Source organism: Zootoca vivipara, chromosome 9 (genome assembly GCF_963506605.1).
Source record: "Zootoca vivipara chromosome 9, rZooViv1.1, whole genome shotgun sequence".
In the NCBI taxonomy this organism is placed as follows: Eukaryota; Metazoa; Chordata; class Lepidosauria; order Squamata; family Lacertidae; genus Zootoca; species Zootoca vivipara.
The window spans coordinates 70,453,970-70,526,058 of NC_083284.1; the positions used below are offsets into that span (position 1 = coordinate 70,453,970).

Consider the following 72,089-nt stretch of genomic DNA (forward strand, 5'->3'; position numbering starts at 1 on the left):
AGGGTTGGTGGGGCAGTACCCCATTCACTCTAAAGTAGAGGCCTCCACTGCAAATGCTTCCCCACTTCAAACATTATGTGGAAAGCTACGTAGTCAAGGGAGAAAGATCTCAGCACAGCCCTTCTCCCACCATGTTAACTTTGCGCATAAGGATTTTTAGGCTGGGAACATTCAGAAAACGTCACACCCACATTCTGAGGTGGTATGTGCTTTTTCCTCTATCTTTTAAATTACCTTTAAGTGAGTCCAGGTATAAATTACCCATTGCACAGCATTGTACCCGAGGCAAACGTCCTCCTCAGGTTGGCTGTAGGGTTTTGGAGTTCTATGGGCAAGGTCCACGTGAGAGAATGGGAAGGGGTGTTCTTGCTTTGTGTTGGCCTCCTGGGAAATTTTGACCCAGTGTAGGAAAGACTCAAGCTTCCCAGGAGTTTAATGGAATGTGGGAATGGTCTCCTTCTTGACTTGGTGGACCCTCCAGGGGCATTTTGGTCTAAGCATTTGCACGAACCAACTTGTGGCTCTCTCTGCACTTCCTCCGCACTCACGCACCCCTTCCCACAGTGGTGTTACCCTTCTTTCACATAGTGCAGATAAACAGATAATGCAAGTCTTAAGCTTGGGGCCAGCCAAGTTGGTGGGCCCATCAGTTAGGTATTCAGTACATGATGTCTTCGGCTGCAACATTTGCTTCTTCTGTCTTTGTCTTCCGCTTAGGGAAATGAATTGTGCTGATGGCAACTAGTAGCAAGTTCACACCGTGAATGGTTGCGCTTGCCACGCAAAGCCAAAAAGAGTGTTCATACTGTTCTTCCAGGATTACAAACTGGAAGACGTTTTCCTGGAAATTGGCAATCCTTTCTGTCAGATTGTGCAGTTTGACGGCAGCCATGAAGCTCGTCATGCCCAGCACTGCAAAGCCACCTGCAAGAGAATTCAAAACACACAGGCATTAATACAATGAAATGCAAAATAGTTTAGAAACATAATTGTAGAGCCACTTTACTCCATGTTTAAAATCCTCCAAGGAAGGAGAGTCTAGATGCACCTTCCAAGGGAATCTGTTCCACTGTCAAGCAGGTCTTGCAGGCATAAAGTTATTCCTGATGTTTAGTCTGAATCATATTTTTTGTAACTTGAAGCCACCCTCTGGAGTGGGAGAAAACAAGCTCTCTCTATCTTCCACATAATAGCCCTTTAGATCAGGCATAGGCAAACTCAGCCCTCCAGATGTTTTGGGACTACAACTCCCATCATCCCTAGCTAACAGGACCAGTGGTCAGGGATGATGGGAGTTGTAGTCCCAAAACATCTGGAGGGCCGAGTTTCCCTATGCCTGCTTTAGATGTTTGGAGATGGCTATCCTATCTCCACATACCCAATGACACCAATGGAGATTTCCCTAAGAGCATTTAGTGACATGCACAGATAATGGAAAGCAAACTCTCAATCTAGCAAAAGGTGGGTGTCATCAGAAATTTTACCTGCAATGACGTTCCACAAGGCGATTCCAGCTGGACCTTTAATAGCCCGATAGGGAACTTTAATTATGTTGAATATGCAGAATCCCAAACTGACCAGAGCAAAAGAAAACGCCACGCAGAGGAAAAGGATAATTGCCACATGGAGAGCTGTGTTCAGCTTCTTCACCAGGTGCGGAAATACTGACAGGGAAAACAAAACAACATTGAGTTTTTGGTTGTGTAAATGTGCCAAAGGCTATGAAGATTTTCCATTCAAGATTAATGGGAAATTACTTCCTTGGAAGACGTTCCACCTGTTTAGGTGATATAAAAGCGTTAGATTTTGAAGAGTGTACAGTACTTGCTATTCACTATGGGAATGATGATGCTATTGCGCTCCGACTGCATGTTTAATGTTAAACAGTTAAGCTCTGTTTATGACAGGTCAAGGTAATTTAACCAAGCTCCAGTGATGTGGAGTAATGGATCAATTGCTTCTGCTATGACAATGGGACCCATCTTCAGTGACCTGAAAAGCAGCAACTAAAGTCAGATGAACTTCTTAGGTTCTAGTTTCAGGGACTAATTAAAATGATAATGGGCCATGTTTAGCGTTTTATTAATCCACTAACAGTGCAATCCTAACCACGTCTACTCAAAATTCAGTCCTATTGAATTCAGTCCTCGGTGGGGTTAGGATTGCAGCTAAGTGTGCATAGGATTGCAGCAATAAGTATTGGAAAATATTAGAATTCATATTCATCGCAATCAAATGTTTCAGGAGCCAGGATCAAATCTGAGTGTGTCACCCCCTGTGGAGGTATTGGGGGGGGGAATACAAAAATTTGTACCCTAGCACTGACAGCTCCATGCCCCCCCCCCAATTTTTGGGTGTGGTTTCCACAGTTCGTTAGATGCCTTGACCATCTTAGCTTTCTAAAGATGCCTAAACTTTCTTTCCTTTTCTTTCTCATGCTCCTCTTCCGTCAAATTGTTCCCAGGGTGGTGTACAAAAAAGATAAAAGCAATATAAAAGTCATAAGATCAGTGATTAAAGTGATTAAACCATTAATCATATTGGTTGTCCTATCACCTCCAATTTACTTCTTAGAAATTATTCATTCTGTAGGTGGTTTTGCAACTGGCTGGTCGCCCTCCTCTCCTCCTTCCCGATGTAGACCTTTATTCCCTTCTTGTCCCCAGTGTAGATTCTCACTCATCCCTTCTTCCCTGGCAGGGCCGGGACCATCTTGCAGTTCACCTCAGGTGCCAAAATGTCTTGGGCCGGCCCTGAACGGCACCACTCTCAGTTCCATGTATGGAAACTGATTGGGTTGGCAGTTGAATCTTACTTCAATACCCAAGGGAAACAGGCTCAAAATGCAAATGTAAGGAAGTCCTCAGGACCAACGAAAGGGTACCAGCCAGGGGACTAAGCTGGGAGGGCTGTCTCCAATGTTTCCCAGCATTTATGGACTGAGGTGGTTGTCCCACTCTGCCTAAGGATAGGGCTGGGCATGTCTATTACCACAATATATGGACACATTTGCATAAAAACATATATTATTTGAGGTACCTAGGCCCAAAACTATGCAGGGCATTAAAGGCAAGCACAATACTTTGAATTAGGCACAACAGTGGACCACCAATCTGTACACCTATTCATATATTATATATTTCTGTTTTACAGTTTAAAATACTCATTTTACATCCTTGAGATATTAATGACTTCCCTTCTTCTCTTTCCATGGTTCATTTTACATATCATAAATTCCTGCATCTTTTACTAAAACCATACCATTCAGTATTCCATTATTGCTTCCGTCAAAACTTACTGTTGCATTTATCTTAATGCTGCCAACGTTTTCAGCCGTACACAATTATTTCCCATATATTCAATAAACATTTTCCAATCTTCTTGAAATGCACGCTCTTCTTGTTCTCTTATTCTATATGTTAAGCCTGCAAATTGTGTATATTCAGTCAACTTAAGTTGCCAATCTTTGGTTGGGACCTTGCTCGTTTTCCATTTTTGGGCTAACGGAACATGGGCCGCAGTATTAGCATGCATAAATAACCCTATTCCCAGAGTAAGCCAGCAGATGTATTTTGACTTGGGTATACAAGGTGTCTTCAAAGGTATTGCCATAATGAATCCTGGATGGTACCAGTGCACAGATAACCGTGCCCGTACTTCCTGTGGGGCCACAGCAGCTGCACCAGCCTTAGCCCTCCAAGCTCCATAGGCTATTTTAGCCTCCAGAGACCAAGCTGGATCTAGGAGAACCTGCAGACTGTGAACTTAATTGTCAGGGAGATCCCACGTAGAACCACTGAATAACAGAATCATCAAATTATAGAGCCGGAATGGACCCTGCTAGACCCCCTGCAATTCAAGAATCTCAACACATGGTCTGCCCATCCAATTTGAAACCATGTCGGACCCTGCTTAGCTTTGCAAAGGCGGTAGCAGTTTTATTGCTGCACCACATCTCTCCTGGTTTCCCCCAAAAGGGCTGATGCCCCTGAATTGGGATTACTCACGCAGCTTCTCTTATATGGACATGTAAAACAGCAGAGCCCATGTGCGACACAGTTTAATTCTCAAGCTACCATGAAGCAACTCTTGCCCCCTGTTCCCAGATTCTGCTTCTTTCTTAACTCTTTTTACATCATTGCCTTTTCAGCTCGGTTTGCACATTCCACTGATGTGCATCTTTACAGCTGCGGCTGCTAATTCATTTATTAAAAAGAGGAAAAAGTGAAAGGCTTTCTTCCCCTACAGAAGATTTAAAGGGAACACCTAGGCATAGCCCTAATTTAGCAAAGAGCTGTTTGTTTGTTTTTTGTCTTTTGTTAGTACAGTGTGTTAGGAAAGCAGTGGGAGAAGAAGGATTCTCTTTGGCCTAAGCCGGACATTTATCTCACCAGAATTCCAAATTGCACAGCTTCAATTGGCCAGTATATGATTCCCAAAATAGGGGCGGCCTGGAAGCACCCTTTCTCCTCCACTGACCACATCTGTTTCCTGGCTCCCTTGCCCTCACTTCCCGTCCTGATTTTACTTATAAGCAGACCTTTGTCCCACTCAAAGGAATCGTTTTAGGCCACTCATTCTCCCCTTGCCTTGCCAAAGCGGGCAACCAGTCCTGCCCTCAGAGCCAGAGTTGCTTCTTCCCCATGGCCCCTGTCTCAACATGGTCCCCCCTTATTCCTCTCCCCATCAGGATACTACTTCAGCATCTAAGGGCCATGGGTAAGGTGGGGGGTCCTCTTCAAGTCCCCACATTTTAGTCAAAGAGAGCAGTTTTTAAAATATACCCATATTTTTTATTCCAATTTGAGAAGAAAAAAACTCTCTTGTAAAACAAGCCACAGAGGTAAAATTCCAACGTTTAACATAAAGAAAACATGCCCATCATGAATGCATCTAAATGTATGGTCAATATGCGCATGTGCGAGTAATGAACCAAAAGTGTTACTTACTTGTGAATTTGGATCGCCGCCCACCTAACCCACATTGGCGTATTTTGCCACCTCCAAAGAGTCCGTAGTAAATTTCCCCCATGAATTTGACTAGCTCTGGGTCTGTGGCATTCACCAGCTCAGCTCCTGTTTTGCAAAGGATTTTTCCAGTCATCCATTTCTGGGTGCTCATTGCAACAAGGATCAAGATAAAAGACACAAAGCTCAACACAGCAATGGAAGCAAAGACAGCCCATTTGAAGTAGCTGGGCATTCTAATGTCTCAAATAAATCATCTTTCAGGATCTCCCGGCAGTAATTATAGATCTTGGCTCTTTTTCAGGCAATGCTTGTTGTTGTTTCAAAAACATCCTTTTTCCACAGCATCTTCTCTAATTCACAAACTGAGATGTGCAGATCAAAAACCAGCTCCAAAAGATCAATTTTGTTCAATAATCCACAAGGATGACAAAGAAGAGCGTCATCTCTCTGCACGGCAACGGTGCTTGTTGTTGAGAGAGTAACACCATATCTGTTACATGACTAGTGTTTCATTCAAAGGCTCGAATTCTTTACCTGTTTTAAATATTCAAATGACTTCCATTTCTGACCTGGAAGATGTTTGGCTGCTTGTTCAATTGCACATGCTTGTTCAATTCGTTGCCAGGTATCTAATTATTGCTGGGAAGCAAACTAGGATGGATATGTTATAATTTGACATCAGAATTCCACTGGCTATATAGCACCAAGTCGCCATCTCCTTGAATTTGTAAATGTCATTACTGTCATCTCTCCCAAATTAATGATACTCTGCTTTCCAATACTATTAAATGAAATAGATACACAATATTTCTGGATGCCTGGGCTTGCAATTAGAACAATCTTCTGGGCGTAAAGGGGAACACAAATTGGTTGCAGCTTGGAGAAGCACGTGCTTTTCCCGCATTGCACAGTTTCAAGCTCAAGCATCTCTCTGGGAAATGCAAAATAACCTCATAAAACTGTAGAAGCTTGCTTAATGAGCATCAATGTCTCTTTTATGGCTGCTGGTTAGCTTTTGAAGACGCCTGGCCTGTTTGGAATGGGAATGAAGACAACAGTTTGGCCATTGTTAGGTGTAGCACAGGGGTAGACAACCTAAGGCCCATGGGCCACAAGCGCCCCACAGGGGTCATTTAACTGGCCACGAGCCACCCCCGAACTTAGCCGCCCACTCGGTGAGTCCCCATGTGCTGTGCTCAACTGGCTCAGCATGGCGTGGGGGCTCGCTTCCGCGGCGCCGGAAATCGCGTCTGTGCAGATGCAGACACCGGAAATCACAGGTGCGCAGGTGCGATCCGGCCCATGGAGGGATCTCCGCTCGAGTGAACTGGCCCAGGTGAGGTAAACCTTGCTGACCCCTGGTGCAGTCTGCCTGAGTTGTATGCTAACAAACGCAAGTCAAAAGGGGCTGCGTAGCATGAATGTGTGTGTGAGAGAGATGCCATTGATATATTTTGCCTGTGTTTGCAGAGGTGACTGGTGAGAAAGAACTGTTTTGGGGACTGCAAGGGTGTAGTGTTGCTGTTGCATTAGCCTGAGCGATCGTCTGCTCCACCATACACAACTTCTAGAAGTACAGTGGTACCTTGGTTCTCAAACTTAATCCGTTCTGGAAGTCCATCCCCAAACCAAAGCGTTCCAGAACCAAGGCACGCTTTCCCATAGAAAGTAATGCAAAATGGATTAATCCATTCCAGACTTTTAAAAACAACCCCTGAAACAACAATTGAACATGAATTTTACTATCTAACGAGGCCACTGGTCCATAAAATGAAAGCAAATAAACCATGGACTATAGCCACACAATCAATCAATCAGTAGCTGAACTGGGTTCCACAATGGCACACAGAAAAGAGCCGCATCGGTTTAAGGAAATATTGGTCGACTATTACACTTCTGAACTCATTTATGATTATCCTAGCCGTTCCTATGCGGTTATACTTTTTTGTTTTGTTTCCCCTTTCCAAACAGGTGCAGCCCTATCCCTCGGGAAAACCCTGCTCCCAACTCCCAGGGCAGGGGGCGCTTGCGCCACCCATCGGCGCAGCAGCGAGGGAGGCGCTTCGCTCTCTCTCCTCCTCCGCGCAAGATCCTTCCTTCTTGGGAAGGCGGAGCGTTTGCGGCTGCTCGCCGATCCCGGGTCGGAGGCGAAAGGCGGCTGCAGGCGAGGCTGAGAGATGGCGGCGGCGGCGGCGGAAGCGCGCCGGGTCCTCGTGTATGGCGGCCAGGGCGCCCTGGGCTCCCAATGCGTGCGCTACTTCCGAGGGAAGAACTGGGTAAGGGCAGCAGCCCCGTGGGGACGAATCGAGGCTGCTGGTGGTGGGGCCAAGGCGTTCTTGGCGTTGGTGCAGATCAGCTGCGTCTGCACGGAGCGCCGTTCCCTAACCCACCTTCCCGGCACAACGCGCGCGCGTGTGCGCAAAGAGCTCCATCCGCGTCTCTGCAAAAGGAGGCGCGCGGGTTGCGCGTCGCCGCAGCCACTCGCTCTGCCACGGACTTGCGCGGCGGCCCTTGGTCCTGTCCCTTCCCTTAAAGTTTTTTTTTTTGCTCCCGGTAGACGAAGCTGTAGGTTGTCGGGCGCAGCCAGCGCTCCTTATCCCCGCATCATCCCCCGAAACAGCAATTTCCCGCTGCCCGTTAAGGAATCGCAAGGGGACACTTGCAATACTTGCTGGGGAGATGAGAAGGAACAAAGGGCTCTTTCGAAATAGGGTTGGGGGGGGGAAGCTGTCCTGCTTTTGGGCTTGAGCCTGAGAGGTATAGGGAAGTGCGCAAAGTATGGGCAACATACTGAAATAAATCTGCAGTGAATGAATTGACACTCCTCCCTGTTTCCCTTTGAAACAGTTTTAGGAAATACTTTTGTTTTCTGGTGTAAAAGACAAAAGCACAAAATAAGTAAATCGGTTTTTAAACTGACAGTGGGAGAAATCTTGCTCTCTTTTTTTAATTCAGTGGGTGGCCAGCATTGACTTGGGAGAAAACGATGAAGCGAGTGCCAATGTTGTTGTGAAAATGAGCGATTCCTTCGTTGAACAAGCAGATCAGGTAACGTGCATGGTATTGTTTGTGTCTTGCTCCTATGTTATTGTTGGAAGCAATTAAAATGAAAGCAGAAAGATGACAGGGTAGCAAAATAATAGTAGTTGCCTGAAATAAGATCCTATTTGCGTGTGAAAAGTTCTTTCCTCTTGGGAAAGACTTCCCGACAGTTTCTTCACCTTCATCAGCTTTACGAAAGGCAGAAAATTCAGTAGCTGCATTTTCTTCCATTTGCCCCATCACTAGGAGGTGCCATACTGACTTAATTTCTGCCTGTCGTGCAGTTGTTAAAGCTTCAGCTGCCAACATTAGGGCAGGGATGCAATAACTTTACCTCTGGGGAACATTTAGGTGGGAACATCTTGGCTCAAGATGTTGGCTATCCCTTTTAAAAGTCTGCCTGGGTTGTGTGATAACAAATGCAGGTCAAAAGGGGCTGCGTAGCATGAATGTGTGTGTGAGAGAGATGCCATTGATATATTTTGCGGTATATCGTTTTAAATGCATGTTAAGATAAAATGGACTGGTGATCTTAGCACACCTTTGTCAACTCCCATGCTTGTTTTTCTGTTGCTTGTTCTTCCTTCCCCCATATTTATTGGTTCCGTTCTAAAAAGAGGAATCTATTACCTCCGATTTGCTCGGAACCAGCACCCACTGTTCTATCAACCCCACCCACCCCAATCCAGGGTTGTGCATTGGAAACAGATTCCAGGGTTTGGGATTTAGTGCTGGCAAGCTCTGGTTTATACTAAGCCTAGTTCCATTATATTCCATTATATATACTGGTACTTTCCCTGGTTCTGAAGGTTAAACCTGACATGACAAGAGGTGGTTGTGTGTACCTTTGTTGATTTGCCAGCCTTGCTCAAATCCTAATGCGGGTGGATCCTATTTCTTACATGAAAAGTAGCACACAGTTGAGGGCAGTTCAGCTCCCCCCCCCTCCACTCCCCACACCCGTCACTTCAGGCACTTGTTCCCCACCTTGCTTCAATTCCTGTATTAGTTGTAGGTCTGAGAAAATAGCAATTTTGAGATTTGGGCATATGCAAATTCCAGGTATTTCTCTTGGAACTGACACTCCCCCACACTTCTTTGTCTTCACATATTTAAAGGTGACAGAAGATGTTGGAAAACTCCTGGGCGAAGAAAAAGTCGATGCTATACTTTGTGTTGCCGGTGGATGGGCTGGAGGCAGCGCGAAAGCAAAATGTAAGCAACAAACTTGTGAATGCCGTGGAAGAAATCATTTCTTCTTTGTCTTATAACGAGAGTTTTCAGAACGGCTTCTTTCCCTTTTGTGTGCGATCGGAAAATCGAGTGTAGTAGCTGTGTCCAACCAATATTGAAACCTGATGGAAGTTTGTTAAGTTGTTAAGCAGTTAGTATCTTAACCGCCCAGGTGGCGCTGTGGTTAAACCACTGAGCCTAGGGCTTGCTGACCAAAAGGTCGGCGGTTTGAATCCCTGTGACGGGGTGAGCTCCCGTTGCTTGGTCCCAGCTCCTGCCAACCTAGCAGTTCGAAAGCACATCAAAATGCAAGTAGATAAATAGGAACCGCTACAGCGGGAAGGTAAACGGTGTTTCCATGTGCTGCTCTGGTTTGCCAGAAGCGGCTTTGTTATGCTGGCCACATGACCTGGAAGCTATACGCCGGCTCCCTCGGCCAATAATGCGAGATGAGCGCGTAACCCCAGAGTCGGTCACGACTGGACCTAATGGTCAGGGGTCCCTTTACCTTTATCTTGCTAAGAGTCACTTTCCTGCATTCATTTTATGGTGTTTTAAGCCGGGGGTGCCCAAGTGGCTGTATCCAGATGCAGTACTGACCCTTGGCAACCCTGTTGATTTTTCAGGGCGTCATCTCCAGGCTTTGTATCCAGTGATCCCGAAACCACCCAACACCCTACCAGTGTTTCTCAAACTTGGGTCTCCATAAGTTGTTGGACTACAGCTCCCATCATCCCTCACCACTGGTCCTGCTGGCTAGGGATGTTGGGAGTTGTAGTCCAACAACTTCTGGAGACCCAAGTTTGAGAAGCACGGCCACAGGGCCCCATTTCGCACATTACTGCCAGTGGAAGAACTGCCAGGGAGAGCTTACCACCCACTTGGCCATAGCTTGGGACCTCTGGCATGGAGGGGCCCTGCCACCCCCCCCCGGTTCTCCTTCTGCTGCTAGAGCCTGGCAGAGAAAAATCCAGGCAGAGTCCTAACCACCACCAGCACCCAGTCATCAGCTTTTTTTAGGGGAATGGAAGTGCCGGTAGTTGAGTGGATTCTACCTTGTCCGTTGTTGTTGCACTAGGTCAGAAGTTGGTTTTTCTTCATCGAAAGGGGATGCATTCTGTATTGTGGACTTTAAAGCAAATAGACCAGCTGTGGCCTGGAGCTGCTTCAAATGGAGAACTAGGCTTCTGTTGAGCCAGGCCTTAACCCTGCCAGTGACCCTAAAGTGAATAAGATCCTGTTTGCCATGTCCTTAAGAATGATTTGTGCGGAGGTTGCATTCCTGCTCATTGCACGTTTCAGCGGAGCATGCATGAGCCCATCCTGCTCTACTCTGTCCCGTTCTGTCCTGTTCCGGGTCCAGAAACAACCCACACATACACGGCCGCTCATGCTTTGAACCCATGCAAAACGGGGGTTGCCTGTACCATGTTTGCAAAATAAAAGAAACTTCTGGTGAAAATTCCGCTTCACAGAGACTCACAACGTAATTTTTGCACATTCTACAACCAGTTATGTCTGGCATTTAGAGAGACCATTGGAAAATATTCTCTGTTTTTTAGTGGTTTGTTTGGTCAATTCCATTAAATTCCAGGAAAAGAGTTAATGGTTTCTAAAATCAAACCCAGGTTTTTGCATGGTACTACAAAGCACTTTCCAGTGATTATAAAAGACAGACTTTTGCACTTACATATTAGAAACATATTAGAATAGGAGACTATTCCTCAAAGGACAAACTGATCCTAAATAGCTTCATAAGTCTCAATTATGAGCGTAATATTTCCGAGATGGTTTGTGTCTAAAAGCACTTGTCCAGTTCAAAGCATAATTTTCCTGCTCCAACAAAGTATTGGTTTTTGGAGCAGGTGTAAGTTTGAGCACCTCCCCCTCCCCTTTTCTTCCATGCTTGGCTTCAGAGAAGACCTCCCAGTTTGATAAGCCACAGCTTCCCTGTGACGTCCCAACCAGGAAATTGTGGTCTGTGTCCTGCGTGCCAGGTACGATTTGCCAAACACATTCTGATCTTGTCTTAAACCAGAGTTCGGTTTAGCAAACCAGGAAATCTCTGAAGCTAGGTGTGTAAGAGGAGTAGATGAAGAGAGCAGGAAGCCCTTAAGCTCATCGCTCACTTCTGCTTCAGCAAACCATGGATTGCTGGACCAGGAACATGTAGTTTGAGCTAGGGAAGTATAGAACAGAACATTGCTACATATTCCTTCTCTTTCTCTTTGGGAAGCGGGAGCTGTGTGTTGGGCCCCCTGTTTTTTAGATTCAGGAGGACTCAAATCAGAGTCTTCTGGATAATTTGGAGTCTTTCATCTGGGAAGCTCACCTTAAAACATAATCGTACTCCTCTCACCATATTGTTACAATATAAACCAATCCAAGAATGTAATGAAACAAACGTACAGTAAAACATTAAGAGAACAAGAAACCAACCAGTATACCTGAAGAAGCATCTCCACCCCCATTGTTCTGCCTGGACACTGAGGTCCAGCACTGAGGGCCTTCTGGCAGTTCCCTCACAGTGATAAGTAAGGTTGCAGGGAACCAGGCAGAGGGCCTTCTTGGTGGTGGCGCCCGCCCTGTGGAATGCCCTCCCATCAGATGTCTAGGAAATAAACAACTATCTGACTTTTAGAAGACATCTGAAGGCAGTCCTGTTTAGGGAAGTTTTTAATGTTTGATGTTTTATCGTGTTTTTAATATTCTGTTGGGAGCTTCCCAAAGTGGCTGGGAAAACCAGGTGGGGTATAAATAATTTACCATCATCATCATTATTATTATTATTTTAAATGCAGGCATAGGTCTCTCGAGTCACCAGGTTTTAAGCATATAGTGAAAAGAATACAAAAGATGACCAGTGAAGATCTTGCCCTCAGAAGATAACTTCGAAGTGGGTAGGGTGGGGTTTTTTTTTTTAATATAGTTTCTGCTGCAAAACAAGGAATTCAAAACTAGGATCTGAAATCTGACAAACTAAGGGAGATTTGCAGTTTTGAGCAAGGAATAGCACATGCTGGTTCTGTCTTGATGCCTAACGTGTCCTGGATTTTCTCTGCTCACCAGCTTTATACAAAAATACTGACCTGATGTGGAAACAAAGTGTTTGGACGTCAACGATCTCTAGCCATTTGGCCACCAAGCACCTGAAGGAAGGGGGCTTGTTGACCCTAACAGGGGCCAAAGCGGCATTAGCTGGAACTCCAGGTAAAATATTGTGGTGTGCTTTGCCAGTATTCTTTGTGGTGTCAACCATTCCCATTTGAGGAAAAACCAGCCCGCGGTCTTTCAAATTCTCTTGTCCTGCAATGTTGACTAGTTGTTAAGGTCTTTTCAGAGGACATTTTTGACACCTGTAAGGGGATCCACGCTTGAGAGCCACAATCTAGAGAAATTGGGCTGTGTGTGTGAAAAAGCACAAGGCTCATAAGCACACTGTTATTTCTAAGTTGCGAGACACAATAAAAGTAGGCTGCTGTTTTATTTCTTCAAAACGAGTGGCAGCTCTTCTTGTTTACTTTGGATCCTACCTTTAACCTGCCTTCTTCAAAGACCAATGACCTTCAACCCTCTGTCAATAGTTACGAATGTTCCTGGCCCGTTTCGTAACTCTTGGCACAGAAAAGAGTGTGGAAACCGGACTATATTCACTGCCAGCTATAATCTGAGCAAACCCACTGAAATCAATGAACTTTAGTCTATGGATATAAATCAGTCTGTTCCAAGTATGTTGGATGTCAGTCATCTGTGTACTCTGCATTAAAAATCAAACTTCTAACCATGGAATCCAAATTCTGCATTGGAAACGATGAATTCTGTGACCTGAATAAATTATCTTTGCTTAATTTATTCTGCTTTTGGCAGTCGTCACAAGTGGCAGAGTGTAGGGAATGGAAACCTGACCACCTGCCACTGGAAATGGTATGGCTGGGATTGACACTTTGTTGTACATATAAATAGGATTGGGGAAAGAAGGTAAACAGGTGAGCTTCAATGGGAACCTCTCTTTGAGGTAGTAAACTTGTGTCTGGGTGCATGTGAGGGCCAGCATTATGGGATGTTCCTTCATACCAAGCACACACCTCCAAGAAAACCTTGCAGATAAAAAAATCTATCCTGCAAAGAAGGGGTCTTTCCCTGGCATGCTGGATGTTTATGGGCAGGGAATTAAAAAAATTAAGGCAACCTTATAGTCTCTACAGGCACGACTCATGTTGCCACTGTGTGCCATAGTTGGCGTATCTGAAGGCAAGTGGCTATTGGAGACCAAAAGCGCTGAGAGTTTCCAGAGACAAACCTTTTCAATAGACCATCACGATAAATGCTTTGACCAAAGTTGTGAAGAGCAGTGGCTCTCCGCTGAGATACAAATGTGGGTCGTTTGGAACTATATTATTGCATCTCTTGTTTGTTGGGATACCATGTAATTTGTTCCCTTCAGTTCTTTTATGGGAGGGTGTTGGCTCTAATAAACTGGGTGGCCCTTTTCAGTCACATAGCTCTCATTGTAGACTTGCTGCTTGTTTGTGCCACTGTTTTCCTGAAGCTTGAACCCTGGAAAGTTTGAGTCAGGAGCCTCTTTCCTCTACCAACAATCCCTGACAGTCCCCGTCCCCCCCCCTCCAGCAGTCTGAAGTGGTACAGTCCTGGGACAGAGACTTTGGGGCTTCAGCAGCAACTAGCTTTCACTCCCACTGTGACTTGGCTGACTTCCTTGTTGCAAAATTACAGCTGAGCCAGCCACTAGTGTCCCACTGGTCATAGAGGTGCCTGTGTATGCACATAGCAGCTTCCAAAAGCAGTGGACTGCTGGGATGAATCCTCACAATTGTACCACATTAGACAGCTCCCTTCCAGAAGCCAGAAAAGTGTGGGTTTATTCCCCTGAAACGGTGACAATATTTTGGTGTCTCGTTCAAACAGCTCTGCTTCCTAACCCTCTTATTGCACAAAGCTGATGTTTTCTTCCTTTTGTTTTAGGAATGATAGGCTATGGCATGGCCAAAGGAGCAGTCCACCAGCTTTGCCAGAGCCTCTCGGGTACAAACAGTGGGTTGCCACCAGGGTCTGCTGCGGTTGCCATTCTCCCGTAAGTGGTGGCATTTTAATCCCTACAGCACCCTCTGCTTTAGGTTTTTTCATATGCCCAGTTTGTGCCCCGTTGAAGAAGCAACCTCTGAAATCAGTGGCTTGTGGTCTACGTGAACTCTTGGCCTGGCAACTCGAAATTGCAATTGCTTGAGAATCATGGGCAAGGGGTGGATTCATGCCATTTAACTTTTACATTTCGTTCACATTAAATTTCCCTCTGCTGAAAGCAAATACTTTTAATTTGAACGTGTTGGATTTCTCTCTCTGTATCTCTCCCTCTCTTTCTCTTTTGTTGTTTTGCATTAATTTATAATTTGAGTGGTATAGTTGCTAAGGGACCGAACTACAAATTGGGAACTCCTGCTTCAAATCTTGGCTTTAGGCAACCATGTTATTATGTGAGCATGGGTAAGATTGCAGCTCTAATTCTTGTGTCCATTTATCGGGCCATGAATGCAGGTGCTAATTCTATTCATACCTGGGTGGTCATTATTCAAAATGCACTTAGAATCATAGAGTTGGAAGAGACCACAAGGGCCATCCAGTCCAACCCCCTGCCAAGCAGGAAACACCATCAAAGCATTCCTGACAGATGGCTGTCAATCCTCTGCTTAAAGACCTCCAAAGGAGGAGACTCCACCACACTCCTTGGCAGCAAATTCCACTGCCGAACAGCTCTTACTGTCAGGAAGTTCTTCCTAATGTTTAGGTGGAATCTTCTTTCTTGTAGCTTGAATCCATTGCTCCGTGTCCGCTTCTCTGGAGCAGCAGAAAACCTTTCACCCTCTTCTATATGACATCCTTTTATATATTTGAACATATACACTTTTTAGAGTATGTATGCTGCTGCTATCAGAATAAGGTTGAAGTTTCAGTCTGACGCTTTCATATGAAAATTGCTTTCAATTAGCGCCTGAAATCAGTGGCACCTATTCCTGGGCACCTGTTTGAGGACCGCAGCCATGGTGTATTTATGTGGCAATTACATGATACATGATCTGACGGTCAAACTGCATGTAACAAGCATGCATGTGAGAGACAGTCCTTGGTGGGATGCTGCAAAGCAGCTTTGGAAATACAGTGGGCCTTACGGATACGAGTTTAATTTGTCCTGGCGGTCCGTACTTACCCCGAAAAGTCTGTATCCGGAGGTGCCGCTTCTGTACACACGCACAGTGCGATAGAGCGCTTCTGCGCACGCGCGAAGCACGCAGAGCGCTTCTGCACATGCATGCGCGGCAAAACCCAGAAGTACAGAATTCTGGGTTTGCCGCATTCATAACTTGAAATTACGTTACCCGAAGGTAACATAACCCAAGGTACCACTGTAGATAATGTTATGCACGGGAGCAATCTTTTCCCAGCCACCATTTGTGTGAGACGTCATTTTGCCTGTGGATAATAGATGCTTGCATGCAAGTGAGAAATTTGTATTGCTCACAGGTGCACAGTCAGTTTCAGTATACAGTGGTACCTCGAGTTACCAACGCTTCAGGTTACAAACGCTTCAGGTTACAGACTCCCCTAACCCAGAAATAGTACCTCAGGTTAAGAACTTTGCTTCAGGATGAGAACAGAAATCGTGCTCCGGCGGTGCAGCGGCAGCAGGAGGCCCCATTAGCTAAAGTGGTGCCTCAGGTTAAGAACGGTTTCAGGTTAAGAATGGACCTCCAGAACGAATTAAGTTCTTAACCAGAGGTACCACTGTAGTCACCTAGAAGGCGAGATATTAATAAAAAGAGCAGTCTCCACCTTCCACTGTCCTCAGCGTTCTGCGTGCATTGTGACGGAGAAGAAATGCAGGCAACATTTATCAGATGCCTATCTTTCTTTGCCCCAGTGTTACCTTGGATACACCAATGAACAGGAAATCTATGCCTGATGCGGATGTTGGCTCCTGGACACCGTTAGATTTCATTGCCGAGTGAGTAAACAAGAGGCTTCCTTGCTCAACAGCTGCTGCTGTTTACATCTAGGTCGCCTGTGCCTTCAAATCTGGAGTGCAGATCCTCAGTCACTGGAAGTTAAATGCCCTTCTGTGAAGTGCAAGTGGCTGAACATGGCTTGGGCGAGTGGTTCTGAAAGTATGGGTTGTGGGAATTGATGGATGCCAGATCAGCTCAAAATCACCTCTATGGCCTGTGCATAGGCAGCATCAGGGTGCATAAAAATAAATGATTTAAAAAAATCAAATCCAAAAAAACGGATTTTTAAAAATTTAAATCAGATTTTTTAAAAATTCAAATCGGATTTTTAAAATAAAATGCTTTTGGAGGAAAAATCTTTCTAAAGATAGTTTTTAATTTAGGTTACATTATAGTCCAAAGGCTATTCATCAGGAAATAAGGATTTGTTTTAAGTTTTTCATGTCTGCTAAAACTCAGCCTAAGTTTAAAAAGAAGAAGAAGAAGAAGAAAAGTTTAACCACATCAGTTAACAAACATGGATACATATGCTATAATGTTATTGCTTTAGTTAAATAAATTGTTTTAATTGTTATTAAGGAAATTATTACTTTTCTCCTTCCAATAAAGTACAGCAGAAAAGTTGTCCAAATATAAACAGTTAACTTATTAAAACTCACAATAATTCATAATTATCTGTAAGGGACCCCTGACCATTAGGTCCAGACGAGACCAACTCTGGGGTTGCGGCACTCATCTCACGTTATTGGCCGAGGGAGCCGGCGGCCAGCATGACAAAGCCGCTTCTGGTGAACCAGAGCAGCACACGGAAATGCTGTTTATCTTCCCGCCAGAGCGGTACCTATTGATCTACTTGCACTTTGACGTGCTTTCGAACTGCTAGGTTGGCAGGAGCTGGGACTGAGCAACGGGAGCTCACCCCATTGCGGGAATTCGAATCGCCAACCTTTTGATCGGCAAGCCCCCTAGGCTCAGTGGTTTAACCCACAGCGCTATTTCTGATAGTATAACCAAATCAGTAATTTTTGATATAACTGTAAAAGCTACTCTGAAAATTTATTATTCCAAAAATGAAACCTTCATCTGGTTGTAAATATTAAGATTATACCAGCAAGAATGGGTCTTTCTGTAAAAAAGAAAAGAAAAAAGATTTAAGTCAAGTCTTACTGACTAGCGATTTAAACCATGATTTAAATCGATTTGATTTAAATAAAATCCACCCTGGGCAGCACAAATCAAGTCCTGTTTGGCTGCCGTCAGAGGTGGCCCCATGTAGAACGCATTGCAGCAATCTAACCTAGAGGTTACCAGACTGTAGACAACAGCAGCTAAGCTGTTCCTGTCCAGGTAGGTCCCAGTCGAAGTTAGTGGAAGGCACTCTGAGCCTTTGAAGCCATTTGTGCCTCCGGGTGACAGTAGTGGTACTTAGGGTAGACTCAGTAACCAACTGAAACATCCCGAAGCAAGCTGCAGTCTCTGAAACTCCTTTCCCGTCGAAGGGGAATAATAATGGCTTGCTTCCTTGTGGCAGAAATAATAATAAATAATAAATAATAAATTGGATCCCTTCCAATCGGGATTCAGGCCTCACCATGGGACTGAAACTGCCTTGGTCGTGCTGGTCGATCTCTGGCGAGCTAGGGCCAAACTGTTTCCTAGTTCTGCTGGATCTCTCAGCGGTCTTTGACACCATCGACCATAACATCCTTCTGGACCATCTAGAGGGCTTGGGAGCTGGGGGCACTGTTATACAGTGGTTCCACTCCTTCCTCTTGGGCCGTATTCAGAAAGTGGTGGTGGGGGATGTATTCAGAAAGTGGTGTTCAGACCCCTGGGCACTCACTTGTGGGGTGCCTCAGGGTTCCGTTCTCTCCCCCATGCTTTTTAATATCTATATGAAGCCACTGGGAGAGATCATCAGGGGGTTTGGGCTGGGTGTTTATCAGTATGCAGATGACACCCAGCTCTACCTTTCTTTTAAATCTGAACCAGTGAAGGCAGTGAAGGTCCTGTGTGAGTGCCTGAAGGCGATTGGAGGATGGATGGCGGCTAATGGATTGAAGTTGAATCCTGACAAGACAGAAGTACTGTTTTGGGGGGACAGGGGGCGGGCAGGTGTGGAGGACTCCCTGGTCCTGAATGGGGTAACTGTGTCCCTGAAGGACCAGGTGCGCAGCCTGGGAGTCATTTTGGACTCACAGCTGTCCATGGAGGCGCAGGTCAATTCTGTGTCCAGGGCGGCTGTCTACCAGCTCCATCTGGTACGCAGGCTGAGACCCTACCTGCCCGCGGACTGTCTCGTCAGAGTGGTGCATGCTCTGGTTATCTCCCGCTTGGACTACTGCAATGCGCTCTACGTGGGGCTACCTTTGAAGGTGACCCGGAAACTGCAATTAATCCAGAATGCGGCAGCTAGACTAGTGACTGGGAGTGGCCGCCGGGACCACATAACACCAGTCCTGAGAGATCTACACTGGCTCCCAGTACGTTTCCGAGCACAATTCAAAGTGTTGGTACTGACCTTTAAAGCCTTAAACAGCCTTGGTCCTGTATACCTGAAGGAGCATCTCCACCCTCACCATTCAGCCCGGACACAGATCCAGCACCGAGGGCCTTCCGGCGGTTCCCTCATTGCGAGAAGTGAGGTTACAGGGAACCAGACAGAGGGCCTTCTTGGTAGTGGCACCTGCCCTGTGGAACGCCCTCCCAGCAGATGTCAAGGCAATAAAGTAACTATTCTACTTTCAGAAGACAACTGAAGGCAGCCCCGTTTAGGGAGGTTTTTAATGTTTGATGCTTTATTGTTTTTAATATTCGGTTGGAAGCCGCCCAGAGTGGCTGGGGAAACCCAGCCAGATGGGCGGGGTATAAATAATAAATTATTATTATTATTATTATTATTATTATTATAAATATAAGTTATTCAGTTTACCAGGCTAGTCTTAAGAGCAACGTCATGCTGAGGCAAAGCAGGTTTGGGCTTGGTCAGGGCTTCAGGTGGGTTCCGTGGCAGAAGAAAGGTGGGATATAAATGTATAAGGGAGAATAAAGAATGGATAGATGTTAAATATTCTAAAATGACAAGGTTAGGACTGCAGTCCTAAGCACTGGCTAGGGAGTCAGCTCCTTTGAACATTGGATTTACTTCTGGGTAACATGTATAGAATTGCAGTACGAGGAGGAGTGTTGGACACAAAATCTCTGACCTGAGAAGCTTCTATGCTATTTTTTTTAAAAAGCAGTTCAAATATCATTTATAACATGAAGCTTTAGGACAGGCTTCCTCAGCCTTGGCCCTCCAGATGTTTTTGGCCTACAACTCCCATGATCCCTAGCCAAGAGGACCAGTGGTCAGGGATGATGGGAATTGTAGTCTCAAAACATCTGGAGGGCCGAGGTTGAGGAAGCCTGCGTTAGGAATTGAATTAATTCACAACATGTTGATCTTTGTGTTTAACAGAACCTTTTATGACTGGATCACTGGGAAAAACCGTCCATGTTCTGGGAGTCTGATCCAGGTTGTAACCACAGGAGGAAAGACGGAGCTGTCTGCTTCTCATCTCTGAGCGGTCATAAGTGCAAACAGCAGTGAAGTTGAGATGCAAAGTGTGTAGTTTGTGTGGTCTTCTCTTTCTGCCAGTTAAATGGTCTTATTTGTCGAGCAAGACCTGAGGTCCTATTTGTGTTGCTTGATGTTAGCCAGGTGCACTTAAAAATTATCCAAAGGTACAAAGCGTCTTATGAATCAGGGCTGTGAATTTCAAGATTCACTAATGGCCTCACTGCAGCATTTTCTACAGAATTATGCCGAGTCTCAAGAAAAGCAAACAGTTGAGCCGTAAAACTGTGTTTTAATTCTATGAAATGCATATATGTCACTGTTGTGGAAGTTCTACCGCCTTGGGGTTTCCGCCCCACACTTTGAGTTGTCATTGTGAATGCTGCCTGGGTAGTCATTACCTCAGGTGTAAAATTATGAACTGTCACATTAAGACAGACCAAACATGCAGTCTTGCTATCTCTCCTCCGGGATGTTGTGTGATAAATCAAGAAGATTCATTGAAACCTGTGGGACAGAACGTACAATTGACAGTGTTAGTTGTAAACTGTACCCCACAGCAAGCTGTTGTCTGTGTTGCAGGAGGCGGCTGTGTTGAAATGCTCCTCTACCTGAACAGACTTCTCACTAGACAATACACGTACAACACAGGTGTGCGCAGAGCTTTTCCCTCGAGAAAACATCCCGCCATTTATCCCCCACTCTCAACTGCACACCAGGAAGCCTGCCGAGGGGGCTGTTTGCAAGAGACAAGGTTTAAAGAGGAAACATTATTTTGCCTTAAAAGCTATTCAGCACAGTCAGCACAGTTCAGACCTTCTCTGAAAGGGAGCCAGACCACCAAGGCTATGGAGAAGATTTTTTGGGGGTGGGGGTGGGGTGGGGTAGGTAATAGGTTGTTGTCCAAAGCCTTATTGTACAAAGAGACGTAGCTGGATGTTTGCTTCTGCAGCAACATCACCTTCAATCAGCTGTGAGCACCAACCAGCAAACCGCTTCATTGCTTCTCATGCAAATCATGCCTTTATAAATTTCATACAGTGATTTATAAAAGTGCTCTAAAATTGTCCCAGTTCTGGATATTGCCATATATTGAATTTTGTCCTCAATAAACTTCTTGTTTAGAAGCCCTCAAGTTGTACATTTTATGTGGTCTCTTATGTACTCTTACATCAAATGCTGTCAGTTTTTATCTCCAAAGCAGGATGTGGGCCTTCACTGGCCCCTCCTTTTAATAGATGGACAGTCTAGTACAGGAATCTGCAATAAAGGTGCTAGACCTCAAGATTTAGATAACTGAAGCAAAGCTCATTTGCGCCAGCAAAACTTCATTTTCTTTAAGGAATTGCGTCTGCTTCTGAACACTAGATTTGCTCAGCATCTTCTGCTGTTTTCCTTGACATCTGAATTTGTTTACTCCATGGGTAGGCAAACTAAGGCCCAGGGGCCGGATCTGGCCCAATCGCCTTCTAAATCCGGCTCACGGACGGGAATCAGCGTGTTTTTACACGAGTAGAACATGTCATTTTATTTAAAATGTGTGTCTGGGTTATTTGGGGGCCTGCTTGGTGTTTTTTACATGAGTAGAATGTGTGCTTTTATTTAAAATGCACCTCTGGGCTATTTGTGGGGCATAGAATTAAGTTCATTCACCCCCCCCCCCAAATATAGTCTGGCCCCCCCACAAGGTCTGAGGGACAGTGGACCGGCCCCCTGCTGAAAAAGTTTGCTGACCCCTGGTTTATTCCAATTTTCCAGGATGTTTTATCCAAGGCTGCCTGTTGGCTTGTACATCCTTTGATTACTTGGTCCTGAATGGGGTAACTGTGCCCCTGAAGGACCAGGTGCGCAGCCTGGGAGTCATTTTGGACTCACAGCTGTCCATGGAGGCGCAGGTCAATTCTGTGTCCAGGGCAGCTGTCTTATCAGCTCCATCTGGTATGCAGGCTGAGACCCTACTTGCCTGCAGACTGTCTCGCCAGAGTGGTGCATGCTCTGGTTATCTCCTGCTTGGACTACTGCAATGCGCTCTACATGGGGCTACCTTTGAAGGTGACCCGGAAACTACAACTAATCCAGAATGCGGCAACTAGACTGGTGACTGGGAGCAGCTGCTGAGACCACATAACACCGGTCTTGAAAGATCTACATTGGCCCCCAGTACGTTTCTGAGCACAATTCAAAGTGTTAATGCTGACCTTTAAAGCCGTAAACGGCCTCGGTCAGGATACCTGAAGGAGTGTCTCCACCCCCATCGTGGAGGTCCAGCGCTGAGGGCCTTCTGGCGGTTCCCTTGTTGCGAGAAGCCAAGTTGCAGGGAACCAGGCAGAGGGCCTTCTCGGTAGTGGTGCCCGCCCTGTGGAACGCCCTCCCATCAGATGTCAAAGAGAAAAACAGCTACCAGATTTTTAGAAGTCATCTGAAGGCAGCCCTGTTTAGGGAGGCTTTTAATCTTTAATCAATTATTTTATTCTGTTGGAAGCCGCCCAGAGTGGCTGGGGAAACCCAGCCAGATGGGCGGGGTATAAATAATAATAATAATAATAATAATAATAATAATAATAATAATAATAATAATAATAAATTATTATTATTATTACATTGCAAAGTATAGGAAGTCATAACCAAGCGATGGTGAGGGGGGAGAGTGGTCCTCATAGAGAATAATAGCCAATGGCAACATTTAGTTTTTACTGGGCATTCAATCTCTGTCCCTATAGCTGCTGTGTAGAGCAGTTAAGACTGTAAACTGGGGAATCAACAGATAAACATTAAAAACCTCCCTACTGAAAATTAATAGATTATTTTATTTTATTTTATGTTGGAAGCCGCCCAGAGTGGCTGGGGAAACCCAGCCAGATGGGCGGGGTATAAATTATTTATTTATTTATTTATTTATTAAACAATTCTTCCCATGTAATATGGGCTTAATAATGGCCTGCCTTACAGGACTGCTGTAGGGTTTACTGAGATAATCTCCACGCATCCCTTGCAGCTTAAAAAACCGCATCTAGCGAATCAAGTGGTGGCAATGGTAATAAAGAATTGGAGATCAGCCTGTTGCTTAGAGACTGCCTCTAGATTTTGGGCATCACTGCCAGAAATTGCCCTAGCATGAAAGAGTGCCTCTATTTCACTCTATTTCGCTCCTGTCATCCAAGTAAAGGTAAAGGGTAAAGGGACCCCTGACCATTAGGTCCAGTCATGACCGACTCTGGGGTTGCGCGCTCATCTCGCATTATTGGCCGAGGGAGCCGGCGTACAGCTTCCAGGTCATGTGGCCAGCATGACTAAGCCGCTTCTGGCGAACGAGAGCAGCACACGGAAACGCCGTTTACCTTCCCGCTGTAGCGGTTCCTATTTATCTACTTGCATTTTGACGTGCTTTCGAACTGCTAGGTTGGCAGGAGCTGGGACCAAGCAACGGGAGCTCACCCCGTCGCAGGGATTCGAACCGCTGACCTTCTGATCAGCAAGCCCTAGGCTCAGTGGTTTAACCCAAGTAAGGGAAGGGAAATGGGCTGAGCAAATTTTAAAATGGAAGAGGAGAAGGGGAATGTGCATTCACATTCACACACACACACACACACACACACACACACACACACCTCTCTCTCTGACTCCAAATCCCTCCATGTAATTTTAAGGAATTCTGTTAAACCGAACAGTGACACCTGGTGGTCAAAAATGCATTCTAAATAAAAACAAAAGCATTCTTAACAGAATGTGAATTATGTGCAAACATGGGCTGAAGTCAATGGGATTTGAGTAACCTAAGGCTGCAGCTCTGAACACACCTAGGACTAAGTCCCATTGAACAAGTGGGATTTGACTGGCTTTTGAGGAGACATTCCGAACTGTGCTGCCTGTATTTACAATCTAGGAGCCCCGAATGGCAAAACGTCAGTGCTTTTTAGTGATGGCACAAGCACTAGCTGACACTAGTGATGTCAGAATTGCGCAGTGGTAACCAAACTTGACCATAAAGAAGGCTGATCGCCGAAGAATTGATGCTTTTGAATTATGGTGCTGGAGGAGACTCTTGAGAGTCCCATGGACTGCAAGAAGATCAAACCTATCCATTCTTAAGGAAATCAGCCCTGAGTGCTCCCTGGAAGGACAGATCGTGAAGCTGAGGCTCCAATACTTTGGCCACCTCATGAGAAGAGAAGACTCCCTGGAAAAGACCCTGATGTTGGGAAAGATTGAGGGCACAAGGAGAAGGGGACGACAGAGGACAACATGGTTGGACAGTGTTCTCGAAGCCACCAACATGAGTTTGACCAAACTGCGGGAGGCAGTGGAAGACAGGAGTGCCTGGCGTGCTCTGGTCCATGGGGTCACGAAGAGTCGGACACGACTAAGAGACTAAACAACAACAAACTTGATATGCGCCCTACCAGAAAACTGACAGTACAACTCAAACAACGTCTGTTCAACAGAACAGATAGGAAACATTCATTTCCCCCCTCTGTTTCCCCTTCCTTGCCAAATACCCCCTTTTCTGCCTTTACGTTCATTAAGGAAAACGACAGCATTTAATTAAGTGCTGTTAAGTCTGGCTAGTTTATAATTTAATTTAATTTAATTTATTACATCTATAGTCTGCCCATCCATAGGTGCCCAGGATGACATGTAACAAGTGATAAAACAATAAAAAAACTTCTTAAACAATTCCATTACAGATGCAGACTCGAGACCTCAACTTAAAAGACTTGTTGGAAGAGCTAAGGCTGTTGATGTCTACTAGATATGGTGGTTATGGAGACAGTATTGGAGACAGTATGCCTCTGAATATTAGTTGCTAGGAAGACTCAGTGGTACTCAGGTCTTGTTTGGGGGCTTCCCATACTCTGCATTTTGTTCTCTCGGTGGCCAACCAGAAAAGGATCCCCTTATGTTCTTATGAAGGGTGGTTTAGAAACATTTATTTATTTACTTTAAAAATACTTGTATACCACAAATACACACGTGCACACACACAAAGTGGTTTGCAGCAATTATATATGCACCACAAAAGCCGCTTTAGATTTTTAAAACAGATTGCAACTATTACACGATTAATAGTTGATGTAATATAATATTGAAATGTTTGAAAGAAGCTCAAGTCTTTAACAAAATCTGCCACCCCATTCATACAGGGGTACAGTGGTACCTTGGTTCTCAAACACCTCGGTACTCAAGCAACTTGGGACCCAAACACTGCAAATCCAGAAGTAAGTGCTCTAGTTTGGGAACTTTTTTCGGAAGCTGAATGTGCTCCGCTTTGAGTGTTACACTGAGGTCTGTCGGTTTTTGCTATTTATTTTGCGTTTTTGTTTTCGCAGCTCTTTTTTGTTTGTTTTTGTGACGGTGTGGAACCCAGTTCAGCTACTGATGGACTGACACCGACAAAAGAAGAATGGCAAGCTAAACATGGAATATGCTGGAATGGCGAAGCTTACAGGGAAACTTAAGGACAGAGACAATAGAGAGTTTTTAAAAGATTGGGAACCGTTTATGAAGTATTTGAAGAAATATTGTAAAGAAGTGGACTCACTAGCAGGGTTTGAGTAAACACTCACAAAAAAAAAACACAAAAAACACAACCCCCCAAAAAACCCAAATGTAAAAGTTAAGGAGCAATAACCGGGAAAATAATTAACATGTATGATGGGATTTGAAAGATATGGTATAGAAATGATAAGAATATGAGAATATGTTGTCAAAAGATTCTAAAATTAAGGTAAAATAAATTCAGCAGAAGAAACAAGTAATTAAAGAACCAGAAGAGGTGGTTGAGGGAAATCGGAGAAGGGGGGAGTTCCAGATTAATAATAATAATAATAATAATAATAATAATAATAATAATAATAATATTTATACCCCACCCATCTGGCCGGGTTCCCCCAGACACTCTGGGCGGCTTCCAACAAAATATTAAAATACAGAAATCCATCAAACATTAAAAGCTTCCCTAAACAGGGCTGCCTTGAGATGCCTTCTAAAGGTCTGGTAATTGTTGTTCTCTTTGACCTCTGGTGGGAGGGCGTTCCACAGGGCGGGTGCCACTACCGAGAAGGCACTCTGCCTGGTTCCCTGTAACTTGGCTTCTCGTAGCGAGGGAACCGCCAGAAGGCCCTTGGCACTGGACCTCAGAATATATATATATATATATTGAATTGATGATGATTATATGGATATAAAACTGTAAAACTCAAAAAATATATATATATAAAAGGAGAAATTAAGCCAACGTATTTAGCCATTGCCCTTTCTTATGCCGCTTGATTCCCCTTGCCCCGGCCAATATATGAGTAGCAACATGATCCTGTCAGATCCTTCAATATTGCCCACACTGCAGCTCATGAGTGCAAGGGAATCCCAAAACCCAACTCAGAAAGAATCGAGTTCAGAATGGCCAGGTGAAGGAGGTCAGAGCCCTGGGAAGCAATTCCAGTAGGGGTGGCCCGGTCTGTTTTGCAAAACAAGAACGTATCGCCCTATACAGCCTCTCCCCCTGCTGAAGTCACACTTACTGGGATTTCGTGGTGGCGGCGACATCTGATGAGATCTTGCAAGGTCCCCCCCAGAAGCTGCTGCTCCTTGCTTCTCTGGTGACAGAGGCGGGCCATCTGTTAGGGGTCAGATCTGTCATTCCTGTGGATCTTGCCACCCAATGCAGACTGCTTGATATTGCCTCATTTAGGTAAAGGCCTTCTGGGAAACGATATATAATGAGTTAAAGAAAATGCTTTAAAACACTTTTGTTAAAAAAAAACACCCCAGAAGTCTTTCTGCTGGGTTCAGTAGGTGAAGAGATGACCCCCCCCCAAAAAAATAGATAAAAGACTATTCATGTATGCTACAACAGCGGCAAGAATCCTTTTAGCCCCAAAATGGAAAAAAAAACAAGAAATACCAATGAAAGAAGACTGACAGATGACAATGATGGACTTTGCGGCACTGGCGAAGCTGATGGGAAAAATCCGAAGTATTCCAAATCAAGTATTCCAAAATGACTGGAGTAAATTTATACAATATTTGAAAGATCATTGTAAGCAATTAACAACACTAGTAGTGTTATCTAAAGACTTGAAATGAGAATTATTTCACCTTCCTGTATTTATTTAAATTTTGAGGTGTTTAATAAAGAGTTAGAATCGGAAAATATACAAATACAACCTTTATTACGGTCCATAGACCCATCAGTTTGTCACAAAGCAATACCCAATAAGGACATCCTGCCTTCAGGTTTCAGAAACATTTTGTTCAGACTTATTGGCCTGTCTCACCCACCCAACTCTTTTACCTGGGCTATGAAGGTGCCCTAAAGACCTTAAAGCAAAGACTTTGGGATAATACACACAGTGACCTGAGACTTTGATGACATGCAGTCTGCAGTCCGTTGGCAGTAGGAGTACAATATGGGCATGTTTTTAAGTTAACAGCTTACATTAAAAACCTGACTGTACCAAACTACCGAAGGCTATTCACAAAAGCCAGATTAAACTTTTCCCCCTCTGCAGTGCTGGAGGGTAGGATGAGAGGAGTCCCCTACTAGGAAAGACTGCTCTTGTGCCCAAGACACAGATTCTATAAAACATATTATGCTGCACGGTGTGAAGTTCAAGCAAGCTAGGGCTGAATTGATTTCACCCTTGCTAGCCCCGATCCCAGGAAAATCGGAGGAGTATTATATCAAGTTCCTATTGGAAGACCGGTCAAATGTTAGAACACTACCGTAGCAGTGGCGAAGTTTCTATCGGTGGTTGTAAGAATCAATGATCCCAACTCGATAAGTCTGAAAATATATCAAATGCTGTGATATAAAGGTTAGTTTTGAAAGCCAAGAGGTGGGAGGGAAGGAAGTCAACAGGCTCTAGAGAAGTAAAGTGGATAATAATGATGTGATTATATACGTTTAAATGGAAAAGTAATAAAAATTATTTTAAAAAAGAGATCTTGCCTCATTTAAAAGGCCATTACGGATGTAAGGGGGAGAGATTATAGAGAACCCCCCCTCTCATCAGGAGCAGCCCGTCTCCAAGCAGTCATGAAAGCGCGGGTCTGAAGGGGTGAGTCAGGAGACGGAGAAGGAGTGCCAGGGCTCTGGCAGCATTGGAGAGCCCCTGCTCCACAGGCAGGAAGAGAGAGAGAGGCGGGAAGGGTGGACAGGGAGAAGGCAGACCGTAGACCGTAGGAGGAGAAAGGGGAGGAGATTCACTGTCCCGAGGCTTTTATGTTGGTCAAAGTCGTGAAAAGAGGCAGTGCCGGATTCTGATACGGAATGAGAAGACATGAAACCGACAGCTCACTACACTGTAAATATTGTGCACCAATAAAGACTTTTGAAAGACAAGTATGTGGAAGGTCATTACTCAGTAGTAGTCTTAACAACTCTGACACAGATCTTCGTCAAAACATGTACACCAAATGCAAGTTGAAAGTATGAGTTGGACTAGACCTGCTGGCCTTCCTGCTGATGTCAGCACAGCTCCCCCCCTCCCGGGACTCTGCCCCCACCCCCACTTCAGCATTACCGGGACAGAGGATGTACTGTACCCTGAAAGTTGGTAGGTATTGACCCAGTGTCTTGCGGTCTTCAGGCAATGCTAGGAAAATTGCAAATTGCATACTACTAAATCAAATGCTGCTGCTAACCACCACCACTACAACAAGAGAAACACAGATGATTTAATTTATCTGAAACATATCTTTGGCACTTATTTGGCCAAAAGTTTATGGAGAGGCTGGGTTCCCCACTGATCAAATGTCCAGTTGTGATAATAAGCTACAGTATTTCTTTTCCATATGTTTCTGTGCTGTTGTTAAATTTCACCACTGGGAGTCACTAGTGATCTAAAAGAAGGATTTAAATAAATATATATATATATATAGTTTCCATCTTACCAAAATACAGCAGAGACCTTCTGTTGTTCTAAATCTCTCCTCTTCCCCTTTCCCCCCTTGAAGTACCTCTTGTATGATTAGCAAACAGATGACAAATTTCTCCAGCCGCCTTACGATCCTCACCGTTGTAAAAATGTCCTGTACTAAGCAAGGTGTTTTTTTAAAAAAATTAATATCATTATTTCTTTTAATTATTTGCTATTCTAGTCCTACAGCCCCAGAATGTCAAGAAGGAAAACGACTCGCTGGATGATTTTTGCAAATCTGATTATTTATTAAAGCAGAAACGTACTTTAAAATGCTAGCAATGTGTCTAAATGTTTTTGAATCCAACCCTATACACCTTTTAAAAAATAATCCTTAAGACATGCGAACTGGGCAGATACCCTTCCATCGCATACGCTATTGCCCTCTGAAATAACATCAGTCAACAAAGCCAAACACCCTCTCAAAAGCATTGGTCCGGACTAACTAATCCATATAAATAAAAATGTAAATGTTTGTTTGTTCAGAATCTTAAATCTCTGAAAGTTCTTCACCGATTGCTTTGAAATTTTGACACATTGCATTCGAATACATGCATAAGATTTTGAACAAACGGACATTTACATTTTATTGGATATTATATACTGTAGATGTCACAGCTGTGACATGCTTTATTCGAAAAACAGCGCCATCTGTTGGACATCAAAGCAACAATGCTATACGAAATATATTACTCCCAGGATGCCTTGGGGGGGGGGTGGCGTCCTTCCGGCGTGAGCGGGCAGAGGCTGCTGGGAGCGGTTGGCCGGTGGCTCCTTCTGGGAGGCATCCTGCCCCTTTGCTGCCACCACCTCTCCTCTCCCCGCCACCCTCGCCATGTCCACCTTGGACACCAGCTGCAGCTGGGACCCGCTGGGGGAAGCGGCCAGGCCCTCCCCAAGATGCGCATGGGGGGTGCGAGGGGGAGATAGGGGGGTCAGGGTGGCGGGTGATGTCACGGGGGAGGAAATGACGTCACGGCGGGGGATCAGAGAGAGAGATGTCGTGATGTCATGCGGCTGGGGTGGGGGACGGGGCCGCTGAGTGTAGGAGGGGCATGGCTTTGGGGAGGATGAATGGGGTGGGGTTTCCCCATGGTTTATTTTGGGGTGGGTGGGGTGGGTGGGTTTTCCAGAACACATGTGGGTGGGGGAGTCTGCAAAATGAAGGGGGACTCTGAATGTGGGGGGGGGGCGCTCTCTGCTTTCAATGGAAGCCTGGTATGTGTGTCTTTTCTATCAACAAAGCTCAGGGCCAATCTTTGGAATTGTACGGTTTACATCTAGACATGGGTTACTTCTCACATGGATAATTCTATGTTGCGTGTTCTAGAGTCAGCAAACCAGACAATCTCTGTATCTCCACAGACAATGGAACAACAGAAAATATTGTATACCCCCAACCATTGTGAAATTAAACATATTAGAAACGCGCACTTTCTCTTTTCTTTCTTTTCCATTTAACAGACTGAGCCACAGCAACGCGTGGCCGGGTACAGCTAGTGTGTGTGTGTGTATATATATATATATATATATATATATATATATATATATGTGTGTGTGTGTGTGTGTGTGTGTGTGTGTGTGTGTGTGTGTGTTGGCAACCACAGCATGAATTGGTGGGCCAAACATTGTGGGTTATGTATCTTGTTTGCCCTTAACTATTTCCAGGCACAAGGGAGTTTCATTTTTCACTGCAATGTGGAAGCTCATCTGTTCACTCCTGCACTGAGATCAGAGCGGAGGTCCTCTTCGCATAATAAATCACAAGGCGCACACAAAATTGAATGGGAATGCCCATCAACTTTGGGGGAGCCCAGCCCCCTTAAATATTTTATTAGGGGATCCGAAGGAGTTAGCTCCTTTACCCCATGGCATGAAATTTGTTAAGGATAAATAAAGATATGTTGCTACCTGCTACTCATTTAAGTACACGTCTAGTATGGCCCTTGGTCATCATTGAGTCAACAGAGAATGTATTTAAAGAAATACATAACAGACAAGCATTATAGATCCACAGCCACCTAATTCTGATCAAACATGCAATACAAGCTTGTCTGGGTTCTGAGATCTGGGGGGGGGCACTACTCTCAGTCCCACCACTCTCACTGGCATGCTTGGTAGGGATGAAGAAGAGGGCCTTCTTGGTGGTGGCTACTCCCAGATTTTTTAATTTTCTCCCTCAAGAAGCTAGACTGGCTCCTTCCTTGTCCTTCTGCCAGCAGGTGACTTTCTTTCAAAAGTTCCAACAGGCTTTTGGAAAGGGCTGGTGCTGTGCTGTTTTTCTGTCAATTATGTTTTTAATACATTTTTAAATGCAAACGTTTTCCCAATTCAGTTTTGTGTGTGTGTGTGCAGGATATAAGGACCAGAAGCAGAAAGTGATAAATCACACAGAATAGATTGTTCAAGTGTGTGTTGCTCAGCCACAAATGATTTGTCAGTTTACACATATATACATTTTTTGTTGCGGAATTAAGAATGTGAAAGACATCAGGTGTCTGTGCCATTTTGCAAAATGGGAAACAATGAAGGTGAGACAATTAGCCAAAATCTATGAGTTAATCCATAGCCTCTCTTTCTCTTTGCTGATACAGAACAGCATCTGTTTGTGCCATGGTGCGCTGACATTTCTGACTTACTCAAAACTTCTCTTACAATTTATTTTGCTTTATTTAAAAAGGCTTGTACAGTGGTACCTCCGGTTAGGAACTTAATTACTCCTGGAGGTCCATTCTTAGCCCGAAACTGTTCTTAACCTGAGGCACACTTTTGCTAATGGGGCCTCCCGCTGCCGTTACGCCGCCGGCGCATGATTTCCATTTTCACCCTGGGGCAAAGTTCTAGACCCAAGGTACTACTTCTGGGTTAGCGGAGTCTGTAACCCGAAGCGTTCGTAAGAAGGACGGTACGTAACCCGAGGTTCCACTGTATACCACTCTCGATCTGGATGATCCTAGGGCTGTTTGCAACAAATTAAAAGATACAATACAGACCAAAGATAACAAAGCTTTCTTTCCCTAGAAAAACAGGTGCCAGTACACACCATCAAGTTGTTACAGTAAGTGCCACAAAAAGAGGCGTCGGTACTGCGTACCCTTGAGTACTCCCAGAAACACTGGATAATAGCAGCAGCTACAAAACAGTATAGTAATTAAAAACAGCAGGCTGGATTATTAAACTAATATATATACTAATATATATACTAATATATTAGTTGGTGCTGGAGGAGACTCTTGAGAGTCCCATGGACTGCTAGAAGATCAAATCTATCCATTCTGAGGGAAATCAGCCCTGAGTGCTCACTGGAAGGACAGATCCTGAAGCTGAGGCTCTAATACTTGGGCCACCTCATGAGAAGAGAAGACTCCCTGGAAAAGACCCTGATGTTGGGAAAGATGGAGGGCACTAGGAGAAAGGGGACGACAGAGGACGAGATGGTTGGACAGTGTTCTCGAAGCTACGAACACGAGTTTGACCAAACTGCGGGAGGCAGTGCAAGACAGGAGTGCCTGGCGTGCTATGGTCCATGGGGTCACAAAGAGTCGGACACGACTAAACGACTAAACAACAACAATATATTAGTACACACACACACACACACACACACACACACACACACACACCCTAAGAGTTGCTTAGTGGCAAAAAAGGAAAGCAAAGTAGAGACCAGGCAAGCTTCACTGGGTGAGGAATTCCATAATTAAGGCAACACATTCAAATAGGTTCTCAGTTTTCTTCCTATGGCAGAAGCACCCATGGAAAGCATTGGCAGAGGGCAAGTAGATTGATATGTGAGCAGGCATTCCTGGATCCTGAACTATTTACAGATAAGCACCAGTACCTGTAACTGTACTCAGGAACTGGCAACCGCTGAAGCCCTTTCAGAAACGATCAAGTACGTTCTCAGCTTAAATGTTCAGCAGCCACATTCTGAACAGCTGCAGTTTCTGGACTTTCTAGAGCAGCACTTCGTATGATACAGGAGGTTACTGAAACATGAAGGGCCGATGCCAAGCTTACTGGGTGGGCAGCAGCGTCAGAGAATTCCGGACTCCTGGATTATCTCAGTGCAAAAGGGTGCCGGTAAGATAAAGAGATCACAGCATCCACCTCTGGGCTCAGCCACCTCACGTGCAGATGCTGGTCCTGAGAATATCCATCACTGTGGTTAGCCTCTTTCTAGGAGCAGCTGCACTTGGCGTACCAATTTATACAAAGTACTTTGTGCTGTTGGCTCTTCACCCATCAACATTTCTCTTACCTTTGCTTTTTATATTGTAAGAAGCAATCTCTCTCTCTCTCTCTCTCTCTCTCTCTCTCTCTCTCTCTCTCTCTCACTCACACACACACTTCCCATTTGTGCTTTGCTGTACACTCTTGCCATTCTTGCCTTCGGTTCTCTATATTGGACAAACAGGCCAAACCCTACGCCAAAGGATAAATGGACATAAATCTGACATCAGGAACCACAAGACAGAGAAACCAGTAGGAGAACACTCCCAGGACATTCTATACAAGATCTCAAAGCAGCTGTTTTATTACAGAAAAATTTCAGAAACAGACTGGAAAGAGAAGTTGCTGAATTGGAAGTTGCTGAATTGGAACTCATTACCAAGCTTAAAACCATGGAACCACCTGGGATGAACAAAGACATTGGATTCTTATCTCATTATGCATGATCAAGCTTTCTTTAGCGCCTCAGCCCTTGCTTTCTCCCCGCAGGACCAATTGCAGTCATCAGCAGTCGTTAACAGCCATCAACAGGTTTACCACTCCTACGAGCCCATCACCCATTCCCACCCACCCCCACCCTCTGTTATATACATAAGGGTCTGGCTCTTCTGTTTCAAGTGTATCTGACGAAGTGTGCATGCACACAAAAGCTCATACCAAAATAAAAACTTAGTTGGTCTTTAAGGTGCTACTGAAGGAATTTTTTTATTTTACTCTTGCCACAGACACTGGGATTTTTTTTTTATAAAGAAGATGTTCTTACCTCCTCCATTTCCCCCCTCCCCCCATCTTTGACTTCTATCCACAATTTGTGACTCAAAAATTCTAAGCAATTCCTTAAATCTGCACTGTGGATCCATTACTTTGCAATGTGTTAGCAACAGCTGTTGAACAATTGTGCCAGCTCTCAAGCAAACACATAACAATAGGACTGGGACAAATCAGGGTATGAGATAGCCGTCTTAGAAGAGGCACTCCCTAAGTTGCGTGGCATGCTTATTGCAGGCACATTTTAAAACATTTTAACATTATTATTTTTAAGTCAAAATATTTGCAATAAAAGCTTCCCCCCCAATGACCTTTTCTTTCTTGGCTTCACTTTTGCTGCTTTTCTTGGGATAGCTCCAATGACATCAGAATCCTAGAAAGGACAGAGATGTTTTATTAAGATGGCAGCGTCTTCTGCAAGATCTTGTCAGCCTCTCTGTGATACCAGAATCATAGTCTTCCATGCAGCAGGAGACTTGCAAAACTGGGAATTTTTTTAAAAACCCTGTGATAATCCCAGTAGAATATGAATTACTGGGGTGTATGCTTGAAAAAGAAGAGTTTGGATTGGATTTCCCGCTTTATCACTACCCTAAGGAGTCTCAAAGCGGCTAACAATCTCCTTTTCCCTTCCTCCCCCACAACAAACACTCTGTGAGGTGAGTGGGGCTGAGAGACTTCAGAGAAGTGTGACTAGCCCAAGGTCACCCAGCAGCTGCATGTGGAGGAGCAAAGACGCGAACCCGGTCCCCCAGATTACAAGTCTACCGATCTTAACCACTACACCACACTGGCTTGATGATGTTTCTCCAAGTTTAATAACTGTGTCTTTACTAGGCAGCCCCCAATTTCCTTCAAAACTGCAAATACTCCAGCAGAATTATCCAGTTTGACCATGAATTACTAACATGATCTTTGCTCGAGTAAGAACCCACATAAGGAGGTCTTCCACCATAGCCTTACTAAATGGAGATAATAGTAAAGTAAAGATGTTTATTCGGCTTTACGCCCATCATAAAACACAACACAACAAAACAAATCAAATAAAAACCACGGACTTGTACAAACCACAGATAATATAACACAATTCACAGCTCACAAGGACAAATATTAACAATTCAAAAAACATAGAATGGAGATAATAATTTCTGTTGGTCTACAAAACAGAACATAAAACTGCAGGATTAGGATCCATGTTCTAACAGGCAAGTGAAATGGAACTTTATTTGGTTGAATTGTTTTATAACCCTTGCAGTCCATGCCAATGTCCTGCCCAACAATGATGATTGTAACAACACTATTAATGAAGCAAAACTAGTAAAGAAACAAAATGGCAGACTTCAGAGCAGATGTATTTTTACTCAGGACAGAAGACCCAATACATTCAATGGGGTTTACTCTGTAGTAAGTGGGTTGAGGCAGGGGCTGCCCAAGACATTTTGGCACCTAAGGCAAGCCACTAAGTGGTGCCCCCCTCCCACTCAGGGGAGTGAAGATCTATGTCAAAGGAGGAATAAATATCTATATTGGGATCTGCTGCCGCTCATCTGGTGTCATGGGTGGACCAGCCCTGGATTGAGGACTGTGGCTTAAGAAGGGCCAGAATGGTCAGCCATGACACATAGACCATGATACATATCTGTAAGGGGAAAGGCTTATAGGGAACAGCCCCCCCCCCCTCATCAGATCGAGTTCCTCTCAGAGCAGTAAGTCCAGTAGCAGATCAGATCACAGGAGTCAGGAAGCAGAGAAGAGGGAGGGACAAGGCTCTAGCAGCGTCAACACTGAGTAGAGAGGGAGGCAGAGGGGGAGGAAATGAAGGGAAAGCAGTCAGAAGGACGGCCCTTCCCCCCGCCACCTGAATTGAGGCGAACGGCACCCCATAGGACAAGGGGAAGGCGCTTTGGAGTTCCCAAGCTGTTATGTTGGGCGTGAAACAGAAAGAAGCCATTGCGAGGTTCTGACTCAGACTAAGCAGACATGTTTTCCATAGACTTTGCACTGTAAATAGAATGCACAATAAAAAAAACACCTTAAAGACAAGCAGGTGTGGAGCGTTGTTACTCAAGAGTAGCTGCAAGAACCTCTGACAATATCATTTCATCCAAGGTCTGAAAGCTCTTGCAGAATTCCAGAATCATAATCTCTTTCAAACCCTCATGAGGCTCAGCAGCGACAGTTGTTGTTTTCTTGATATTATAAGATATGGGGGAGAGGATTTTATTTGAGGGAGCAGGGAAGAGAGAGGAGAAACACTAGATTGGCTTCTCTCCAACTTTCAGTTATCTGGACAAGCAGAAATAGATGCCTCTTTCTCAGCACATCTCACTCGCAAGCTTCTCAAGGCATCCCCTTGGCTCCAATTGGTGGCAGAATGCTGAGCTATAGAGACCTTTGGTCCAATACAAGGTCATAATGCTTGTGAAATGGCCTGCCTCCTCTCGTCTCCTCATACCTGCAGATGAGCAACTTCTAACACAAACAGGCCATTTTGATCTCATTTCGCTGTGTGCACATTTGACAAATTAGCTTCCACACATTCCTGCTTAAAGGTCTTGAGAGAATATCTCCTCCAATCCTGGCGAGTGCCGAACAGTGGAAAACAAATGTTGGTACTTACCGTGATAAGGTCCCTCTCCGTAAGGGAAAATTTGATCCTGTGTGGGGCTCTCACCACTGGCAGGAAGTAACCCCCCTTTTTTGAGGGGGGATATACCTGGGGCAGCGACAACCCCGTTATCTCCAATTCAATTTGTGCTTAAGCAAGTAACCATATAGACAGGAATAAACAACCATCAGAATAGAAAGCAAGGAAACCAGCTAGTTAGGAGCAGGAAATTCAGTGGTCCCTGTGGGACATGCCTGCCATAGTCCTGTGTTGCCAGCCACGGCAGAGCTCAGTGGAGGGAGAAGTCAGCCAACCAGCCAAGTCTTGGGGGGGGGGGAGTTCTTGCTTGGAGGCAGAGTCTGTATACAAGGTCCACTCCAGTCCTAAGGTCAGGAATATTTCAGTTCACGTAGTCAGATGATCTGGTGGTCAAGAAAGCTGAGGATCCAAGGTCACAAGAAGCCGCAAGGTCTGGTCGGGAACGATGAATATTGTTTCCAGTAAGCGACTGGAGCTGGAAACCCTGCTTAAGAAACCCTGGAGCCAGCCGGTTCTCATCAGGAGCAAGAAGGCTGATCAGCAGCAGGTGGAGTCACTTCTCCTTCTGCTCCTTCAGGCTGCTGCTCAGCAGGTGAAGCCGACTCGTGGCCCATGATGACTACTAATGGGATGTGTGATTCCCAACGGCGCACCCCCTAGGACTCCCTCATACCACTTGGTGATGCAGGCCCTGATCCCACCTGCCAATGATGCTGGGGATCTGGATTCCGTTGGCTCTGGATTGGAGGGGAAGCATAAGGAAACATCCTGGACTCCAATGGGCATCTGTGGGAGATCTTGATGGTCCTGCACACATGCAGAGTGTGTCGTTCTTTTCTCCTGTCCGACTTGGACTTGGGGTGGGGGGTGGGGAGGCTCTTGAGTCCTGTGGAAGATGGAATTGCCCTTAGGCATGAAGTTGGGGGTCTGATCACAATGTGTTAGTGTTATGCACTAAGCTTGGATCCTAGAACAATAGGCAAGTATGATCCTAGAATGCAACAATGGATTGGCTTGCAGGAGAAGACCAATCAGGCTCCAGGAAGAAGTTAATCACCCCATTAGGCTGGTAGGGTAGTAGAATGCAACAACTGATTGGCCTGCAGGAAAAGACCAATCAGGATCCAGGAGGCAAGCAGAATCAGCCACTCAGACGGGACTCATTGTGTAAATAATGTATATAAAAGCCTGAGGTTTGGGGGGCATTTCATTCACTGTTTTACAAGCTGCAATAAAGAGCATGAAGCCACTACAGGACTCCCGAGTATATTTCAGGCAGGATCCTTCTGAATGATACAGGACTCCTTGCAGATGGAAAGGGTCACAATCTCTGATACTTGTCTTGAGCCTTCCAACTCACGAACTTCAGGGAACCGTATGTAGAGGCTCAAGGGGAGAAGCTGTGAGAGCCTTCAGCACCATCCATTCCCAAAAACAACTCTCCTCTGGAGGAAAGCCCTTTCTGCCAATTGAAGCCTCTTTCCAAGCCCCCCACCCCCGCCAAGAACACCCAGAAGCCTTGCAAGAGGTGGAACTGGGGATAAAGAGATTGTCCCTGCCCCAGGTATATTCTCCAAAAAATGTTGCTTTCTCTTGCCAGTGGTGAGATGGGCAGTGACAACCCACACAGGATCACATTTCTCCCCTACACGAGAACGGGTTGCTTTCCTTTGATATTGGGGGGCTCTCAAAATGACATGATGAGGAACAAATGGAAGTTGGGGTGTGATGATAAAGATCACCCACCAAGCCATCACCACTGATGGGAGGAGAAGGTGTGGGACAGCAGTAGCTGAAGGAAAACACTGCGTAGATTTATTTATTAAAGGTTTTCTTGATTTACAGAAATCTATGCAGTGTGTCTCGTAATATTTTTACAAATCGGTTTCATTTGTTGAGACATTGGGAAGAAAGAGGGGAACAGAAATAGGTGGGGGGAGATGGGGGGGTCAGGTGACGATGTTTCTATTTTACTTAATATATGGGGGGGGGGTTGTCAGCGTCGCTTGTGCAGGTTCTCTGTTGTTCCCTTGTGTTCCTTTGGTGGTGAGAGAGGTTGGGGTTGGCTTAGGGTGTGGTTGTTTATTTGTGGTTGGCTGTAGTGGTTTTTGTTTCGTGTGCGAGTGAGTTGGGTGGGTGTTTTGGATCAGGTTAGCCATATTGATTTGTATGCTGGTCGTGGATTTTTGTCATTGTCTTGTTGGGCTGTGTATGTGATAAAGGGGAACCATACTGGGGTTAAGTCGTCGTCGTCTTCTATTTGTCCCCGTGTCAGTTTCAGCTTATTGGTTAATTTTTCTAGTAGAGCTGTTTCCCATACTATTTGGTACCATTGATCCATGCTTACTCCTGACAGGTCTTTCCAGTGTCTGGTTATGGTGCTTCTGGTTGTGGAGAGGAAGTGGGTTATGAGTTCCTTGTAGTGTACTTGGGCATTATTGTCTTGGAAAATGTTTAGTAAGGCCAATTCTGGGGTCATTTCTAATGTTTGCTTGGTTATTTTACTTATTTCCTGTATGGTTGTTGTCCAGAACAGTTGAATTTTGGGGCACTCCCACCACATGTGGAAATATGTGCCTGTTGAGGTGCAGCCTCTCCAGCATTTTGGTGAGGTTCCTGGGTGTATTGGCGCTAGTTTTCTTGGTACCACCTGTAGGTGATTTTCAGAGTGAGTTCTTTCCTTTTTGTTGATATGGTTAAAACACTGTGTAGATGATGAATTAAAGGTGCCACCACAAGGGTTTCACAATTCACATTAACATGAGGGCCCTTGGTTCCACTGAAGTCATCATAGGATCAGATTGTAAATATTTTCTTTTTGGCTGGGATGGTAGTGATGATTTCACTTCAATTTGTTACCTGCCCTTCACCCTAAGCTCCCAGGGCGTGTTAATGGAATTTAAAATACAACATTAAAAACAGTTTGTAAAAACTTGCAATTACACACAAAAAAGTCTTGTTGGGATCAAGTAAGCTAAAAATTTAATGCAGAAATGAAAAAGAGACAACAAAGAAATAAGTTCTTCAGTCAAATCAGTCTACTGCAACGTCATGTAAAAGGACATAAGATGAGCACATATATTTCTTTTCCTCCATGGCTGAAGAGCAAACATTTTTTTAAATAAAGGAGAGCAACCCTTCCCCCCCAAAAAGTATATTTTTAATAATGTGTGGTATATTTATCTGTAGTCAAATCAGATGCATAATGGACGCCTACACTTTAATTCTGGTAGATTTGGGGTGCTAGGAATGAAAACACGAAACAAAATGAAAAAGAATCTTAGTTTCCAATTAAAGCAACACAACACTGCGGTTGCATTTTGCAAAGCAGAATGGCAAAATTTCACAAAAAAATAAATAAATCTCCAAATGCTACCTTTTCTGGGGCATTGAGATTTATGCACTTTAATTGTTGGTATATTTTCTTGATAACGTGAGACTAGTCCTATGTCACAAGGGAAATGGTATCTTACTGCCCCACCCCCATCCTCATTTACAATGATTATGTTATCAGCCTAGCCAGGCAAAAGGGTGGAGCAACTATAATTTCAAAGCAGGATTAGGTTGAAATAACGAGGTCACCAAGTGTGGTTGCCAAGGCAACGTCACATCTAAGAATATGGGATGCTTCTAGGAGAGGATGCAAGACTGGAGTCTCACAAAAGAAATCCACATCTTTCTTCAATTAAAAATGCTTCGTTGCTTTTAAATACATTCTGGGGTTTGTTTGTTTTTACAGTCCTATCTGGCTCAACAAAAAATAAAAATAAAAATAGTAATAATATAAAAAAGTACAAATTAAGTGGCATATCCTGCACTGATAATGTGTTATTTTCCTGATGCAGCCATACGAAGGCCCTGTTAGGCTGTCCTCCATCTAAACAACTGAGCCTCTAGATTTGTCAATTGCAAGGTCGGCAGTTCGAATCCCTGCGACAGGGTGAGCTCCCATTGCTCTGCCCCAGCTCCCATCAACCTGGCAGTTGGAAAGCACACCAGCGCAAGTAGATGAATAGGTACTATTGCAGCAGGAAGGTAAACAGCATTTCTGTGGGCTCTGGCACTCGTCATGGTGTCCCGTTGCATCAGAAGTGGTTTAGTCCTGCTGGCCACATGACCCGGAAAAGCTGCATGCATACAAAATGCTGGTTCCCTCCCCCTCGGCTGCACCCCATAGTTGAATTCTTCCAGGGGTCCTTTACTTTTACCTTTACCGTCTGATTAGATGTATGTATATACTTATTGTAAACAATTAAAATTATTAATGGGATTGGAATAACACTTGTAGTTTAAGGTCAAATTTTGGTTATAATGGGGATTTAATAGATTTGGACTAATGGACCAAATATAATAATAGCTCCCGTCAACCTAGCAGTTCGAAAGCACCTCAAAATGCAAGTAGATAAATAGGAACCGCTACAGCGGGAAGGTAAACGGTGTTTCCGTGTGCTGCTCTGGTTCGCCAGAAGCGGCTTTGTCATGCTGGCCACATGACCTGGAAGCTATACGCCGGCTCCCTTGGCCAATAATGCGAGATGAGCGCGCAACCCCAGAGTCGGTCACGACTGGACCTAATGGTCAGGGGTCCCTTTACCTTTTAATGGACAAAATGCACAAGGAAAAGGTTAATCTAAGGACCCACAAAGGTAAGGAGGGAAGTCTAGGAGATTCTTTGGAATTCTCATTCTATGTTGGTTGTTTGATAATTGTTTGTAAATTTCAAAATTTGAAAAAACTACGGTAAATAATTTTTTAAATAAAAAAATAGATGTATATGCTTACAAGGATTGTTGAGAGTTAACCTGCCTAGTGCACAGAATCATTCATTTTAGCCTTGACTTACAATCAATCCTTGTTGTGCCTTGACTTTTAAAAAAACTACTGAAATGCAAGTTTCTCATTCGCTCTTAACCATCAAAGCCCATGACACCTTTGGTAAAGGCTGTTCTCCAATTGGAGCGCTCGCAGGCAAGTGTTTCCCAATTGTTGATGTTTATACTACATTTTTAAAAGATTTGCCTTGAGGCAGCCTTTAAACCTCTTTTGTTGACCACCAGCATTACACTTTCCATTTTTAAGTTCGAAATTGAGTAGTTGCTTTGGAAGACGATAACCAGGCACCTACACAACATGACCAGTCCAACGAAGTTGATGTTGAAGAATCATTGCTTTGACACTGGTGATCTTTGCTTCATCCAGTACACTGATATTAGTTCGCCTGTCTTCCCAAGTGATGTGTAAATTTTTTCGGAGACACCGTTGATGGAATCGTTCGAGGAGTTGGAGATGGCGTTTTTAAATGGTCCATGTTCCACAAGCATGAAGTAAGGTTGGTAGAAGGCATCTTAAGGCAGCCCTGTTTAGGGAAGCTTTTAATGTTTGATGGATTTCTGTATTTTAATGTTTTGTTGGAAGCCGCCCAGAGTGGCTGGGGGAACCCGGCCAGATGGGCAGGGTATAAATAATAAATTATTATTATAATATTATTATTACAATAGCTTCAGAAACAAGCATTTTGGTTTCCCTGCAAATGTCCCAGCCCTCAAACACTCTGCACTTCAATAGGGAGAAAGCCGCACTCGCAGAGCTTAGGAGATGCTGAATTTCGGCATCAATGTCTTCCCTTGTGGAAATATAACTGCCCAGGTAGGAGAAGTGATCAATATTTTCCAACGTTACACCACTGATTTGGATTTGTCCAGTCCAAAGTTCTACCACTGTGTTCTGCATAACATATGGACTGTCTCTGAGATACAGCATCACATCTGGCAGTTTTTGGACTTCAGCAGCTTGTTCAACAAACTTTTTCTTAACAGGTGATCTCTTTGATCTGACCTGCTCATTGGTGCGCCATTCAACAAACCCATTTGTTGTTTCCCTAAAATATATATTTGGGAAAGGAAGTGGCCATTGTCATAACTAACTCAGCAAGGCTTCCACGCCACTCTTGAGAAGAACCTCTGAAATTTTGTCAAGTTCATTTCGAAATAAGCAGAGTGCTTATTATTTAACTTCTTGCTCTTACAGAAACACAGGCAAATAATACTGATTTCTAAGGCTGAGAAGAATACTTAATTCTCCTCCCCCTACTTTTTAAAGCAGAAATTTATGGGAAAGCTATTATGAATCTCTGGAGTCCTGTAAGGCTTTATTAGGAAAAGGACTGTTTTATAACACTGAAGATTTCCTATGAAATCTTTCTCTTTGCAAATGGTTTAGCCTTGATTTAGTTTATGCCCATGTAACATTATGTGTCACGGAGTCGCCTCAGCATCTCTTAGCAAGGCATGTTTCATATTGAGCAGCTGGAACATTTGAACTGGCTCTGGCTCAACCTCTGTATTCCCTTTCCTTTTAAGTGACAAATGTGTCAGTCAACGGAATGAAATGATGAGGGAGATCTTGAAGATTGTTCCATCTCCATTGCCTAAAACATAGGGCTTCTTTCGAAGGAAATCCCACCCGTGACACCATACAGCTCATCTGTCTAAATGTGTGCTGCATTCGTACCTTGGGTATAATAAAAGGTTTCAAGGAAAATGAAATGTACATTTCAAGTGGGCATATTGCCATCGAAGCAGATGGGCATGTTTGGAAGGCAATTGGGAGAGGTTTGCTCCTCAGGGGTGGAATTCAGCCTAGTATTTTAAACATTATGAAACATAAATGGGTAGATAACATTGTGACATAGAGAAGCTGTCTTGATGTACACATCCACAGAACCATATAGGTGTCTTGAGATGGAACTGATTAGGGAAACATGGCTATAATAAGGAAATACTGTTTCTTTCCAGGAATTTACCATTACAGCTTTCTCCATCTTGACCCTGTTTGCTTCTCAGCTAGGGCTTGTTCCCACCAGAACAAAATTTTCCCATCCCAGTATTTTCCCAAATCTTTCTCTCTTTAAAAGTTGTTTTTTTAAAAAAATTAAAATAAAATAAATCCTGGTTGCTCCAGACTTTTCTAGGATTGAAAAAAAACCCCTGCATTTAAATGGTGGGAGAACACTGGGATGAGGAGAATTTCCTGCAGCTGCCTCTACATTAATGTCAGGCCAGACCACTGTAAATCAATATTATGCCCCGAGAGTAGCGTTTCAGTTGGTCCAATTGTCTATTCTTGGCTTATGGTTTCGTCCTCAAAATGCCACCTCTGGTTGCTGCAAGAGCTATGCAGAAAATTCTGAGGGGTTGAACATTTTTCAAGTATACAGTTTTTAAATATATATTTTATAGATTCCCTTGATAAAGAAATGTGTCGGGAACATTGGGCTGATGTCCTTTCTTGCATCTGGCTCTTTTTCTGAGGTTGCTTGTGGTCCTCTCTTCTTTGCACTGCAGCAGCAGCAGAAAAACTTCCCTTTGGCCTATTTGCATTCACTTGACTGTCTATTTGTGTTCAATATGTGCAGTTTCCTGACATTCTGGTGCCAGGTTAAACCTGTTTGTCCAGGGGTCCCCTCACTCTCTGATCGCTGTCTTTGGTTGTTATTTTCGTTGCAAGGTTTGGTTAGTCTCTTCAGTTAATTTTAGGTATGTTTTATAGGCAAACTCGGCCCTCCAGATGTTTTGGGACTACAACTCCCATTATCCCTAGCTAACAGGACCAGTGGTCAGGGATGATGGGAGTTGTAGTCCCAAAACATCTGGAGGGCCGAGTTTGTCTATGCCTGTTTTATCTGCTCTGTTTCTTAGCTTGCTTTTAATTTAATCAATTTGTATCACGCCCTGAGTTTCTAAGATGAAAGGTGAGATAATAGTAAATAAACGATTTGAGGCCAGAATACGTTTTTTTTTAATAGTATGAGAAAATATTTTAGGCGACTGGTCTTTATATTGCTCCGTATGCATTTCTGCTCATTCCATAGCAATTCTCTTCATTCTGGTCATAACCTGCTTTGGGTCCATCTCAAGCTGGAGAAAAGTCGGTCAGGCATTTAAAAAAAACACCCAATCCAAATAACTTTATTGTGCTAGCCATTGGCCAGGGCAAATCTGAATAAAATAAATAAATACAAGCAAAAGGGATGCCTAGCCACCAATAACAGTCTTTATGTATCTTCCTTAAAGTTCACTGCTATATTGTCCAGGGTCGTCTTTCTGGCCACCAAAGCAAAAGCAGCAACTTTATGAGTCACTGAAATGTTTACATCGCTAACAAGCCATAGGACCTTCTTTGCAAGGAGATACATCTTTCCTATACAGACAGTAAGGTGAGAAACTACCTCCTGGGTCCAATATAGAAATATAGCAAATAATACAAGATGTCTTCTATTTGCGGTTGCCCACATATACAGAGTCTGTCTTTGTATGGTATCCTGATATATGGTCGGTCCAGGACGGTGGAGGGCACAGCTCAGTAAAGGTGAATCTAAGTGTGGCTGGCCGGAGATTCGACTCTAAAATGGACCGTTTTTAGAAGGGGGAACCAGGGAGAGCATTTAGAGGATTTGATCGCTTGCAGATCACGTAGTGGTTCTGTCCAGTGACACCAATCCCTTAATTGGCATTTGTGCATATAATCTCCTCTAGCCTGTGGAAATAATAAGAGTTCAAGTAACGCTGGATGTTAGATTTCCACCATCAACTGTTTTCCAATTCTGCATAGCACAGGGCTGGCAAGCGCTCGCATGGCCTAGAGGAGAGTCTTTTCAGGTAATTAAATGTGGTACAGTCAGCACTTGCAGTTCACGTTGGTCATCCGTGAGTAAAAGAGCGGCTGAAAAAATAATAATGAAGGTAATGTAGCCTTATCAGCCACTAAGGGTCCTTTAAGTTGCGCCCAGACAAGGACAAAGATAGTCAAAACGACACCGGGGTTGAGTTACAGAGAAATAATTTAATTTATTCTTAATAAGAGACTCAAGGTGGTTAGTTCCACAACAAGAGTAAAGAAACACAAATTGCAAAGCTCTCTTATACCCTTCTTTTGGGCTCTTTCCCCCTCCTCTGTAAGAGTGCGCACGCAAGGGGTTCACGCACGCAAGGGGGTCACTAGTACACGTCCTGTGCGTAAACACATGCTGGCTTAGGCAGGGGTAACATAAACAGGGCTATAGGGGACAATGGTGATTTACGCATCTTCCCCCCTCCTTCACATCATCTATGCATATTGTCAATTGCTGTCGAATTCATATCTCTGGGTGTAGACTCTAAACACATGCTGGCTCAGCAAAGCCTTTAGCCTTCAGTTTACCCGTCAAACTAGCAGCCTTGAGTAAGCAGCAGCCTTGAGTAAGACTACGCATCAGACATAGCCAGCCATCATCCAGCCTTGAGCTGGGCATCCTGTTCCTTTTGCTTTGCACTTTGACACACTTTGGTGCAGAGACACAGAGGCACTGAAAAGCATTTTAGGGGGAAAAAGCATCCCAGGAATATGGGGCTAAGCCACACAGTCAGAATTATACAATGCAGGCAATGCAAACTATAGGATCAGATCTAGCTCAATAACACAATTGGCAAATCTCTCCTCCACAGTAACTTCTCACTCTGACATAATTTCCGTTTTAAAGGGTGGTGGCCTCAGAAGTTGCTTTGAAGGTGGGGCTTTGGGGCTAACTTTGAAGGTGACCCGGAAACTGCAACTAATCCAGAATGTGGCAGCCAGGGGCATAGGAAGATAGGGGCGGTGGGGGCGGGCTCCAAGGAGCGCCATCGCGGGCGCCCGCCACGCCCCCAAAACGCGCACCAAGGCCCTCTGGGAGGCGCACCCCACCTCCAGAACGGGCGCCAGCCCCGCCCCCGGTCCCAGATCATGAAGCTCCGCCACTGGTGGCAGCTAGACTGGTGACTGGGAGCGGCCGCCGGGACCACATAACACCGGTCCTGAGAGATCTACACTGGCTCTCAGTACGTTTCCGAGCACAATTCAAAGTGTTGGTGTTGACCTTTAAAGCCCTAAATGGCCTCGGTCCTGTATACCTGAAGGAGCATCTCCACCCCCATCATTCTGCCCGGACACTGAGTTCCAGCACCGAGGGCCTTCTGGCAGTTCCCTCATTGCAAGAAGTGAGGTTACACGGAACCAGACAGAGGGCCTTCTCGGTAGCAGCACCCTCCCTGTGGAACGCCCTTCCATCAGATGTCAAGGAAATAAGCAGCTATCCTAATTTTAAAAGACATCTGAAGGCAGCCCTGTTTAGGGAAGCTTTTAATATTTAATGCTGTATTGTTTTAATATTCAATTGGGAGCCACCCAGAGTGGCTGGGGAGACTTATTTTTATATATTATTATTCTAGCTGCAAAACGTTACATTTGAGAATGCAATCCCATGCATATCTACCCAGTGAATTCAACGGGACTTTTTTCCCCAGGGGAGGGTGCACAGGCTGGTAGCCTCAATGTGTTAAGCAGAGACTTCTGGAAAACACATTCTCTCAGCTGGAACAGAGACACTTGAAAACACTGAGCTGCCTTCTCCTTGGATCGCTGCCAGTTTTCTCTGGCATGAATCCCGGCACATGTCCCAGGGGTGGGATGTTTGCCAGAGGAAGAGGCTGCGGATTTGCTGAAGGATCTCTCTGTTGAAGGGAAATCTCAAGGGGCATCAGAAGGCTCAGAAAGCCGGGCAGGGGAAAGGGAAGGTACCGTATATATGCCAGCTCAGCCAATGCTTTCAGAAGAGCCTTTGCACAGCAGATGCCGCAGTCTGACTCCCTGGTTCCCCTTCAGACAGCCTTAAAGGAGGGTGACCCACAAGCAAAGCAAGCTTTATTTCAGGGCACTAATGGAGTGGAATGTGACTCACATATTCATTCTGAAAAAAATAAAAAATAAAAATCAATAGCAACTCTGAGCTCTTGAAGAAGAGCTTCAAGATCTCTTGAATTACAGTACAGCACTGAACACACACACACACACACACACACACACACACAGGTTCTTAAAACATATGTGAACCACAGGAAACTAAGTCATTCAATTTTTTTTATTTAAAGCATTTTAACTTCTGCTGAGAAGGCTCCATCAGTACTTAATCTGCATAATTGTTGTTGTTGTTGTTTAGTCGTTTAGTCGTGTCCGACTCTTCGTGACCCCATGGACCAGAGCACACCTGGCACTCCTGTCTTCCACTGCCTCCCGCAGTTTGGTCAAACTCATGTTCGTAGCTTCGAGAACACTGTCCAACCATCTCATCCCCTGTCGTCCCCTTCTCCTAGTGCCCTCAATCTTTCCCAGCATCAGGGTCTTTTCCAGGGAGTCTTCTCTTCTCATGAGGTGGCCAAAGTATTGGAGCCTCAGCTTCAGGATCTGTCCTTCCAGTGAGCACTCAGGGCTGATTTCCTTAAGAATGGATAGGTTTGATCTTCTTGCAGTCCATGGGACTCTCAAGAGTCTCCTCCAGCACCATAATTCAAAAGCTTCAATTCTTCGGCGATCAGCCTTCTTTATGGTCCACTCTCACTTCCATACATCACTACTGGGAAAACCATAGCTTTAACTATACGGACCTTTGTTGGCAAAGTGATGTCTCTGCTTTTAAAGATGTTGTCTAGGTTTGTCATTGCTTTTCTCCCAAGAAGCAGGCGTCTTTTAATTTCGTGACTGCTGTCACCATCTGCAGTGATCAAGGAGCCCAGAAAAGTAAAATCTCTGAAATCTCTCAGAGAATTTACTTTTCAGAGATTTTTCACATGTACTGCTTGCAAGCCGGGTGTCCTCCTGCTAGTATTTCCTGCCTAAGTGCACAACCTTACATTTGTCCTGATTGAAATTCATTTTGTTAGTTTGGGCCCAGTTTTCCAATCTGTTATAGGTTTCCCGCCTACAGGTATGAAAGGGAAAGACCCAAATTGCTCCTCTTAAACACATTCAATTATGGGCAAGTATAGACTACTCTGGTATAATTAGTATGGTGGGAGCAGGCCCGTCTTACCCATAGAGGCTAGTGGCACAGGGCACCAAGTTCTGGAGTGCGCCAGGCGAGAGTCCGGGGAACACCGAACGAGCGCACTGAGCGAGGGTGCGTGCGCCGCTCCCGCCAAGCGTTGGCTCGGTTTTTCCCCTTTTAGCCTGCAGGCGCCGAATTCTGTGGGGTGCCAGAAGGCTAAAAGGGAAAAAAACGAGCCGATGCTCAGTGGGAGCGGCGCACGCGCCCTTGCTCGCTTGGCACAGGCCCGCTTGCTTGGTATGCTATCTGCTGTGGCCACCGCAGCACAAAGCAGCCAGCTGAGACGCGAGGCGCCGGGTCCTGCCTCTGCCTCTTCCCCGCCTCCAGCCCTAAAAAAAGGCCGGCAACTCTGGGAAAGGGGCACCAGAGGGATCTTTGCAACACGGCACTGGATACGCTTAAGACAGCCCTGGGTGGGAGAGTGGATTGACAGCAAAATAATATCCAATAGGAACAACCCTAAAAGAGTGAAAGCTTAAGATTTATCTGAAGCCACATTAAAAATGTGAGGGCTCTGGAGCTTGTTTCAAAAGATAAGTATAAAAGTATAAAATGTATAGGATGAGTAATAAAATGTGCTGGAAATGTAATGAGAAGGAAGGAGAGTTTTATTATATGTGGTGGAAATGCGAAAAAGTTAAAAGATTTTGGGAAATGATATATAATGAACTGAAAAAGATTCTTAGGTATACCTTTCCCAAAAAACCTGAGGCATTTTTATTAAGACTTATTGGACAAGAGATTGCAAAGGAGGACTATATAATATTCTTGCATGCGACAACTGCAGCTAGGACTTTATTAGCCCCAAAATGGAAAACTCGGGAATTACCAATGATTGAAGAGTGGCAGACAAAAATGATAGACTATGCGGAATTAGCAAGACTGACTAGCAGGATCCCGAACCAGGGGGAAACAAGGTTGCAAAAAGTTTGTGGACTATATGGAAAAGAACTGTAGAACTTTGAAGACACTTGCAGGATTGAAATAAATCCTATGAATTGACTTTAAATGGATGGAACAAAGGAACTGCGAGATAAGAGTTGAAAAGAAAACCAAATGAGGGGAGGGAGGGAAGTCAAGCCTGGCAGAGCATTGGGAATGAGAGAATTGGGAAGAATTGTTAAAAAGATAGTTGTGTGTGTGGTATTTGTTTTTTGAATATTTGTTTTGTTTATCGTTTTTTGTGTGTTTATTTGGAAAATTCAATAAATTGCTTTTTTAAAAACAAAAACAAAAGATAAGTATAAAAGGTCTGAGCTGATTCAAAAAAGGCTGCACTTGACACACAAAAAATTCCACAGAAAGGGGTTGTAGCACGACCATGGTTTTGTCGCGGTGGGCTTCCCTCAGGAAGAAAAAGTGGGCGATAAGCAATAAGTAACATGAAACATTTGAGCACCTTTACTATTACTTTAGCAAACAAGTATCCCTGTGGAAGCTCATTACTGCTCCATGAGCCAAAGCGTATACCTGATTTTAATTTTGTTTCTTATCTGGTTATTCAGAATCAGTGTTTTAATTTTCTCCCTTAATTGATGCACTTCTAATGCCAAGAAAAATTCACACGGACCCTTTCCCCTCTCGGTAAACCGGAAACAAAGTATTGAAGTTACTAAATATGTACAGTGTCAGAGTTGCAAGTCATGTGGTTTTAATTAAGTCTTAACTAATTCTCTTTATCTTGTCATAGAAATTACAGCCATCCAAGTTGTGTCACATTAAATATGGGGAAACAGCATTTTGACTCCGCTGGCCGAGGAACACAGTCATTACGACCTGTCTTAAATTAAACCAGAGAGACTGATCAACAGTGCATTTTGCCACATTCTTTGACAGATTACGTTAAAGGTGAAGAAAAGTGCTAATGGGCCAACACATTATTGCCGCAAACAAATTCAACAGGGACTGTGGCAAACCTTCTGGAAATGTTTGCCTTTGGCACTGACGACAAAAACAAAATGGCACACGGGCCGTACAGGAATTTTAAAGTGCTAATTCTGGTAGTTTAATCACAATTATGTCCTCAGATTGGGCCATAAGGGCCATGGGTTCAAAGCCCACTTTCCCCCTTGCTATGAACACTTAGTTGGAGTACTGGTTAGATCAAGGACAGGCAACACGTATACCTCATACTCAAAGGGTAAGGTAAAGGTAAAGGGACCCCTGACCATTAGGTCCAGTCATGACCGACTCTGGGGTTGCGCGCTCATCTCGCATTATTGGCCGAGGGAGCCGGCGTATAGCTTCCAGGTCATGTGGCCAGCATGACAAAGCCGCTTCTGGCAAACCAGAGCAGCACATGGAAACGCCATTTACCTTCCCGCTGTAGCGGTTCCTATTTATCTACTTGCATTTCGACATGCTTTCGAACTGCTAGGTTGGCAGGAGCTGGGACCGAGCAACGGGAGCTCACCCCGTCACAGGGATTCGAACCGCTGACCTTCTGATCAGCAAGCCCTAGGCTCAGTGGTTTAACCACAGCGCCACCTGGGTAGCTTTATACAAATCAACCTTTTATACAGATTTTCTGTAATAAAGTTTTGATTTCATGCTGCTTCAGTTTCTTTTATATTCAGGTTCACATACAAAGGAAGAAAATAGGATCAGGTGGTCCATTACCCTGAGAAGGCAAATAAATATTTTGCCTTCCATGTGGAATTAATGGACATGAATGCAATGAGATCCTGTGCTGAAAAGGGAGATACACATTCACTTTCCTTTGTCAAAACTAGGGATGGAAGGATCTGCCAATTTTGGTTTTCTCGGTTTCTCATTTTTCCAGTCTTAACTTTAGCTCTCCACATTTTGCAGTAATTTGTGATTTAAAAAAAATAACCATGAAACTTCTTCTAGATTTCAGTGCAATTATCTCCAATAAACACAGTTTGGGCTAATATACATATATTATAAGGGATTTTCCCTAAAGTAATGCATTTTTGTGTATTGTTTTCACCAATATATGCATTTTTTTGGGAAACATTGTTTGGAGAAGTGCATTGCAAAATCAAATGAATGTGACTTTCAAAGGTTAGCAGTGGTTAGCAAATGGTTTCGGAAACTGTGAATTCATTAGACATGCGTAGAAGCGACTTCCAGTGCTGCGCCGCTGCTGATCCCGCATTTTTCAGCGGGAAACTTGGCAGCTATGGTCTTGGATGCTTTCTAATGACAATGTGTCAGCTGGATGTTGTTCTGGCTCTCCCATGATTTCCCAGCTTTGCCCCTCATCTGCCTCTGAGCTGCAACCTCCCTCAAACCCCTGTTGTAAATCTATACTGTCTTCTTCCTCTTCCTCCTCCCTGGAAAGGTCAGGATGGGGAGGCGGTCTCTCTCCACCATTCCTCCTCTTCCCAGTCCCTGACATAAGGTGACATTGATTGAATTCCGTCTTGGAAGAACTAAGCCAATTGTTTTCAGAATGCCTACCTTTTTAGGGAGCCTTTTCCACAGGGACTCATCTGAAGAGAAACGCCTGTACCTCTGCCCCAGAATCCCAGATCATTGCAGAGGATTCTAGCATAGTTTACAGCACACATTCAATTCATGTGGATCAACGGCCCAGCTTGTTGGAGCACAGTGTTGTGCCATTAGAACAAAGAGTGAGATGCTTTGATGGTGTTTCCTGCTTGGCAGGGGGTTGGACTGGATGGCCCTTGTGGTCTCTTCCAACTCTATGATTCTATGATTCTATGATCTAGAGCAGTGTTCCTCAACCTTGGGCCTCCAGCTGTTTTGGGACTACAACTCCCACCATCCCCAGCCACTGGTCCTGCTAGCTCAGGATGATGGGAGTTGTAGTCCCAAAACAGCTGGAGGCCCAAGGTTGAGGAACCCTGATCTAGAGCATACCCGTACACTAACTGTAGCTCTTCATTGCATTGGAACCAGAAGGTCCAAAATGCTGGGCAAATTGTTTTTCCCTGAAGGTTGTTCAACCATTTCTCTCCTTTAAAAAAATAAACAAAAAATCAATAAACATTAAACAACATGCAGTACATAGTTGGCAGTGGAGTTCTATTCCAGTAGAGAATAGAACAGTGGAGTTCTATTCCCATTACCATCCATTTTGCCTCTCTCAAACTAATAAGACTTTTTCACAAAGATCCGTGCACAGCGTGAGATGCTGTTCTTTCTGAGCTTATGCTCACCTTATCTAAGAACCCTGTGGGTATCCTGGAATGGGATAAGAAATTACCCATCTATGCTAGTCAGAGCTGGTTAGACTATGCTGCTGGTTTCTGTTCATCTACATAAGTTGAAGCAACCATACCATGACCCCTGCGAAGTCCATTCAACAATAATACTTTTTAAAAGCATCTAGCTCTTGATCAGCTCTGATGGGGCTAGGTGGGAACGACACCCTCAGAAGGCTTGCTGACTCAGCTTGCTCCAGCATCTGTTCCAATCAGCAATTTGACGTTCAGCACCTGAGAATTTGCTCTCCCCTTCAACCGAGATTGCAAGCTCGACAGAATGTGGAAAGGCGTGAAGTTTCATAACTCTTTCTGCCTAATGCAATAACCAGAGAAAATCTGGGTTATAGCTCCATCGTTAGTTGTAAAGCAGATATAGTTTAAATGCTTTGCAGAGTTTATTCTGATGATATACTGCAGGGGTGGGGGCTCACAGAGCTTTTAAGCATATATTTTCATTCGTTCATTCGTTCATTCATTTATACAGTGGTACCTCAGTTTATGAACACAATTGGTTCCGGAAGTCTGTTCATAAACTGAAGCGTTCATAAACTGAAGCGAACTTTCCCATTGAAAGTAATGGAAAGTGGATTAATCTGTTCCAGACGGTCCGCAGACTACTTAAACTGAAGCGTTCATAAACTGAAGCAAACTTTCCCATTGAAAGTAATGGAAAGTGGATTCATCCGTTCCAGACGGGTCCGCGGAGTACTCAACCTGAAGTGTACTTAACCCGAAGCATGGGTGTAATTGGTTCCGGAAGTCTGTTCATAAACTGAAGCGAACTTTCCCATTGAAAGTAATGGAAAGTGAATTAATCTGTTCCAGATGGGTCTGCGGCGTTCGTAAACCAAAAATTCATAAACTGAGGTGTTTGTAAACCGAGGTTCCACTGTATAGGAATGGTTGAAACACAGGCATCCTGTTTATTTGTAAACAGAACTGCAGAATATGCAGAACTGGCTTGGTTCACAGTGACCCCCACTGAATTTTGTGGGACAAAGTGAATAGGATGCAGTGGAGAATAGGCAGAGAATTCCTTCCTCGTGTGGGATAAATTTGATTTGCTTCGCATTTAGAGATGAACCTACTTCAGTCACACTTCCCAAAATTATACGTGAACCAGGAAAACGGCCATCTTTCAGAATTTGCCCTTCTCTGAATTTTGCAATGCACTTCTCTAGCCAAGTATGTGTGTGGTGATAGGCAACCACTGTTGCTGCGAGATCAAGCTTTCCTGTCCTTCTTTCATGGTGGCATGAAAGTAAGCATTTCTTCTCCCCCTTCCTCCTCACCTCACTCCAGATGCTCCAAGTACTTGGGTCACATAAAATGTAGTAATTTCCAATGCTGGTAAAGTGATTTATTTATTTTTGCAGGTGCTAATACTCCTGCCGAGGGTGAAAGGGACCCTCGGTACCTCTCTGCCCACCTGCCTATAATTCTGGACACTTACAGATCCTTTTGGAATCTAAGTAATCTCTTAGGAGAAGTCCTCCCTGTTGTGAACGCTGCAATCATTTGTGAACACCTGAAGGATTTTGAGGAAGGACCATCTGAGGAAGATCTTTGAAACAGGACTTTGTCCAGAAGCTGGTCTGTTCAGTTGCTGAGAGCATTCTTCAATGCAATAATATATTTTTGTGGTATGCAGAATCACAGAATCATGGTTCTTTGCAAATCTTGCTGAAATTTTCAACTTTGCTATTGTAACACTATTTGGTCTACTTCTTTGCATTGTCGATACATGGTTTTCCAGTGGTGTGCTTTTCAGCTTGTTTTTATGGTTGCTATGTAGAACTGTGCCCTTGTTATGTGATTTTCAGTACAGAAACATAGCTGTCTTCCCTGCCTTAAAGGATTATTTGTGGAAGTTGGGGGTGTATCGTGCCTGTTCACCCAGCCTTACACATGAGTTTTCAGATTTTGTCTCAGGACCTTTTCAGCTCTACCTTAATGGAAAAAAAACACAAGTTTGCTCTTTGTGGGAACACAAATGAAAGAGGATATGAAATTACAAAATGATTGCCAATTTTTTGGACACTTCCACATTTGGATTTTCCACCATTGCACATGTAACCAGCCACCACCTGGAACAAATTAAACACCAGCTATTGTGGCAGGGAGCTACTTTTTAGGGAACCTATAACTAACGAAGACTATTAAGTTAGTGGTCAGAAACGATGCAAAACAAGATTAGACAAAATTGTTGACTCTGTATCTTGAAAAGGAAGATTAATGAGCAAGGAGCTTTTCAATCATGAAGTAAAATTTGGAAGCTCCTCCAAACACACCCTTATAGTCTGAACAAAAATAACCTTGCCCCCGCCACATCTGCCTCTTCCCCAGAAGCATGATCTCATTTTCTAGTCTTATAGCTGTAATGATCCATAGTATTTTTTTTTAAAAAAAACATACAAGAAGACTGACAAGCGGGTACCCTGCACCTGAAACTCCCTCACAATTATACCACGTTATTCTGTTCCATGTAGAGATCAGCACTTTCTTGTGTTTTATTGAGAACTGAAAATTCAGGAAAGGAATCAGAAGTATGTCTGAGGCAGCTGGACCACCGCATACTGCCCCCTACAGTTAGGCCCAAGGTTTGGCATGGAATGGGGAAATGGAATATGCCTTTGGCTTTGGGCATAGTTCTAAGAACCCAAACTTAAGCTTAAAAATATCTGCTTTTATCAAGAGAGCAAGGCAACTTTATCACAAAGGTGTGGCGGGTGTGGGGAACCATTGGCCCTCCAGATGTTGCAGAACTACAACTCCCATCAGCCTCAGCAAACATAGCCAACAGCTGTGGGTTATGGGAATGGAGTCCAACACACTGGGTCTGGGGTGAGGTAACTTGAGCTTCAATCCCCACACAGCCTTGAAACTTATTGGGCGTCTTTGGGACTAAGTTGCCGCACAGTTGTGTGAGGATAAAACGGGAAGAAACCCACTTACGCTACCCTGGTCTACCATAGGTAAAGGTAAAGGGACCCCTGACCATTAGGTCCAGTCATGAGCGACTCTGGGGTTGCGCGCTCATCTCGCATTATTGGCCGAGGGAGTCGGCGTATAGCTTCCAGGTCATGTATGTAGTAAACTCCCTGCTTATTTAACTTATATGCAGAATTCATCATGCGAAAGGCTGGACTGGATGAACCCCAAGCTGGAATTAAGATTGCCAGAAGAAATATCAACAACCTTAACTGGAGGGGGGGGCAGAATTTTGGACAGTGTCCCTGCTTATGGAGTTTTTTTGGGTTTTTAAAAAACTGTATGTAGTAAACTCCCTGCTTATTTAACTTATATGCAGAATTCATCATGCGAAAGGCTGGACTGGATGAACCCCAAGCTGGAATTAAGATTGCCAGAAGAAATATCAACAACCTCAGATATGCAGATGACACAACCTTGATGGCAGAAAGTGAGGAGGAATTAAAGCAGAGACATCACATTGCCAACAAAGGTCCGTATAGTTAAAGTCATGGTTTTCCCAGTAGTGATGTATGGAAGTGAGAGCTGGACCATAAAGAAGGCTGATCGCTGAAGAATTGATGCTTTTGAATTATGGTGCTGGAGGAGACTCTTGAGAGTTCCATGGACTGCAAGAAGATCAAACCTATCCATTCTGAAGGAAATCAGCCCTGAGCGCTCACTGGAAGGACAGATCCTGAAGCTGAGGCTCCAATACTTTGGCCACCTCATGAGAAAAGAAGACTCCCTGGAAAAGACCCTGATGTTGGGAAAGATGGAGGGCACAAGGAGAAGAGGACGGCAGAGGACGAGATGGTTGGACAGTGTTCTCGAAGCCACCAACATGAGTCTGACCAAACTGCAGGAGGCAGTGGAAGACAGGAGTGCCTGGCGTGCTCTGGTCCATGGGGTCATGAAGAGTCGGACATGACTAAACGACTAAACAACAACAACAACAACAACAACAACAACAACATGTAGTAAACTAGCACATCAGGAAGAATGTTTCTGTGTAGTCCAATTCTTTCTTACCTGCAGAATTCTTTATTACATGCAAAGTGGTTGGATTTTGTTTTTGTTTGAGGAGCATCCCACAATTTGAGGAGGCACCTATTTATCTGCTTGCGTTGGAATGCTTTCGAATTGCTAGGTTGGCAGGAGCTGGGACAAAGCAACAGGAGCTCCCGTGGGGATTCAGACTGCTGACCTTGTGATTGGCAAGCCCAAGAGGCTCAGTGGTTTAGACCACAGCGCCACCCACGTCCCCCTGCACTGGCCAGGTTGTTGAAGCTAAAGATCAAAGGGAAACCAAAACTGTTACAAAACAAATCTGAATTGCTCTTCTGGTCCTTCCCCTGTGCAGCAAAGACCTTTAAGCAAAGAAAGGCGTCCACAATTCAACAAATGGAAGAGAGGGAACTAAACTACTGAAGTCCAAACCAATATATGGCACAAGCCAATCACTGTAAGAGCTGCCAATGGCCCCATTACTCAGGGTAGATTGAATGAATCTGCTATAGCAAAATTTCAAAGGGAAACCCTAAAGTGCTGGCAGCATGATGAATGAGACAATAAACTGAGCTATCTCAAGCCTGAAAATGAATGAAGTAATCTTGGCAGAAATTGATCAAAGCCCAAGGATAGACGAACAAAGGAAAACAACCCACTAAAGAGATCGTCGGGATTCGCAATGCCATATAATTAATATTTTTGTTTCGGACATTTCTGCGCCATCCTTCAAGACTGAAAGACCAAAGCCTTTTTGTAAGGTGGCTTATAGCAATAAAATATATAATTACATTTATAATCAATTAGTACCTGTTACTTTTTATGGGGGGTGGGGATCAATGAAGGCAGAAAGCGCTATCTGAACAGCAATGTTAAGAGATGCTAAAGTGTTGACCCAGCACAGCAATGGTGGTGGTGTCGTTTGAACTTTGTTTCAGGGACCAATATGTTTGTATCCAGCCCTGAAACCAATTTCAGACTTGTCATAGCTTTCTCCAAAGAACCTTGTTTGAGGAAATTCAGACACTTCCTTCTTCAAGATCCCCAGCCCTTTCATGGAACTAAAATTCCCAGGGTTTATGAATCAAAACAGGTTGAAACTGGTATAAATTTCTAGCTTCTCTGCAGTGACACATCGCATGGATGAGGTAGCCAAGTCACAGGATAGTCACCCTGATCTACTGGGTAAATAATTTCAAATGTTACCGTGGGAAGAAGGATCAGTCACCAGAGGCCAGCTATTTGGGATGGCATAGCCACGGCAAGCTTATGCTTCAGTCCTAAATTATTTCACTGTTGCCAGCTTCGGAGAGCTGAGCTGCTGTGTTAACACACCCACATGAATGAACAATCCAGCAGCTCACTTTTGCTTGTATAGAACTTCTCGTTGCTCCTTCCATAAATTGTTGCTGCAGGCAGGGGAGGCAGGAGAGGAATGAAACACCCATTCACACCCCAACATTCCTGTGCACCTGGAAACACAAAGGAAAGCCATTGTTTGGTACAGGAGCCGCCTCCTGGGCAGGTTTTGCCCTCCAATTGCTATGTTGCAACACTATCTGCAATGGCAGTTGATGCATAGAATCATAGAATTGCAGAGTTGGAAGAATTGCAGAGGTATCGAAAGGGTCATCTAGTCCAACCCCCCTGCAATGCAGGAATATTCCATGTTTCCGAACAAAGGTCATGTCCAAACAGCAGTCCAGCAGAGAGGCCAAGGGTGTGCCATAGACATTGTTGGACTCCAAGCTCCCATCGGAGCCAAACAGGGAGACCAATAGTAAAGCATTTATTATTATAGTATTATTGTTATTATTATTTTATATATCACTCTTTAACCAAAGATCCCAGGGTGGTGTGCAACATTTAAAATATAATGTACATAAGGTAAAGGTAAAGGGACCCCTGACCATTAGGTCCCGTCGTGACCGACTCTGGGGTTGTGCGCTCATCTCGCATTATTGGCCAAGGGAGCCGGCGTATAGCTTCCAGGTCATGTGGCCAGCATGACAAAGCCGCTTCTGGCGAACCAGAGCAGCACACGGAAACGCTGTTTACCTTCCCGCTGTAGTGGTACCTATTTATCTACTTGCATTTTGACGTGCTTTCGAACTGCTAGGTTGGCAGGAGCTGGGACCGAGCAACGGGAGCTCACCCCATTGCAGGGATTTGAACCGCTGACCTTCTGATCAGCAAGCCCTAGGCTCATGGTTTAACCCACAGCGCCACCTGGGTCCCACTATAATGTACATAGCATAATAGAAATAAAGCAATCGAAAGAAAAACCATAAGAAGCAGGGCCGGCTCTACGTAGACCCCCGGTGGCGCAGGGCGCCATGACGCCGGCCCGCCAGGAGGGCGCCGTGAGCTGCGCCCGCCCGCTGGCCGGCCGGTCCGCTGTGCAGCTGCGCACGGCGCCCACCTGCCCACCGCGCTGGGAAACGGGGCGGAAGGGCGCCGGAGAGATCCGGCGCACCATGGCGCCAGGGGCGCTTAAGACAGCCCTGATAAGAAGTCCCCCCTCCCAAGGGAATTGGAACCTCCCATCATGCCTTACTACTGGTCATCCTAGCTGGGGCTGATGGGAATTGGAGTCCCACAACAACTGGAACACTACAGATACCCGACCCTAACCTCAGCTAGGACGTACACCATAGAAGTAGGCATGTTTTATTGGCTCAATGAAGAAAACAATCTGCAGTTGCAATTGCCCTGATCAAACCAGTGGCAATAGCTTCAATAATCTGTTCAAGAAGAGAAGGTGCAGATGCTGGTTTAGTTGTCTAATGCGCCTGCCTTCTGTTGTTTAGGCAATTGGAATTATCAGCAGCGGCCAGACTGGGGATACACCAGACCCTCCAAGTGTCCCTATTTCCCAGGGACAGTCCTGGATTTACAGAAGCCATCCCGGTTTCTGATTTACAGTAATCCCGGAATGTCCCACTTCTCCTTAGGACGTCCCTATTTTATCCTAAAATAGGACGTCTCTATTTCCTTAGGTTGTCCCTGTTTTCAGTAGAGAACTGTTTCGGGGTGTGGAGTTAGGCGACCCCCAAACCAAGGAAATAACTAACTATACAACTTTTAGAAGACATCTGAAGGCAGCCCTGTATGGGGAAGTTTTTTAATGTTTAATGTTTATTATGTTTTTATATATGTTGGAAGCTGCCCAGAGTGGCTGGGCAACCTAGTCAGATTAGTGGGGTATAAATAATAAAAATGTTGTTGTTGTTGTTGTTGTTAGGACATCCCTATTTTCACAGGAGAAATGTTGGAGGGTATGCTACACAAGTATGGAGTGCTGATTTTAAGGCTTCTGCTCAGTTAGGGTTGTGGGTTCAAGTCCCACATGGGACAAATGATTCCTGCATTGCAGGGGTTGGACTAGATGACCCTTGGGGTTCCCTTCCAACTCAACATTTCTTTAAAAACTATAAACATGGGGGAAATGGTGCCAACCCAAATCTGTGCACCTACAGATCATCCTTTGTGTTTCAAACCAACAGAGAAAAGTACGGTACTCACTCGTTTGATATGGGGTTGCTGAGACGCCGCAGAAGGTTCTGTTAGAAGTTTTCTTCTCTTGCTCACCGCAGGTGCAGAGAGTTGATAATTAAAGATACAACCAGGTGAGACAGCACTGAAGGGGGCTTTCATTTCATTCTCTCCTTTATGGCAGGAAATCAAAGGTCAAGCTGTTCTTTTCTGGGATTCTGAGCTGATGGAGGCCTAGCTGCGCAGCAGCAAAAAATATACGGGTAGATGTTGGCTGGCTTTACTTCAGAACATGCTTTTAAGCTTTAGAAAGCAAGTCCTCACTCTCTTGGTGAAATAGGAATCTATCAAAGACCTTGTCTTCCTCCTGTGTCTGGATATATATTGAAATGGAAACTTAGGAAGTGTGTGTGTATGTACACACACACACACTGATTTATATACTGTGTGTGTGTGTGAATCCAAGAGCTTTAATAGTGTGGGTTTATAAATATTTTCTGCCAGAATATATTTGGACACTTTTAAGGCAAATCCTTCCGCTCCTCATTTTTTTTTTGGCATGTTTGCATTTTTAACGGCAAAGTTGAGAAGATTCCGAGCACAATTCATTTTTTTTTTTAATTATATTTTTTATTAAACATTTTATCAACACACATACAGAACACAAATACAAAAAGTAAACATCAAAATACAGAAATACAAAAATACAAAAATACAACAAAAAAAATATATCATCTCTAATCCATTTTAATATTCATTGTCCTCTGGCTTCCCCAATTCCCTACTATCTGATTTTCTTTTTTATAAACTTCTGTAGCAGTTTCTAAATCATCCTTCTTACCCATCATATAGTCTCTTTAACACTTCAAAAATTTCATCTTTATATCATCTATCATATTTTCTCCCTTTCAATCTTCTATTATTTCCCTATTGCCTTAACTTCTTTATTTTCCTGGATGTTCAAAATCTAGTTTTCAAATTCATACCCTATGTATATTTTAAATTTCTTCCAATCTTTTAAAACTTTGTCATTTGTTTGATCCCGGAGTCTTCCTGTCAATTCTGCCAATTCCATATAATCCATCATTTTCATTTGCCATTCCTGCCTCGAAGGCAGTTCCTCTTTTTTCCAATATTGTGCTATTAAGATCCTAGCGGCTGTGGTGGCATACATAAACAAATTAACATCGTCCTTGGGGATTTCTTCCCCAATTATTCCAAGCAAAAAGGCTTCCGGTTTTTTCAAAAATGTGTTTTTAAACATCTTTTTCAACTCATTATAAATCATTTCCCAGAAGCCTTTTATCTTAGGGCATGTCCACCACATATGGTAGAATGAGCCAACATCCTGCTTACATTTCCAACATTTATTGTCGCTTTTGTGATACATTTTAGCCAGCTTGACCGGCGTCAAATACCATCTATACATCATTTTCATCAAATTTTCCTTCAACACAGTACAAGCCGTAAATTTCATACCCTTCTTCCACAATTTTTCCCACTCCGACATCATCACATTATGACCCAAGTCCTTAGCCCATTCAATCATCACTGATTTTGTTTGCTCATCTTTCAAATGCCATTCTAGCAACAAATTATACATTCTAGACAAATTCTTGTAGTCTGGATTCCGAGCACAATTCAAAGTGTTTTTAAAGCCCTAAACGGCCTCAGCCCAGTGTACCTTAAGGAGCATCATTCAGCCCGGACACTGAGGTCCTCCTCCGAGGGCCTTCTGCTAGTCCCCTCATTGTGAGAAGTGAAGTTACAGGGAACCAGGCAGAGGGCCTTTTCGGTAGTGGCTCCATCCCTGTGGAACACCCTCCCATCAGGTGTCAAAAAGATAAAGAACTACACAACTTTTAGAAGACATCTGAAGGCAGCCCTGTATCGGAAAGTTTTTAAGGACTGATGTTTTTATTATATTTTTAGATATGTTGTAAGTCTGATGGGTTGGGTATAAATATCATAATCACCACCATCATCTTTCTGTGTGTCCCATGATCATATTATAAAGTAGTTGTGTTTTGTGTTATAAATCAAGCACTGCTAGAAGTTGATTCTTTTCCCAATGTTTCCCAATGTATTTCTTTTTTTTTTTTTAAAAAAAGCAGCGTGGCACAAGCAAATTTTTATTCAGTACTGTACTGTGACCCAGAGAAAAATGTTTGGAAACCACTGCTTTTAAAGGAGTGGAAAGAATTGGCATGGAGTTGGCTTCCATCATAGCAACTTATTATTGCTATTGAATAACAAAGCTCAAATCTATTGATCAGAGTAGTAAGTTTAAAAACAGTACATTAAAACACACACACACACACACACACACATATATATATATATATATATATATATATATATATATATATATATATATATATATATACATACCTGAAGTGTGTCTAGTTACAACTGAATGGTGATCAAGTGACAAGAAATGCGCTCTGTCGATAAAAACTCCACCAAATCATTTATAAAAGTGGAAATTTTTTAAAGAAAGACATATTTTTAATAGCGACATTTCACTTCAGTTTCATTGCATACATTGAAGTCATTCTAAATAAGGTTCCAACTTCTTTCAATGGTTCCATTTATGTGCATTTAACAGCAGCTTGGCATGGATAAATGCAGACAGTGGGTGACATCTAGCAGACTTCACTTCTTCGTATCAGTTCAAGTTATAAAGACATGGGCAGATGTCCAACAGTAGTCCTAGCAACCTAAGTCCATTGATTTCATGAGACTTAGTTGAGCCTCGCCAATGGAAACCCTAGTTAAATCTTACAAATCTGTTATTAAAAAGGCTTCCGGTCTTGCCAGGGCCATCTTAACCCGAGGGTGCAAGGGGTGCATGGCACCTGGGCGCTGAATTATGGGGGGCGCCAGGCGCCTGCTGCTGAAGCTGCGTAAGGTCTTAACTATCTACCTCAGGGATGTCCAACCGGTCGACCGTGAACGGGTCATTTCCGTTTTCTTTTGCAGAAGAGCTGCAGAATCAATGTATCCGGCAGCGCCCCCTAGTGTTGTCTTTCATTTTCACATGATCGCAAAAACGGAAGATGGAGTTATTGCTGCCACTTCCCCCCTTCATGTTAGCAGTTTTCACTGTTCCCATCCTTAAAAGCTCAACAACTTTGACCCGCCCCCCCAAATTTGGGGGCCCTAGGCAGATCTTTATACCCCGGTGGCGCATATGCTAAAGACGGCCCTGAGCCTTGCAGATCTTTTTAAAAAACGATGGATATCCAGTCTAGAAGATTTGAGGTGAATAAACCAACCTGCTACCACTGACACCTTTTCCCCAGCAGAACCTGTAAGCCAGGCATCCCCAAACTGCGGCACTCCAGATGTTTTGGACTACAACTCCTATGACCCCTAGCTAACAGGACCAGTCGCCAGGGATGATGGGAATTGTAGTCCAAAACATCTGGAGGGCCGCAGTTTGGGGATGCCTGCTGTAAGCCATGAGTAGGCAACCTAAGGCCCGGGGGCCAGATGCGTCCCAATCGCCTTCTAAATCCAGCCCGCGAACGCTCCGGGAATCAGCATGTTTTTACATGAGTAGAATGTGTCCTTTTATTTAAAATGCATCTCTGGCTTATTTGTGGGGCATAGGAATTCATTCTTTTTTTCTTCTTCAAAAATATAGTCTGCCCCCCTCCCCAACAAGGTCCGAGGGACAGTGGACCGGCCCCCTGCTGAAAAAGTTTGCTGACCCCTGTAAGTGTTTAACAGGTTATGACAACCAGAAATTCAAAGGCCACAGCTTTTGCTGACCATCAGAGTTGGCTTAAGACCTTTAGAGGTCTAAGCATTGAAAAGATCATAGTGCCCAATATGTGGTTTAAAGAGCAACATGACTACATTATTCTTTTGTGTATATGAAATAAAAAATTACTCAAGAACTCAGATTTATCAGGGCACACAACTGTGTCATGAAGCCCGTTAAATTAACAGGTGCTAGAACAGACCTGTTGCTCTAGCAACCTCGGGGACATGCGCAGAGCTGACATTGCTCGCCCACTGCTGCTTAGAAGTAAGTCCACACGAGAAGTAAACGACCTCGCGAGTGCGTCTGCGTGGAGACAGAGCGCGCTTGCTCGCTATCTCGCGCGTCCTCTGGATTCTCTCGCGAGAGCTGCTCCAAACGCCGAGAGGCAGAGCTCCCTTACACGCCAGCCAACGCGCTCTGTATCTGCGCTCCAAGTCCCAATGGCTGTCCGTGGGGCACATGCGCAGTAGCGCAATCCCATGGACACAGGGACTGGACGCAGAGATACTTGCACTTTATTATATAGGATGACTACTTCGATGCTTTGTTGAAATATCAAATGTCAAATTCTTTCAAAACTAAAATCTTTTCTTTTTAGTCCAGCATTGCTGAGCGTTGCACCTCATTTATGCACCGGCAAAAGCTGCACCTGTTGAATTGCTGCCGGTACCTCCAAATGTTGCAAACCATCTTGACAAAAACTGCTTCCTATCCCCTTCTTTATTTGAATCTTGCATTTACTACTTTGTAGTCTGAATTTATACTGATTAGTGCTTTAAAGGTAATTATTTTTAAACGGAGGCTTTTCTAAACAATGTTGTTGACATTTAGGTTAAGTAAGATATGATTTGCAAGGGCTCAAACTGGTAGATCAAAGCCCAGTTCCTCAGCAGGTTAATTAACATGCATTAATTAGCACAACCAAGATACACATTACAACCTATTGCAATGCAGAGATCACAATAAAAATGATGTCAGTCCTATCTACTTTTTAAACTTTCAAATATGGAAAATTCTGAACTGCCTTGATTTTTTTCTTTTTTCTTTATCACATACATGAGGGAATATGAGCTGAACAAATTTATTATTTATTAAGATAATTTTGCTGTGCTTATTTTTTGGCACTCTCAGGAGATGGGAACTGAGGTTGAAGAAGGGAGAATTTTGGTAGATGCACATTTTCCCCATGGAAGTGCTGCAATGACAGGAGAGGCCATGCTGGCAGAATGTCCCCTAATCTGCTTTTGTTGCAAATAGACTTAAAAAAACCAAAACTGTTAGTCTCTATAGTGGCCATTGCATATACACCCTCCAACATTTCCATAATTAATCATAATAATGTTACTATGTATACCCCACATATCTTTCTGGGTTGCCTCAACCACTCTGGGCAATTTCCAACATATATAAAACACAATAAAACATTAAACATAAAAAACCAAAAAAACCTTCTCTATACAGGATTGCTTTCAGACAGCTCAGGGGTCAGTTAACTCCATAGCCTCCAACATTTATCTCATGAAAATAGGGATGTCCTAAGGAAAAGTGGGACATTCCGAAATCAAATCAGAAACTGGGACGGCTTCTCTAAATCAGGGATGTCCCTGGAAAATAGGGACACTTGGAGGATCTCCCAACTATATGCAACAGAAAAGAATCAGCTAGGCCTGGCAATTCTGATTAATCTTGAATGGGTTTGTAGGTAGATGTAAGAATTGGTCTTGCGGTAAGGTTAAAGCTTACTGGGAAATGATATATAATGAATTGAGAAAGATGTTTAAAATAACGTTTGTAAAAGAAAACCCAGTAGCTTTCCTTTTGGAAATTATAGGGACAGAACTACCCAAACTGTATAGAAATTTATTCCTGTATGTAACTACCGCGGCAAGAATCTTACTTGCCCAAAAATGGAAAGAAGAAGTCCCAGCGAAAGAAGAATGGATACAAAAGCTTATGGAATATGTGGAAATGGCAAAAAATTACTGGAAAAATAAGAAATCAAGATAACAAACTTTTTTTATAAAAGAATGGAAATGGTTTGTTTAATATATACAAATAAACTGTAAACAGGTAAGAACATTGGCAGGATTATTGTAACAACCTGCAGTTCTATAAAAGTATATACTGGTATTTAAAGAAGAGCAATAAATGAGTAAATTAAGTTAATTTGGAATATGCAGAAAATATTAAAAAACAAAATTTAGGAACCACAGAAAGAGGGGGGAAGGAAGTTGAGTTTCCAAATGTTAAAATGATTGAAATATATAAAACTGAAAATAATAATAATAATAATAATAATAATAATAATAATAATAATGTAAGAGGCTACTGGGAGACATTTAATGAAAATGAATAGGAAAATTAGTTAAAGTCTTAATAAAGAAAGATGTTGAGGGCTGATCTGGAGAGCTAAATGATTTTGATAGGTTCAGGGTGGTGACTAAGCAATGGCTAAGATTGCTGTGATAATTTGATTGGTGAAATGCATTCAAGTGCATAATCGGGAAGTGTATTAGAAGTATGGCTTTGGATGTGGTTTTTTGCAACCTCTTTATTTTTGAGGCTATCCCTTAACACATTTGTATTTAAATAAGGCCTATTTTTTCACTTAGAGACCGAATCCTTGAATTTCTCTGACAGGTGAAGCGTAATACAGTAACAACAATTTAAAGCATTTCTGAGGAACTAAAAAAACAAGCTTTTCATTGGACTCTTTTCACACATGCAGCTACTAGTAATCTATTGTCGGTAAAATCATGTTATTTGCATGTGTTAATCATCTCCTAGTAATGGTAATAATTTTTCCATCATGACAGTTCCTAGAAGAGGTTTCAAAAATGGATTTAGCATTTGCCTAGCAAAGAGGCGGGGACAACAGCGAACACATGCAACTGAATTATTATTTAACCAGCCTTGGCATGCATTGTACTGCTGCTGACAAGAATTGTAATGGGTGGTAGAGATCAGATCGACTCATTCAATAAAAGCTCCTCCTATCCTGCCTGCAGAAAACGGATAGGTCTCATTGAAATGGCTTCGTTTTTGGCACAATCCTAACAATGTTTACTCCCAGATGCCTCCCATTGCGTTCACTGGGGCTTGTGAGCAGGTTAGTGTGCAACGAAACGGCAGTCTCAGCCCCTCCATCATGCTACGTTTGCTGTCAGAGACTTGGTTCACACACAGCCGGGGCTTTGATTCATAGTGCCGTGGCACCTCGGTTTTCAAACAGCTTAGTTCACGAACAACTCGGAACCTGAACGCTGCAAAACCGGAAGTAGGTGTTCCGGTTGCCGAACTCTTTTTCACAAGCCGAACGTGCTCTGTTTTGAGTACCCCTGTGTTTCCCGCTGCTCTGCTAATTTGCGTCCCCCCTGTTGTAATTCAAGCCTTCCATTTCCGATTGCAGTGTTCTGAGGTGGTATTTGGAGCTTATATTTGGTGCTTTTGTTTTTGCTATTTATTTTGCGTTTTTTTTGTTTTGAGGCTTTTTCAGTTAATTTGTTTTTGTGACTGTGTGGATCCCAGTTCAGCTACTAATTGATTGATTGATTGATTGATTGATTAGTTGATTGTGTGACTGCGGAAATGGATAAAAGTCCTCCATCCAAACAATGACTATCATCAGGGCAGGTAAGAAAAAAGACTTCCGGAACGGATTAAGTTTGAGAACCAAGGTACCACTATGCACCATTTGAAGGTACACTCACTCTGTGTGTGCTTTGTACCATAGCAATGCAACCACAGGTCACCCAAATAGTTTCCCAGTCTCCCCCACCTATGTTGTTCTTCTGCCTCTCTTGTTCAGAGGATTCTCTCCTCTTGTAAATGGCTATCAAATCTTTGTGTTTCCGGGTACGCAGCTCACTCCTAGAGATTCATTCCAACTGGCTCTCTACTGAAACATTAATTTCTAAAAATGCCCCTGGTAGACTCTTGCCTATAGTCCTGACTAACTAGTGAGTTTGTATGAGTGTGGGTAAATCACCGTATTGGCCTGAATATAAGCCTCACCTTTTCCCCCCCAAATGCTGACTGTGAAAAGTTAAAGTACGGCTTAAATTCGCAACCGTACAAAATTGGCATTTATGACATCCCTGCTGAAACAGACATATGGTAAAACGGAACGGTGTGAGTGCCTGCAGAATTTTAAGGGAGCAGCTTATATTTGGGTATTGTCTTTTTCTTCCCACCCCCCTGAATTTTAAAGGTGTGGCTTATATTTGGGTGTGGCTTATATTCAGGCCAATACAGTATATGAAAACAATTCTAGCTCATAGCACAATGATAATTAGGGGTGCAATCCTACACACTCTTACCAGAGGAGTAAGTCCCATTGAACTCAGTGGAGCTTACTTCTGAGTAGACATGTATAGAATTGCATGGTAGCATTCCTCCCCCCCCCAATAATTTTTTATTGAAGCTTTTTCATTGTAGAATGCAATGAAACATGGGTGGCACTGTGGTCTAATCCACTGAGCCTCTTGGGCTTGCCGATGGGAAGGTCGGCGGTTCAAATTCCCCCAACGGAGTGAGCTCCCGTTGTTCTCTCCCAGCTTCTGCCAACCTAGCAGTTCGGAAGCATGCCAGTGCAAGTAGATAAATAGGTACTGCTGCGGCGGGAAGGTAAACGGCATTTCCATGTGCTCTGATTTCCATCACGGCGTTCCATTGTGATAAGTGGTATAGTCCTGCTGGCCACATGACCTAGAAAGCTCTGTGGACAAACAGCGGCTCCCTCGGCCTGAAAGTGAGATGAGCACCGCTACCCCATAGTCGCCTTTGGCTGGACTTAACCATCAAGGAGTCCTTTACCTTTTACAATAAAAGGCAAGCTAATAATAATAATAATAATAATAATAATAATAATAATAATAATAAGAAGAAGAAGAAGAAGAAGAAGAAGAAGAGAGAAATAGTGCAAAAACAACTACAACAAAGGCCCCACCCCCCAATGCTTGTCTCACACTTGTTGTTGTTTAGTCGTTTAGTCGTGTCCGACTCTTCGTGACCCCATGGACCATAGCACGCCAGGCACTCCTGTCTTCCACTGCCTCCCGCAGTTTGGTCAAACTCATGTTCGTAGCTTCGAGAACACTGTCCAACCATCTTGTCCTCTGTCGTCCCCTTCTCCTAGTGCCCTCAATCTTTCCCAACATCAGCGTCTTTTCCAAGGATTCTTCTCTTCTCATGAGGTGGCCAAAGTATTGGAGCCTCAGCTTCACGATCTGTCCTTCCAGGGAGCACTCAGGGCTGATTTCCTTAAGAATGGATAGGTTTGATCTTCTTGCAGTCCATGGCACTCTCAAGAGTCTCCTCCAGCACCATAATTCAAAAGCATCAATTCTTCGGCGATCAGCCTTCTTTATGGTCCAGCTCTCACTTCCATACATCACTACTGGGAAAACTATAGCTTTAACTATACGGACCTTTGTTGGCAAGGTGATGTCTCTGCTTTTTAAGATGCTGTCTAGGTTTGTCATTGCTTTTCTCCCAAGAAGCAGGCGTCTTTTAATTTCGTGACTGCTGTCACCATCTGCAGTGATCAAGGAGCCCAAGAAAGTAAAATCTCTCACACAGAAAGGCATAACTCTCCCAGCTCTTACCTGGAAGTTTCCTTCTTCTCCAACCCTGGGAGATCTTCCCTTCCTTGCCTCTCACTCAGGGTCCTTCACTAGCCAGCCATCAAATTCATGTGTGTACAATCCTCCGAGTGACGCAGTGTTGTGCTGCCATATTTCAAAGAGCAAAAAAGAGGACATGCACAGGCACCCCCACCCCCCCACTGTGAAATAACAATTTGTTATTTCATGGTACATGAATATTAGTCGTGTGGGTGGAGGTCTTTAGATGTAGCCAAACTATTCATCACTATCCTACTTGATGTCTTCCCCTCAAAAATGTTCCTTCCTGCCAACTGGGGTATCAAGTGTGTGTGTGTGGACTGGCTAACCTGCCCCTGTTATCTTCCAGTTCTTTTTGCAAGCACTAGCCAACAACTGCTGCTTAAAAAGATCTGGCCGGCTGTGATAGATTGCTAGTAGCAATGTTCTTAACTTTAAACAACAAAATGAAATAAAAATATTCTCTCAAGCACAACAAGGTTTTCATAATATCTTGCTAGATCCCCACCACTTGTTCTCACAAATTTAGAGTGAACATAAAAGTTGTTCTTCCCAAGCTGCGCCTGCCCTTAGGATGTCTTAAGCATATACCTTCCTTAAAAACTTTCTCCAGTAACGGAATATTTTTTCCTCTTTTACCCGGTGCTTTTTTTTTCCCCTAGGAAAAAAATGCAGGAACTTGCCGAGAAGTGTGGAGGAGGAAAATGACTGTGCCAGTCTATAAGGGGGCATTGCAGCAAGCCAAGCTTGGGCGGGAGGGTATTTTAAGCTTGGTCAGGCGCAGGGCTGTCTTAAGCATACCTGTATGCGGCTCTGGGTTGCAAAGATCCTGAGAGCCTGGCGCCCAGGTGCCCCGCACCTCTATTGCCTATGGGTAAGACGGCCCTGGTCAGGCAGTGCTTGGGAGGTGGTGGTGGGCGTTTCCATGCACCTGCTTAACTGGTGTCTCCAGCTTCCATGTGTGTGCATGTGTGCGTGCGCACCTTGCAGTCTCTTGGTGCGTATGTGTCTGATTACATGTGCAAAGACTGCAAAGACTGCATGACTCTGCAGAGCAATGCACCTGGGTGCACCTGGGCAGGAAGCAGCGGCAGAGGAAGGCGCTCGGGTGCCTGGGGTGGTGCGCCCAGGGGCAGGGCGAGCAGCCCATAGGGGCGGGGTGTACCACAGGGCCTCTGGAGTCTGCCTGCCTCTTCCCACTCAGCTGCCCTACGGCTGGGGGGGGGGAGGCAGCAGGCGGACCGTTTGGGCAGCACAGAGCCTGTGTGTGCCCAAGCCACTGCATCTCTCCCTCTGTGGGGTCTCCCAGGGCGGCCTGCACCCACCGCACCCCCTTCCTCCGCCCCTGGCAGGAAGTGGCTGCTTGAAGCAGAACTGCAGCCCCTACTTCCTTTAACAAAAAAAATCTCTTCTGGGGGAGCAATTGAAGTGCCTGCGAGGTGCGGGGGGGGGGGACACAAGATCCCTGCACTTCTCCCTGCCAAACTTAACATCTCACTTCCGATTGGGGGACAAGTTGAATTCTTCAGCCATAGGTTGCTCTTTCTGATCAAATGTCTATATAAAAACACCGTGCTGAAGATGCAATGTCCCACTAATGGGCACCTCTCAGGATCAGAAAAAGCTACTAAAGGAGTTAAGGAAGGCTGCATTTTAGCTCCGACACTGCTTAATCTGTACATAGATGACATTGTTAAGAGTCTAACATCACCAGAGTTTCATGCTCCTAAATTGGCCACAAAAGCCATCTCAGTCCTACTATATGCAGATAACGAGGTACTCCTTGTTGTGTATTGAGTCAAAGGATTTTATATCTGTATTACTATTGTCTGTATTTGCATTAGGGTAGAGTAACTGCCTTTTGGTTCCCGAAGGTACAGCTACTATTGGTTCATTTAAGCTGCTGTATTTGGATCCTCTGTCTTATTGGTTTCCTCCAAAAGACAGCACTGTGATTGCCTGATATTGTTCCCTTCAAAATGTTTCCCTTTCTAGCTAGTCCCCCATCCCTATAAATGTAGCTTTCCTCTCCTCAGAGCTTAGTCTTGTTTGCTTTAATAAAGAAGTGTTACTAGAGAACTGCCTCCAGCATATTATGTCAAGAGAGCTGAAATCACGAACCCCACGTCACAACACTCCTATCCCAAACCAAAGTGGGCCTAAAAAGATTAATGAAGGCATTCACAGGACACTGCCAAAAAGAACAACCCACTATGAATTACAATAAAAACAAAAGTCATAGTGTTCTCAATAAACCACAGGGCCTATAGATGGCAAATGGATAATCAGACGATTGCACCAGTCAAAATCATTAAATATCTTGGACTTGTCTTTCAGTCAACAGGGTCCTGGGTAGCACATCTGAATTACGTAAAGGAAAAAGAGTCTCAAAGTGCCAGAATTTCAATGCGTATTTTCCACATGAAAGGCGGTAGCACTATTGGTGTTCAAAGCTAAACCCCTTGCCCCGCTACTATATGGGGCACAGATTTGGCCTAATGCTTGACTCTATACAAACCGTTCAGTCCAAGTTCTTAAGGCAAATTTTCTCAGTGCCATCTTGTGTTCCAAATGCTTCATTGTGCTTGGAGGCCAACCTTTCCTCAGTTGAATCACAAATTTACTACAGGAAATACTTATTGGCTCCATCTGAACTTAATAATCCCCACCAGTCGATTCCCCTTAAAATTGCAAGACTGTCACAAGGGACCAAAACTGTTACTCAAAAGCTCTACCAGG

The 72,089-nt window shown here is 44.0% G+C and overlaps 2 protein-coding genes across 2 annotated transcripts; one reads left to right on the plus strand and one right to left on the minus strand.

The window, feature by feature from the left end:
- Positions 1-658: 658 nt before the first annotated feature.
- Positions 659-5,263, minus strand: CLRN2 (clarin 2). The gene is made up of 3 exons (XM_035111631.2): positions 4,950-5,263; positions 1,485-1,664; positions 659-924 (listed from the first exon to the last, which is right to left on the minus strand). Exons 1-3 carry the CDS (start codon positions 5,200-5,202, stop codon positions 659-661), a joined length of 699 nt encoding a protein of 232 aa, XP_034967522.1. The 5' UTR covers positions 5,203-5,263.
- A 1,825-nt stretch (positions 5,264-7,088) lies between these two features.
- Positions 7,089-20,962, plus strand: QDPR (quinoid dihydropteridine reductase). Its single transcript, XM_035113549.2, has 7 exons — positions 7,089-7,246; positions 7,926-8,018; positions 9,131-9,227; positions 12,315-12,455; positions 14,229-14,337; positions 16,180-16,263; positions 19,725-20,962. Exons 1-7 carry the CDS (start codon positions 7,148-7,150, stop codon positions 19,828-19,830), a joined length of 729 nt encoding a protein of 242 aa, XP_034969440.1. The 5' UTR covers positions 7,089-7,147; the 3' UTR covers positions 19,831-20,962.
- The last annotated feature ends 51,127 nt before the right edge of the window (positions 20,963-72,089 follow it).

Bases quoted from the DNA above. Each gene is read 5' to 3' on its own strand.
- CLRN2 (XM_035111631.2), bottom strand. From the start codon at position 5,202: ATGCCCAGCTACTTCAAATGGGCTGTCTTTGCTTCCATTGCTGTGTTG. The intron at 1,665-4,949 runs GTAAGTAACACT...TTTCCCTGTCAG, and splicing joins GCGGCGATCCAAATTCACAA to TATTTCCGCACCTGGTGAAG. The intron at 925-1,484 runs GTAAAATTTCTG...ATTCTCTTGCAG, and splicing joins CTTGTGGAACGTCATTGCAG to GTGGCTTTGCAGTGCTGGGC.
- QDPR (XM_035113549.2), top strand. From the start codon at position 7,148: ATGGCGGCGGCGGCGGCGGAAGCGCGCCGGGTCCTCGTGTATGGCGGC. The intron at 9,228-12,314 runs GTAAGCAACAAA...TCTGCTCACCAG, and splicing joins AGGCAGCGCGAAAGCAAAAT to CTTTATACAAAAATACTGAC. The intron at 16,264-19,724 runs GTGAGTAAACAA...TGTGTTTAACAG, and splicing joins CCGTTAGATTTCATTGCCGA to AACCTTTTATGACTGGATCA.